At 34.4% G+C, this 63,993-nt stretch overlaps 4 protein-coding genes across 4 annotated transcripts; 2 read left to right on the top strand and 2 right to left on the bottom strand.

Annotated features, from left to right (window-relative positions):
• Positions 1-3,433: 3,433 nt before the first annotated feature.
• LOC108995426 (probable calcium-binding protein CML47) lies at positions 3,434-4,805 on the bottom strand. Its single transcript, XM_035687554.1, has one exon. The coding sequence runs from the start codon at positions 4,769-4,771 to the stop codon at positions 4,163-4,165; it is 609 nt and encodes a 202-aa protein (XP_035543447.1). The 5' UTR covers positions 4,772-4,805; the 3' UTR covers positions 3,434-4,162.
• Positions 4,806-11,051: 6,246 nt separating this feature from the next.
• LOC108995416 lies at positions 11,052-13,917 on the top strand. The gene is made up of 4 exons (XM_018970989.2): positions 11,052-11,538; positions 12,487-12,525; positions 13,429-13,513; positions 13,609-13,917. The coding sequence occupies exons 1-4, from the start codon at positions 11,131-11,133 to the stop codon at positions 13,689-13,691; spliced, it is 615 nt and encodes a 204-aa protein (XP_018826534.1). The 5' UTR covers positions 11,052-11,130; the 3' UTR covers positions 13,692-13,917.
• A 12,251-nt stretch (positions 13,918-26,168) lies between these two features.
• Positions 26,169-29,471, bottom strand: LOC109000197 (cyclic dof factor 3-like). The gene is made up of 2 exons (XM_035687553.1): positions 29,202-29,471; positions 26,169-27,870 (listed from the first exon to the last, which is right to left on the bottom strand). The coding sequence occupies exons 1-2, from the start codon at positions 29,460-29,462 to the stop codon at positions 26,599-26,601; spliced, it is 1,533 nt and encodes a 510-aa protein (XP_035543446.1). The 5' UTR covers positions 29,463-29,471; the 3' UTR covers positions 26,169-26,598.
• A 28,233-nt stretch (positions 29,472-57,704) lies between these two features.
• Positions 57,705-58,536, top strand: LOC108995444. Its single transcript, XM_018971021.2, has 3 exons — positions 57,705-57,823; positions 57,917-57,975; positions 58,087-58,536. Exons 1-3 carry the CDS (start codon positions 57,742-57,744, stop codon positions 58,225-58,227), a joined length of 282 nt encoding a protein of 93 aa, XP_018826566.1. The 5' UTR covers positions 57,705-57,741; the 3' UTR covers positions 58,228-58,536.
• The last annotated feature ends 5,457 nt before the right edge of the window (positions 58,537-63,993 follow it).

Below are 63,993 nucleotides of genomic sequence, written 5' to 3'. Positions count from 1 at the left end.
TCGAACCCTCTCTCCGATCTCTGTAATGCTGGATTTTTGCCCTACCCCGACAGAGTGTTTTTGGCTGACAAATAATATTGAATATGGGCGTTAGAAACAGAGTTTCTTTTCGTGTGGGGAAGATACACAGATGAATGTGCAAAGATCGAATCTTCAAGCCTGATAGAACCAATTCCAAAGCTAAAAATTTGTCTGGCGTGGAAAGAAGCCACTGTCTATCCCTCTTTCGATGAAAATTCTAAAAGCCAGATTTTTAATTGCATGAATAGTCTCTAAGAATCAATAAATCCAAAAAACCCAACTCGACAAAACCAAGCAATATCAACCAACCAGAATTCCTTCACTCCGAACACTCAAGTTATCGAAACACTGACTGGCTCAGAAAAAATCTGGTTCTCCAAGCAAAACCCGTTAGTATAAAATAAAAATCCCTGTTCACAAATGTTAAGGGGAAAAGGAGAAAAGGGATGCGAGAACTGGGAAAAACAAGTGAACATTAATGCCTGAGCTTAGTTGCGTGACCTGAGCAACGTAATTGTTTCGTTGTGGGTGAGCCTCTGGAGGAAGGAGATGGGAGAAAGTGGATAGTTAGTTCTTCAGCCGTGGAAGGGCAGGCAAGTCAGAAAGGAAGTATTTAAATGAGGGTGAAATAGACCTTTCATAAAAGTTTATGCGGAGGGTGTGCTTTATAACGGGGCTTGTAGAATTTTTGTTCTTTTATTTCTTTTGTTTTTAGCCTTCCCGAAAACCCATTTATTTACGATGTTTTCTCCAAGATGTCCTTTTAATTAGGCTGAGCTATGATTTCGACAGTAAGTTGAAATAAAAAATTAAAAGTTATGTAAATATTATTAAAATATTATTTTAAATTTTAAATTTTAAAAAAGTTAAATTATTTATTATATTTTGTATAAAAATTTAATAAAGTTGTAATAATGAGATGAGATGAATTGAGATCGTTTCTCAATCTAACGAGGTCTGAGTCTTGTTGAACTAGGCAAATAATATTCTATCATACTATAGTGGACCATCCTTAGGCCTATGGCTTGCACGTACACCTATAAATTCACATTTGTATCATGTAGATGAATTGTCATCTGATTAACTGTTATGAACTTATCTCACACTTGATCTTATAAAAAATTATATGTCTTAGATAACGTGAAATGCATAATACACATATAACTATAAGATGCAGAATGAAACATGATGAATGATGTGCTTGTAAATATTATGACATGCGTGGTACGTAAACACCGGCTTCCAAATAACTGGCTTCAATAATAATATATATAATTAGGTAATATATGTTAATCCTAATTTATGATCAAACTACTTATCTTGTAGTGTTATTTCTTAAAAATTTTGACACAAAATCGATCATGGTGTTGAACTGGGAGGTTTATGATTTTTTTCAAATAACGCGTAGAATAGAGAGATTTGGAAGATGATGACGACCAGTTTAAGTTAGACTCAATTAATACATATAGTAACACTAATTTGTTGAATACGCAGTCGTAATCATCTAAGAAAAGAGTTTGAATTAAAAAAAATATGATCTAGTAGTTCATTCAATGTTGGATTGGCAGTAACTGAGACTGCATATGGAACTTCAATCAGTAATGATTTTAAATTGAAATAAACTTCTAATGATCGATATTTAAATTATAAAATAAGTCTAACTCGTTCAATAAATAATAAATAGGATTTAACTTAATTATTAAGTCTAATTAAAATTTCTAATCAATCTCAATAATTTATCGCTCGTAAACTTATCAAATATGACCCATTAATTATAATTTAAGCTCAATATAAAATTTCAATATTTCGACCTTAAAGTTATTGGCCAAATCGTTACAATAATTTTCGATGTTGTTGAACATAAAATTAAAGAGAACTGAAATTGAATCGAAAGCTATGAGAGTTCTAACATTATTTTCGCCTTAAGAATTAGAGACTAGTGGTGTTTGTTGGTTCCTCTATGAATTGCTTCATTGGATACAGAATTCAGTATTTTCCACTTTTAAGTTATGAACCCAGAACTATCTATTTTTGTGGAACTATTGAACTGAAGACTGGCCTGAGTCTTGTGAAGAGTAATTGTGTAGAGACTTCCTCATATCAGTTGGAAAGCTATCTTTAGTAGATTAATGCTGCCCTTTTAGCAAATTTTCTATTGTTTTCTGTTGTTGTTCTCATGAGAGGGAAAATATGTCCCCATTTTTTGTGCATGAGATTTCCTGTTGAAGCCTGGTGGCTTTTCATATGAGAAATAAGAACAAGGTCATCCTGCCATTTAATAGTAGGGTGTTGTTTAATCGATACGATCAAGATTCTCGGTGTCGTTTGGATTTAAAGATGAATTGATATGAGTTGAGATGAGTTGTGAATAATAATGAGATGAATTGTAAATAATAGTGCGATTTGTGAGTTAAAGTTGCTGAATAGTAGTAAGATGAGTTTAGATGAGTTAAGATGGACTGTGAATACAAACGACAGATTGTCTGAATTTAAGGACCTTAAATAAGTAGGAGATAGAAACGTGAAATGAGTCCTACAATATTTGTTGAGTGGTTTGGATTCAAAGATGAGTTAAGATGGGTTGAGATGGTTTGTGAATAGTAAAATAAAAGTTAAATTATTTATTATATTTTGTGTAAAAATTTGAGAAAGTTGTTTTAGAATTTGAAAAAGTTAAATTGTTTATTATATTTTATGTGAAAATTTGAGAAAGTTGTAATTATGAGATGAAATGAATTGAAATAATTGAGATGGATTTTGAATTCAAACAATTAATATTATTTGAAAAATTCACATGGGCGGCAAGGAATGTTGTTGATCCCATTTCGTATGTTTACCACCCTTGCACCTAAAGTCCTCTAGTTCAGATAAGATCTTAAAGAGATTTGTTCTCTCACATTGCTATTTATTTCGATGAAAATGACATAGAGCACTAGTTTTTAGGTATTTGCCAAAGAGGTATCTTATTTGCAAGTCTGGTGTGTCAATACATCACTTGCTGTGAGACCTCTTTTAAATGGCTCGATTGGATAGTGAGATAAGATGAGATAGTTTTAGATGAGTTAAATAAAATATTATTAAAATATTATTTTTTAATATTATTATTATTTTGATATTTGAAAAAATTGAATTGTTTATTATATTTTATATAGAAATTTAAAAAAATTGTAATGATGAAATGATATGAGATGAGGTAAGATGATTTCTGTATCCAAACAAGCCATTAAAAAACAAAAAAAAAAAGAGTTATGACTCTAGTTATTAGTTATCCTCCACATCGCCAGTGTGCCTTGATGTGCTAAAATATAGAGTTTTTCAAATGGCAAGATGTTCCCATTTGAACCAAGCCCTGGAAAGTTGAAGGCAACGACATAAGAAGATAAGCAAGTGTAGGCAACATTTGGAAGATGTGTGCTGCAAATCTGGCATATTATTCAGACTTTAAATTGAGTAATCACAAACTTGTAGTAATGATACATAAATCTAAAGCTCTAAAAACTTGATTATTGAGAAGATACAGAAGATATACATACACTAAGAAACAGGTCTTGTTTTGAGAATGGTTTTCCTTTACTGACCTGCCAAAATAATTTTTCAAACTAAATTCTCAAACACAGATTTTATTCAAGATGTAGCAAATAGAGTGTGTGTGTGAGCTGTGAAGGGGAAACACCTCCTCTCTGCCGGCGGTGGGCTGTGAGATAGGGTAGATTGTGTCCAACCACTACATTGAATTTGAGCCCACCGCATGGAGGGAGAGATATTCGTCGAGGGGGTCCGCGGAGGTCTCTCCAAGGCCGCCGCATGTTGTGGTTGGAGATCCCTTCACCATTTGTTTTCACAAAAAACATTTCACAAACTCTGGAGGAAACATTGCACAAAAGACCCTTTTTTTTCCTCAAAACACTCCACTAAAAACATTTCACAAAACAGTTTTCAAAACATCCCCAAACTATGCAATACCCCAAAATGCCTTAAAAAAACCATTTTGAAAACACTCCTGTAAATGAAAACACTCCAAAGCACTCTCTCTCTCTCTTTTTTTTTTTTTTTTTTTGGTGTGTGCTTGCACTTACCAAAGGATGCATATGCAGGGTTCTACTGGCTCTTTTTTTTTTTTTGATTGGTGACTGCTTGGATGTCAGCAGAAGCTGTACTCCAGCAGCTTAACAAATTCATTGAAATCGATCCGTCCATCTGCATTTTCATCAAACACACTGATCATCCTTTGGCATTGATCTGCTTCCAAATGGTCCAAGATTCCCAGAGTGGAGAGGACTTTTTCCAACTCCCCTGCATCAATGAACCCATCATTGTTTTCATCGAACATATCAAAAGCTTCTTTCACTTCCTCTGGGCTTGGCTCCTCCTCAAACAGTGCTGCATAATTCTCATGATCCTCTACGTCACATGAGGTTCCCAGTTTCTCCATCATCATTTTCACTTCTCCAATGGACAATTTATTATCATCATCAACATTTTCCCAAGAAAATAGTTTTGGGGTCGATGATTCTGTACCATTTCCATTGCTGGAAAGTTTCTGAGTTGGAGCTTCTGCACATGTGGTTGTACATTCAACACAAACTTTCCATACACGATGAAGAAAGTATGTGAAGAATTGGATTACACCCAGAAACCTTGAGTAAAAGTCTTCAAATATTAGGATCCAATCCAGTAGTACTCTCCGACATAAAAGAATGGCAACAAGCGAAATGGGGCTGGCTGCTTTATCTTCCACAGTATTCCCCATTTAAGTGGACAAGCAAGTGCAGAAGGTGGCTTAAAATGAGGAACGCTATGCATACATATAAATATATAGAGGTTTCCAAGTCCTTTCGGAAAAGGTACGGAAACTTACTGCCTCGAGTTTCCACACTATGCCCTATGGTGTGGAAATTTAGCTGCTCTCGAGTTTTCTTTAATGTTTCTTATGGCGTCACGATTCATAAGTGCAGAAACTTCCAAGTAATTTGTTTTCCTGGAAAATAATGTTCAAATTCCAGGAAGACTTGGAAAGTCGTCGGCCGTTTCCGTGACGAAAGAAAACGTAAACTGTAGAGAAATTTCCGTGTGGAACCAAGCGTTTTGGTGTCGCATGCGTGTTTGCTGTACCTACCATTGACGTGACACATTTTGTGTAAGAACAATGCAGCGCAACCTCTTAATTTTCACGCACCACACTTTTTAAAATTTTAATTTTTTTTTGAATTTATTTTTTTTAAACTAATTCAATTCTTATATTTAATATTCATCTATTAAATTTTTTATAAAAAAAATAATAATAAAAATTAAAAAAAATGTAATGTGTGAAGATTGTATGAATAATAAGAGATTATGTAGATTTTTTCTTTGTGTAGGATGAAATAGTTCTTTCAAGATTTATAAAGATTCTCATTTTGCCTTTATCTCTGTATTTAAGATTCTCGTTATCAAAAAAAAAAAAACTCAAGTTCAATTGAAATTTTGAAAAATCAATCTCAAAACTGTCTCATTATCCAGGAAAAAAAAATATTTGAAGAATAGATTCAACAAATTGTTCTAATACCATAATATATCGTGGAAATCAATTTTGAATATTTTTTAGCTGACATCAATTTTCATAAAATAAAATTTGAACTTTACATCATCTTTAAGAGCATTCTCATTGGATTAGCTAAAAGCTAAATCCAATGAGAATTTAGCTATTAGGTAGATAAATTACTCACATTGAATTAGCTATATTCCAAATATTTAGAATATAGCTACAGTAATATCCAAACTAATTTCTAAATTTGGAACACACTATTCATTCATCAAATTCTTTTTATATTATTTCTTTCTCTTTCCTTTTAATATTAATTATTTCTCTCTCCATTTTAAATGACAATTGAAAAAATATAATTAGAATACAATTACAAATTAATATATAATATTATAAATAGTAAAATATGATAAAATAAAATAAATTCATAATTAAAAAAATTAAAAAATTAAAAAATTTTCAAAATTATTAATTACTCATTACTATATAATGAATAAATGGATAATTCAATTTGGAGATTTGATGTGAATAGTTAAAATTAAATTCATCTTATATTATTTTATTGTCATATAATGAAAAAATGGCTATTCCAATGTGGAGATTTATATAAATGGAATAGTTAAAAGTTAAATTCATCTTACATTCATCAAAAATGTACTTTAATTTAGCTATTCCAATGAGAGTGCTCTAATAGCTTTCTATTTGTAGACATTTTCAAACGCACTTTTAAATACTGTAGAAAAAACTTAGGTAGGTGCTATAAGTCACAACTATTCTCCTATTGAAAAAAGAAAAAATTTACACAACCTCCCATCTTTCACATACCACATATTTTTTAAATTTTATTATTTTTTTCTTTCATCAAATTTTTAATATATGAATAATGAATAGAAAAATAAAATTATTTTAAAAAGAATAAACTCAAAAACAATTTTAAAAAAATATTAAAAAATATAAAGATTTAAAAAAAAGGTGATGTGTGGAGGTTACCACTTTATTTGACTGCTCGGTTAAAAAAAATTTTATTTAATGATTAAAAAAGTAATTTTAAGTGTATTGATATATCTTTTTTTATTTTTTAAAAATATTAAAAAAATGTGAATAGAAAAATAAAAAATAAATGATTGTAAAACAACTAGCGGTCAAACCGAGCTGGCTACTCTGGGAGGCAAAGTAGCCCGACTAATTCTCGTATATTTACTTCACAAATATCACTCAAATATAAAATAATTTTTAATTTCAATTATTTAACTTTTTCATCTAATCATCCCTAATCATTACCACTTTACCAAACAAAACATAAAAAATAATATAACTTTTTCAAATTTTAAAATAAAAATAATATTCAAACAATTTTTTAATTTTATAATATTTTTATTCAATTTTTTTTTCCTCTTATTTTCAAAAATCTAATAAAATATCTTAACTTAAACTATTTCACTATTATTCATAGATATGCTGAGATATTCTAAGTATCCAAATATGGTCTAATGTTTTTGTGGAAACAAGAATTGCAGAACACATCTAATAAAATGTTTTTATGGCATGACTTGATTTAAAAAAGAAATTTTAAAATTTGAATCTTATAAATCAAATCTTACAATTTAAGTGATATAGATGGTGTGCTCTATACAATATGGATTGTATGATTTAATGTCAATTTGATAATAAAATAACTCTTATGGAAGGAAAAATCTATTTATCGTCATCTTTTCAATAGTCTTGGATATGACATTAAATGATAAATAATCTCTAATTATTTAATATCATATCATAAAATGATGTAAGAATAATGATAAAATGAATCATGAATAGTACTCCTTATGGAAATATTTTTGAAGTGTTGAACTGGTCTTTCTTTCTGACCAACATATCTTTCTCCGAAGCCGGAGGAAAGTGAAGGCCTTTTTTACAAACAAAAGAGGGACTGCAACTCAATTAAGCTGTAACAACATCCCTGGCTGCTTCTGCTGCCTTTGTCTTAATCAAATTGCTTGAGCTGTATCCAGAACGTCCATGTATGATGTAAACTTTACTCCTACGCCCATTCCCATGTTACATTTTCTGAACACATTAAAAAAACCAACATCTTGGCATATTCTAAAATATACTTGAAAAGTAGGGCTGAGTATTATTGAATGAGTCGGAGTTGGTATTCGAGAAATTTGACTTCGATTTCGACTTAATCGGAGTTCTCAGAGTTCAAATACAAACTACGACTTCGACTTTAACTTATCTAGAATCCGATCTGTCTCCGTTAAGACAAAATGGAGTCGGATTTGAAATTTTTTTAGCACGAAATTTTAGCCTACATTTTTAAACATATGCTAGGCTCCATATTTAGGCCATTTTTAAATAAGACTTTCTATATTAATAGATAGTTTTTGGGCTTTCAAGTTTCAATGTTATTAAAAATATTACCAAAAAAAAAAAAAGGTTTTAGATATGAAATAATAAAAAATATAACTAAAAATATTTCATATGGTAAGAAAATATGGAAAATTAAAAAAAAAAAAAACTAAAAGACTTAAATATACAAGAGATCCTGCAAGCTATTCTTAATATACTATCATTCAAATTAGAGTCTCGGACTCCCAAATCAACTGAAAAAACAAAAAGATTATTCAACCATCTAGCTAAAGCCCAAGCTAACTCCTAAGACCCCAAATTTAAACCCTAAATTTAATTTTTGTTTAAACCTTATTTTTTTTTATTTAAGATAACAGATTATTGTAGTTCTTTTAAATACTAAATTTAATTGTTAGTATTGAATCATCGATAATTAACAATTACTAATTTACTAGTTTTGAGTTATGTATAGTTTATAACAATTAACAATTGTTCTATATATACAACTACAGACCATCATTTTTCTAGTTACATACTACTGTATTAGAATCTAGATAATATATTGATAGTCTTACAATATATACATTACACATGATATATGATTCACTATTAACTAGTCAAGTTTCATCTACTCTATATATAATATGTATGATAGAGATACTATAATGTGTAGTGTATACATATAATTGATTATTAGTCTATTAATATTATTCTCTAATAATGATCACATACTAATATAGTATTAAATTTAATTACATAAGTTCTAGACTTTTATATGAATATATATGATCAATATATAAATAATATATATTTTTATAACCTATATTTACTAATATCAGAGTCGGAGTTGGAGGTCAAAATTGGAGTTAGAGTTGGAGTGGAGTCGATCAAACATTAAATCCGGCTCCTACTCTGACTCTAACTTTTATAAAAAAAAAAAAAAAAATCCAACTTTGATTCTGTTTTATCAGAACTCTGACTTTGATATGGGAATCAAATTTTCAAAATTTTGCAAAGTCCTACTGAAAAGTGAAAAAGATAGAAAAGTATTTAGTAAAACATTTGATAAAATGGGGTCGAGTAGCATGATCCTAAAAACAAAGATTGAATAATAAACAACTCAATTTTTTCCAATCTTAAAATAAAAATAATATTAAAAATATTTTAACAATATTATATTCATCTTTCAAATCTTGTATCATCTTATCTCAACTTAACTCAACTCAACTCACTATCCAAACCTCCTCTAATTTTTTTTTCTTGATTTGATCTATTTATTCATTCAAGATTTATTTTAATTGAATGAATATCCGGTTCACAATTGCAAAATGACTTCTATTTGCATCCTTATTCTTTTTAATTTTAAAAAATTAAAATTTTCAAAGAGCAAAATTAATTAAGTTGATTTGGCTATAGGATGAACTGTGTTGGGGATAATTACATTTTCAGGCTTATCCGATTCAAAATACGACCAGGTATTCTCATAAGAGAATATCTCGGGAGTGGTCTGGCTGCTCCCCTCATTAAACAAACCTCCAATATCCTTGCGGCACATAAGTTGTTTATTATGTTTATTCTATATTTGCATACACCTGATCAAAAACTCCATACACCCCTCTTGTGCCTCCCCCACTTCTTCGTTTTCCATGCCTCCCTCTCTTCATCCACTCCATCCCAACCCAAACGAAGATCTCGACCCCACACTCATCCCCGATGACACTTATCGCAAGAGATTTGTTCATTCCATGCAAAACCACCACATTATAAATTCAATAGCTATTCAAAACAACCACATTAACTATATTGAAATTTTAAATCAAATAATTTAATCGGCATGGTATGAGTTTTTGAAGAGAGCTTGCAAAATGCAACTAGTCATCCACGTTCTTTTGACTTCATACCAAATACTTATAACTAGACAACCAATCTTAAGAACTCGAAAGGTAAATCCCTAACTACCCATCGAAATATAAGGTCTTTACTCCCCATCAAACCTTTGGACTAGATGTTCACATTACAGTTTGGCAGGCCTGAACTTCCCCCTTAAGTTGACTTTTCATCATTGATCATACATACACAGGAACACATTAAGATTTGATGAACTCTAGTGAATAGAACAAAATAAATGAACTCTCAGCACTGAATGTACACCTTTCCCAGCAACCTTCAAATGCAACGAGAAAACAGAAGAGATGCCCGAAACAAAGGAAGCAATTGAAACTACAGCAGCTACAGAGGCAAAAAACGATGATGCATCAGAAGAAAAGAAAACAGGAGAGAAGGGAGGTGTTGAAGAAAAAGCCAATGTGTGATGGAAAAGGTCTTCTTGGCACGATAATAGGAGAAAAGTGACGATGCATTTGCCTCTTTATTTCCGAATTTCATCTTCTCATTGACATTTAATCAAACAGATATAGACTAATATATTAGAATGCCGATTGAGTATTAGGAATGGTGAAAATTACCTAAGCAACACCAAGGTCACATTTCTCGACCATGAAAAATCGTTAGTTGCCGACTGGGGTGGTGCGAAATCTGTGTAGCCGATGGTGGTGCGAAATACATGTGGGTGAGATAGTGTTCAATTCGTGTGAGTCAGGTGGTCTGAAAAATCAACCTAGACAATAGATGGTCGGCGTCGGACTGAGATGGTGGCGGTGGAACTGAGCTTGGTCTTGGGCGGTGGGCTTGGTAGAGGTGCAAAGAGACAGACTTTAAAGCTTGAAAACGAAGATGAAAAGAAGAGAGGTTAGAGAACAACGATTTCTGCCTCTTGCGTATGGTGATTCTGTGCGGTGAGGTTTAGCTAACTTAAGACTCGTTTGTTTTCACAACACCTCTCAGTTCATTTCATCTCATCTCATCCAATCATTACAATTTTATTAAATTTTTACAAAAATAAAATAAACAATTTAATTTTATCAAATCTTAAAATAAAAATAATATTAAAAAAATATATTCTAATAATATTTTATTTAACTTTTAATTTTAATCTCAACTAATCTCATATCATTTCATCTCTTTTATAAAATCAAATCAGACTATTCTGTATTTTCTTACGTGTCAATATCTGAATGGACGACTGCTCTTCGAACATTTTCCTTCATAAAAAAAAAAGAAAAAAAAAAATAATAATAATAATAGCCCCGCCGTCCCGCAGCGGCTTGGTTAATGGTTCCCGTAAAACGACACTCTTTCGTGAGAGAGACTCTGCGGCCTGTCTCATTTCTCAAGTGAAAATGAGGACAGCCAAAGAAGGTAAGAGAAGCCGGAACCGGAGTTCCCCATCGTCGCCCTTCAGGGACAGGACACCAACCACACTTTCCTCCCCTCGGCTCGATCCAATCTCAACGGGTTCTAGTCCAAATAAATCAATAATCACTCCTTCCACCTCTCTCCTAGACCGTGAACTCGTCACCGAAGACGCCACCACTCTGTTCGAAGACCTCCAAATCTCCCCGGAACCCAACCCTCGGAACTTCCCCTTTAGTGTGAAGCAGAAGTGCTGGGACAAGTCCGAGAAGGTTCGAGGCCGAGACCCGGATCGTTGGCGCCGAGACGCCATCGGCAACATCGTCTTTCGGAAGCTAGTGGGTTGCCCGGGATGTCTCTGTCATGATTATGACCACATTTTGCCTTACTCTAAGGTACACGAATTTCGAACTTCATAGTGGGTGTTTTTTATTTATTTATTTATCTATTTTGGTGCGCGGATGAAATTTTGTGAAGTGGGTTTCCTTTGGTTATGAAAACTGAGGGTCTGCTTAGGGTGCATTTGTTTATGATGTGTATTGTTCAATTGGTTTGTGTGTGAGATGTTTTTCCGTACTTTTTTTCCATGGGTTTCCTTCTTCTATCTTTTTCATTTTCCTTCCCTGGATTCGTTATCTGCTCCTCTAAAGGAATCTTGAATGGCCCTTCAAAGTTCAAGGATGAATTTTCCAACACCATAATTTTACATTGACATTTTTTAAGGGAAGTATTGTTCGAGGGCCTTGAAGGATGAAGTGCTGTAACTAAGCAGTTATTGAGTTCTTAAAGCTTTAGTAAAGTTTTTAGACTATAGTTCTTATAAAAAAAAGTGTTTAGACTATAGTTGATTTGCTGTTACGATTTCCATTTTTTTCTCCTTATTTATGGCTAAGATATATGCAAACTTATCAATTCTATATACTTGGTAGTTCATAAGTTTTAAGTTTAAATGATAGATCAGAAACAATGTAATTATTGACTATATTTTGTACTAGATTAGCGTGTTGGTTTTCATATATAGGTAATGCCTAGATGGATGTTCTCTCCTTTTCATCTACTTTTGAGATGGCAATTATGACCAAGAATTCAGCCATCAATTTGTAATCCTTGAGTGCAAGATATTCCTAGTTAGTATCAATGAAGTGAGAATTTTTGTTAAACGAGGTTTATCTCTGTCTACATTGTGTACCAAAAGTTGCTGTAAGTGTGAACCACATCTTTCTGTTCATGATTCCAGTTTTCAGTTTGTTCTATTTTGTTACTTGGGGTATTTAAAAGTGTTGTTTATCTCTGTTCTTTTTAACTGCTGCCTGATGTTTGGTTTGACTACTTTCAAATTCCAGGGAGGACAAAGCACACTTGAAAATTGTCAGGTTTTGCAGGTATATTGCCTGTCTCCTTTATTAAATTATCATTGTTGTGTACTTTTGCCTCAAATCCAGCAATTTTGGGCATATTGTTTACACATGTTGTGCAGCAGAATGTTACGGTGAAAGATTATTCAGGTACTTCATCAAACTGATGGAGCATGCTAGATACTATATGTGTTCATGTTTTACGAAGTTGGAGTTGAGTATACACATTTTTTTGCAAATCTAATTATTCAAGTTAACATTAAAAAAAATTAGTTAGAAGCCCAGAGTCAGCTTTTATGCAGAATACATAAACATCATAGGTCAAGCCTTACTTCAGCCATTGTACTGCTGAATTTGGTAAATTTCTGCTTATCATTGTTGCCATTTAGCCAAGTATTTTGTTAATGAGAAAAGAGAAATATTTTCCTTGAAACAGAAGGCAAAACAGGAGGAAAGTGGGGGGGTTTAAGTTTTTGACCTTTAAATTAGTTTTGAAGGTATATCTGGGGGAAAAAATTCTATTGAGTGTAGTTATAATATTTACCTGGGTGATTGAAGTTAAAAGGGCAGTTCTTTTAATGAAGAAGCTTAAAAAGGTTGAAAACACCAGTCTACTGACCAAAAAAATTAGGAAATCCACCATCTGACACAAGCTCTCTCTCTCTCTCTCTCTCTCTCTGTCTGTGGATCATTACTTTGTGATGGCTTGCTCTTTCAAATATACATTTTAAGGGAAAATACACTTTCCACCCACCCTTTAACTAATAGACTTTTTCCACTCTGATAGTTGTACCGTGAAAAGTGTATCTCTTTGATTTAGTTTTGTGCTGACATGCATATATGTTTATGATGCCACTTGCTAGCCCAAAGAATGGTTTCTTATTTGCTTTACTTACTCAAGTTAGCCAACGTTTATCTCTTAATTTGCAGGCAACTGTTAATCGATCAAAGGGAAATAGGACTGGGATGTCAAGAGCTGATCTCATTCAAAAAAGTTCTTATTGCCGAGTTTCAGGTACCCCTAAGCCCTGTAAAATCCACCGAAGTCCTCAAGGGATCTACGTGATTCACTAATTGAAAATCCTCAATGCGATATCAATTGAATTGCAGGTCGTGACATGGATCTTCTTGAACTTTCTGCCTATGGCAATGTCCGCCGCGGTCAAGACTCTGGGGGATGTAGAATTCAATAGAAATGCTAGCGTTTTTGTCAAGTTAATTCCTACATGGAGTAGGATATGAGTACGTGTGCTAACTATTAATTCACCTGGAGCTTTAAGCTCATGGCGCAAAAAAAAATTGATTTTGTTCGGTTAGGTGTCTTATATAAACGTACTCAAGCTACTCTAGTACACTGAACAGCATCCTTGTTCACACTAATATCCTGTATTTTGAGTGCTAGCTTTCAGTTCCGTGCCATTTGTCTCTGTACATCTCCATAGCAACACGACTTGTGCAAAACTCAGTCACATAGAACAAACCTCTCTACCAAGCTCCCTCTCATCGGAAAAGCAACACCTAGGCGGCATTACTCTCTCTCTCTCTCTCTCTCTCCCCCTAGTTTTTCTTCCTTTTTTTCTTGGAGGCTACCAAAATGCCACACATACCATACCATTAGACCTTAAAATCATCGCCCCTCCCTCTACTACGCTATCAACAGCCAAAAAACACTGGAATGTGGTCTTCGTCGCTGGTGCGGCACCCAAACTGTGTGATTTAAGGCCTATTTGGATTCAGAAAGTATTACAATTCATCATTATAATTTTTTTAAATTTAAAAAAAAAAAAATATTAAAAAAAAATATTTTAATAATATTTTATTTAATTTTCATCTTTTATTTAAAATTATTTCAATAGTTTTCTTTTGACCAAGTTTTTTGTACCAGGGTAGCCTCTGACTATTTTGCTGGCCATGTTATCTCTTCTCTTATTTTGAAGATAATTTTTTTTGGATTTTTCATTCTTTGCCAAACTTCATGCGCGTGTGGAACACACGCCTCTCCATCCAATAATAGGCAACTTGGCATAAATGAAACTTACAAGTCGTTATGCAAATAGATCTATTCCTAATGAAACTTGGCCTTTGGTTTCACCCTTATACTTCTAGGTGTTTGTTTGTTTTTTTTTTTTTCATTTTCCTCTGAACCAAACAATATTTCCAATTATTAGGGCAGGTTTGGGAGTAGGATGAGACACAAAATTTTTATCTTATCTCATCTCATCATTACACATTTTTCAAATCCCCATACAAAATATAATAAACAATTCAACTTTTTTAAATTCCAATTCAATTTTTTCAAATCCCAATACAATAATAATACTAAAATATAATATTTTAAACACTAAAACAAAACACAAAATTCTCATCTCACCTCCAAACCTGCCTTTAGTCTTTACTTAGTTTAAGATTGAACTGTTCGAAGAATACAAGTCTTGTAGACCGTGCTGCCTTGTTTGAATTCACAAACCATTTCAACTCATTTCATTTTCATCATACAACTTTTTATAAATTTCCATAAAATATAATAAACAATTTAACTTTTTCAAATCCCAAAACAATAATAATATTAAAAAATAATATTCTAAAAATATTTTATTCTACTATTCACAAACCATATCAACTCATCTCTAAATCCAAACGATTTATAAAAAAGTCTTTTAGATCCTCAGGTTGATATTGTTTCTTCTTCTCTAATCCCTTCATTTATCTATCTAAGATATGGCTACTGCCTTCGAGGTATTTTAACTCCTCGCTTATACTCTTATAATCATCTCTTTTAAAGTCAGAAAATCATTATCCCCCTCTCCCCCAAATTATCACCAACTTTTTGTAACTTTTTTATATTGATAAATATGATTTATATTGATCATAAGGATAGGCAAAAGCTTGGTACACGAGTCATATACGAGAGCAACATCTAGAAGTTGTGTTCTAATGATATAAGAAATTCATGAATGTTCATGTTATTAAAATCAATTACAATCGACCAATGAAATAAAGTATTAAAAAAGAAAGTTTTAACTTCAGTCATTGGCGCTCACAAGAGAAGTTTGATTTTCGAAACTTCTCTCATTCCTCTCCCTCCAAAGATATAACCATAAGTAGATTGAAACCATCTTCCAAATTGTGGCAATCTGAGAAGTGCCTTGGAGATCTCTCTAGGAAACTACTTCTTGGTATCACCCAAGCTACACCCACCCTAGCAAAAAAATTCAATCTACAAAATCTTGACAATCTCATAATGTATTAGTAGATGATCAATGGATTTCCCATTCTTTTTGCACAAACAACACAAATCCAAGACTATGATTCGACCTTTTTTTAGGTTGTTGATAGCGAGGATCTTCCCCAAGGAAGCTACCCATACAAGAAAGGTTGTCTTTAAGTGGGTTTTTGTCTCCCAAATAGTCTTCCACGAAAATAAATTTGTGGTTTGCATATAATGGATTGGTAGAAGGGCCGGAACGTGAACTTTCCTTTTGCTGGGGGTTGCCAAAAATGCTTGTCTTCACCTCCACCCCTCATAGGAACAAAGTAGACTAGATTATAAAATTCAGCGAGTACTTTGACTTCCCAATCTTGGAAAACTCTAAAAATTGTGACATTCCATTGGGAAGTACTACTAGATTGGTCTAGGAGGTTCGTAATCGAGGCTTCCTTGATTCTCGCTATACTATAGAAGTATGGATAAACTTCCTTGAGTGCACTTTCACCACACTATGTGTCATGCTAGAATTTGATTCGAGAATCGTCACTCGCCTCAAAACGACTATAACTGTAGAATTTAGACCATCATCTTTTGATGTGCTTCAAGAGCTCCACCCATATGGTCCACTCACCTCATTTGAGAACTAATTTATAATTACTTTACAATATTTTGAGTCTAAAACGGTTCTCCACAAGGCTCTTTATTCTGTAGGAAATCTCCAAAGTCATTTTCCCAACAAAACCTTATTAAAAAGTTGTAAGTTTCGATCACCCAGGCCTCCTTCTGAAATTGGGAAACAAACTGTGGCCCATTTTACTAGATGAAATTTGAACACATCATTCATCCCCCCATAGGAAATCCCATTGAAGTTTTTTCATACGGTAAGATACATTGGATGGAAGAGGAAATAATGAGAGGAAATATGTTGGTAAGTTGGAGAAGGTACTTTTAATACATGTGACTCTACCACATTTGGATAAGTACTTCCGCTTCCAACTAGCAAGTTTTTGTTTTATTTTTTTCTAGGGCATCTTCCCAAATAGATATCGATTTATATTGTGCACGCAATGGGAGGCCAATATATTTCATTGGTAGATTAGATATCTTACATCCCCTAATGAAAGCCATACTATCCACATTGTGAACTTACCCCATCGGAACTACGTATGATTTTCCTAAGTTCAGACATTTAGGCCAAAAATGACTTCAAAGCATAGAAGAAGAGCCATCAATGTACAAATATGTTCATGGCTGGCCTCACAAAATAAAAGGGAATCATCTTGGAATAAGAGATTAGATATATTAAAGCCAATATTAGCCTCTCCCATTGATAAACTGGATAGAAAACGACACTCCACAACACCTAAGATCATTTTGCTAAATACATACATTACGAAAACAATGGTAATGGAGATAGATGATTACTTTGTTTCAATTCCTGTAAGCTTTGAAGAAACCTCTTGGTGTGCGGTTAATCAAGATAGAAAAGTGTGCAGTAGAGATGCAATGTTTGATCCATGAGCACCATTCCACCCCAAAGCCGCATCTCTTGAACATATAGAGTAAGAAGCTCTAATTGACTCAATCATAGGCATTTTCCATATTTAGATTGAAAAGAAGCCCTGACTCTTCTGACTTGAGTTCACTATCCAAGCATTCATTGGAAATAAGTATCACATCAAGTATTTGCCTCCCCTTTACAAAGGTATTTTAGGGCTTTGATATTACTTCTCCACCACCATGCTTAACCTATTTGCCAATATTTTTGAGATGATATACGTCCCACTCACCAAACTAATGGGACGATAATATTTAGCCTCAACCACATCCGGTTCTTTTAGAATGAGAGTAGTGAAGGTTGCATTGAGACTTTTTTTTAACCTTCCATTTTCATGGAACTCTTGGAAAACCCTTATAATATCACCTTTGATCACTTCCCAACAAGTTTGAAAGAATGCCATAGTGAAGCCATCCAGACATCACCCAACAACCATGCTTTTTAACACTTTTTGGGCCCCATCTTCTCAAAAGGCCTTTCAAGCCATCATTCTTCTTCTGAAATGATAGTATCAAAAGTAAGTCCATCTAAACTCGGTCATAAAGAAAATTATTTTGAAAAAATTCTAATAGTAGTTGACAATGTGATTTATGGCCTCAGATTGGTTAGAGATAGTCACCCCATTTGCCAGTAACGTCTCTATGGCATTGTTCTTATTGTGCAAGTTAGCCACTGGATGAAAGAACTTGGTACATTAATCCCTACCTCCTTCAACCATAGGGCTCTTGACTTTTGCCTCCAATATATCTCTTTCAAGAGAGAAATCCTCTCAAGTTCTGTAGACACTTGAGTTTTATGAACCCTTTCCGTTTCTGTTAGATCCCTTTCCTCCACTATATTCTCAAATCTCTTAAGTCCCTCCAAGAGTGAGTTCTTCTAGCCTTCCACATTGCCAAACATATATTCATTCTAGCTCTTCAAGTCTTTATTCAATGCCTTCAATGCCAAGATAACTTAGATTTCTTTGGAATTTATAGGAAGCCCACCACAGTTTGACTTAGTCAATGAAGCCCTCTAATTTCAACCACTTGTGTTGGAGTTTAAAGTATCTTGGACCTTCGTGTATTCCTCCACTATCAAGAAGGATGAGAAATTGGTTTGAACATAGTCCGGGAAATTGCTTTTGAATAAGATTCGGATAATGTGTTTCATAAACAAAGGAGACCAAGAATCTAATGATCCTCGACCAAGAAGGATGTTCACAATTGCTCGACCAACTGAAGGAGCCACATGCAATAGGAGTATCTAATAGATCTTGATCCAAAATGGAGTTAGAAAAGTCTACTATTGCTAAATTGTAGTTGCAATCACCCAATTTTTCAATCAGGAAATGAGTGACATTGAAATCGCTACCAATACACTAAGGCATTTCCCAGATGCTACATAGCCCAACTAACTCATCCCATAATAGTCTTCTTGCTTGATCTACTTAAGGACCATAAACACCTGTGAAGGTCCAATGGAAACCATACTCATCATTCTTAAACAAGCAAGCCACTATAAAATCCCCCATGCCATCATCCACCTTTTCCACCACTCATTTGTCCCACATCACTAGAATGCCCTCTCGAGGCTCCATTGTAGGGTGTGCCAACCCGCTTGATTACATGCCCACAAACTCCTAATGATGCTTAAAGGGATAAATTCCAATTTCATTTCTTATAAACATACAATATCGCCTCGCCATTTGTGGAGTTGATTTTTTATTGTGAGGCACTTGTCCTTCTCATTTAGCTCCCTTACATTCCATGAAATGATTTTTGGTTTCATGATACAACCTCCATTGCTCTTCCTTTTGCTCTCCCATGGTTAGATCTCCTTTCTCTGGCCCCATTATTAACTGTCTAATTAAGTCGTTTTAACTCCATAGCTATTTTCTTAGCTGAGTTATGCTCACCGTTGGGGCTAGCATGTCTTTGTCTAGCCTCTACAACTGCAAATAAAGCAATAAATTGGTATTCTAAACTATTACATACAAGCCAAGCATAGTGTTGAATCTCCTTATCTTTGTGGAGGGCTCATTTCGAAGCCTGAGTATCATTCAAGTGTAAAGAGTTCAAAGGGGTAGGTGCCTCCCAGGTTTTTCTGGTGCCGCCCATGGGACTCGATTGAAGTAATAACAGACCATCTTCCTTCACCAATTCAGACGTTGATGTCTGCCAGTGCTCCCTCTCAACTCCATTAGAATCAAATAAAACCATTGTACCCATGGAAGTTTAAACCTCTACTGTGACCATTTTATAGTCCCCAACTTTGTTAGAAGCCTTACTAGAGCTCAAGCCCACTTCTAATGGAAGTTTCAACCCATTCTCGAGGAGTCACAAGTGAGTTCTCATCATCATTTGCCTCAATAGACAGGTACAACTTCCTTGTTTACCGTTGGCACGGTCGCCACCACAATGTCGGCCTGGATGTCATCCATCGAATTGCCTTCCACTCAACTCTTCTGTGTTGCCCTGTCCAACAGTTCATGTGCTCCGATAGTGATTTTGCGATTCTGGAAGAAGACTTGACTTTGAAGGAAGTTAATTGAGTATTTTTGATCAACTAAAGTTGGGTTACGGGTCCTAAAACTATATGGGTTGGCATCTTGTATTTTACGACCTATAAGAATCGAGGCCCACAACTCATTCTAACTCCCGATCACAACCCACAGTCTACCAACCTATGATGTTCAAATTCTAAGCCTAGTCACATATCCCAATTTAGCCTCTAAATCAAATTGTTGACCATCTCCCTCAACTCTAACGTCTCTTTTATAAGGCTATCTAAGGTCATCTGCTTTGCATTGTGGCCATTAAGTAAAGAACCCCCCCTCATTTGTTGCTTAAGTTTTGCAGGTTGGTGGTGTATCAGACCAGACCCTCGTGTCAACACATGTCTTTCAATTGTAACACCATGCTGTTTCGAAATGTCCAGATTGCCTTTTGAGCATTTAGACGACTACCCATCTCTTTTCATTCCATTGTCTGACTTGCAATGTACTCTTCTAGTGGTAGAACTAGCACATGGAATTAGGTTAGCCTATGCGTACGTCTTGACAAAGCTTTTGCCAAGTTTGTTTGCTTGATAGTTCTAGCCCCTTTTGATGTCTACTTCCTAGGTTTTCCCATGCTGTCATGTATGGAGCAATAAATTATCTAATACAAAATTATTGGTCGAATATTGAAGAGTATACATATTTAAACTAGTGTGCTGAGAATAAAATTTCTCTTTGAACTTTTATCTTGAATAATGAGTCTAACAATGTTTGGAAACACCTCTCAATAGTGAGAGGCATAATTGGTCAAAGTTGTTTTGTAACGCCCCAATGGAAGGCCCAAACCATATGGCCTATACTCCAAAAGGACTAGTCATTGATACAATTTGAGCCCCATTGTAACATTTCATTCCCAAGCAATGTGAGATCTCATTCACCACCTACCCATATCCTTATCATATGGGGTGTCACAATCTCCTCTCTTAAATTCTCAACGTCCTCGTTGGGCCTATCCGTTGTATGTGGCACGACTCAAGTCCCACATTTCTGGTTGAGATAGGTTCTGATACCATTTGTAACGCTTCAATGGAAGATCCAAACCATATGACATATACTCAAAAGGACTAGTCAATGATACAATTGGAGTCCCATTGGAACCTTATAAAGAGCAAGAATTTTTTTTTTTACCAAACAATGTGAGATCTCATTCACCACCTACTCTTATCCTTATCATATATGGTATCACAAGTTTGGCCTTAAAACCAATTTCAAATCACAACCTAATCCAATAGTAAAACGAAAAAAAGGCAAGTAGGGTGCATGGCGGGGAGTGGCAGAAGCCCTCGCACCACCTGTGTTGGAGGGGTGGGGTTCTTCCATCCCTCTACCCTTCTATCACTTATACTTCCATTTTCTGATTCTTTTAATTGTTATAAATAGATGTAGTGGAATGACATATAGCAAGATTTTATTGTGCATCTTCATGTTTTGGAGGCCATTGATTGCTTTAAGAAACCATTTATTAATAAAAAAACATGAATAATATTTTAAGAATAAAAAATGAAATCAGTCTCGAATCCCAATTAAACCAAAACCGCACAATGAAACCAAAATACAAAGTAGAAGATTTAGGTGTCGTTTTGATAATGAGTAGAGATGAAAATTGAATAAAATATTATTATAATATTTTTTTTAATATCATTATTATTTTGAGATTTAAAAAAATTGAATTGTTTATTATATTTTGTGTAAAAATTTAATAAAATAATAATAATTAAATTAGATGAGTTCAGATCACTCTTGTATCCAAACTAGGCCAGGTTTCCAAATAATTATAAGTAACAGTTTTGATAGGTTAGAGGTAATATTGCAAAAAGAATGATATATTAGAAGGCAAAATATAGTTTGTCTTCAGAGTTTTTAGACTCCATTATTGCGAGGGAAAGAGGAAAAATCAAAAACAAAATAGGAAAGGAAAGCTTGAAGCTGGGTTCTTCTCTATTTCTTACTTCTCTATTTCTATGGGAAAGTAGTAAAGCTTAATGTCTACATCTTCCTTTTTAAGATGCCTTTTATCTGGAAGTATATTTCTTTCTCTTCTTTCCTTTTGAGGCACTAAAATACATACCATTTTTATAAGGAAAATATTACTCTTCCTGCTGATTCTTCCTATTGAATCTTCTTGTCGGTGCTTTTTTATTTTTTATTTTTTTACTTAATGATTAAGTAAGTATTTTTTAATAATATTGTGATTTTTTTATTTTTTTTAAATATTTAAAAGTGTTAAAAAATACATGTTAAAAAAAAAAAAACAACTAGCGGGATCTCCCAGTAAGAGCTCCCAGCAGTGGGAGTAGCACCGCTCTTTTTATAATTCATAACTTTCATTTGAGATCTTTTCATATTTGCACAATTTTATCTGCAACACTATTATTAGACCATTGCATGGGAAATGTTTTTCAATCCTTTCAACAAAAACCACTTCTTTTTTTAAAAATCGGTTGGCTTTTAACTCAAATGGCCTATATCATATAAATATATATATATATATATATATAAAGTTGTTAAATTACTAATTATCGCAAAATTTAAATTAATAGAAAAATGACGAGCTTGATCATTTAAATTATAATTTTTTAACACTCTTCCTCAAGTGTACAATTGAAGAACATCATATGGATGTCGGCTCATTTATTAGGAAATAAATTTGAAATTTCAATTAAATAGTATAATAAGTAACCAATAGTACCAAAATCTTAAAACAATAGAAAATGGTGAATTTAAACATTTAAACTCCATTTTCATACAAAGATATTAGAAATGAAATGCCAAGTTTTCATTTGTTGATGGTTGAGATCAGTAGCTGACAATTAATGGAAACTACCTACAACATGAAACAACTTATTTTAGAAAACAATGTGCTCATAACCCACTATTTTCTGCCATTTTTTGTTCATGATCTGTCACAGCCTCGTTTGTTTTCATAGATAAAATGAGATGAGTTGAGATTAAAGTTAAAAGTTGAATAAAACATTGTTAGAATATATTTTTTTAATATTATTTTTATTTTGAAATTTGAAAAAGTTGAATTGTTTATTTTATTTTGTGTGGAAATTTGGAGAAATTGTAATGATTATCTTATGGACGTGTTTCACCGCCATTACCTCATGACCACATGCAGCCAAAGAGTAAGACAACTTGGGGGTTTGAGGGAACACCTCCGATGCCTAAGTTAGTGATTGAGAAGTAACTCTTTAATACCAAATAATCAGATGGATCTTACGTACTTGAGTTCTCCTCTTATATAGAGCTTTTGAACTGTTCTCATTCTTTGGGCAATAATAGTTATCCATTATTCAAATTAAAATCTGGATATGAAGGTTCTTCCCTTAGTAAATTCAAATGATAACCGTTCTTATCTTCTACTGCCGTTGGGTGGTTACCCAGTTGGTATTGGCAGTAGGTTGGGCCCTCTCGGTATTGATTGGGCTTTTTGGTAATGGGGCAAGCTTCAGGTTTTAAGCAAAGGCCCAAGCCCATGTGGGACTAACCAATTAGGAAAATAGACGAATTGAGATGAATTGAGATAAATTGTGAAAACAAACGAAGTTTGTCCGCAATTTGAAAAACATAAAAAGCACTAGGCCAAGGGATAAGTTATAGTGGGTGGTTGACTATGTGTACCAATGATTCAAGTTCCTTTTCTTAACAATGTCAAATTGATCAATAAGTGGCCATGCATATTAATTTCTTGCAACCGCACTTTACCCCAAATGATATTTAATTGATAATGGAGGTAATGGAAAACGAAGTCAAAAAACAAAGAAAAGGGAAAAAAAAAAAGAGAAGGCTGCCCAAGTTCATAAACCTTATCAACTCAAAAAGATAATGTCACATATTAATTTTAATATATGCACTAAGATTCTGGATTATAGTAAGAATTATTCAGGAAAGTGTCTTCAAATTTGGAGAGATCCCACTTGGTTAGAAATTAATGGTCGTATTTTAATATTTTACTTTAGCTCTAAGGCTTCTTCCAAACTGGTGCGGTTTGAAATGACATGCCGTTTTGGAACCAAATAGGAATAATAAGTCTTGTTTAAGTCCTCATGAATCTTGAGATCAATTCGGCTTCGTTTGGATGCTGAGATGATCTAAGTTGATCTAAGTTAATTTGTGAATAATAGTATTTTATGGATCCTATTAAGGGCTGCATCCTGCATGGATACATTTATCTCCCATGCTCTTAAGATTTCACTTTCATCAATTCCCTCATCCATTTGATAAACTAGATTACACATTTTACCTAAAGTAATAATAGATTCACTTTGCAAACTTTAATCAAATTTGACAGTTAAGATTATACCGTGTTGCCCTTTTTTTATGCAAATTTGAAAAGTATAGGTAGTTTAAGATGCAAAATGACAGAGTTGTGGGTGAAAAGTATAATTATAATTGTTAAGATGGACGAAAACCATTGTACCACTTGAAAATCGAATATCAACGAATGATGCATATTGTGATCTTTTATAGCGTAAGTTTGTAATGTGTTGAAAACTAGTAGTTTGAGTGATTGTGCGTATTTATTCATGTGAGTATCATATTTATTTATTTTTTTCAAAGTGATTGCGTGATGCTTGTATACTTACAACTGCAACTATCATTTCTCTTGTATAAAAGGTAAGAAGTTTGCTATACATCAACCATTATTTACTCTTACACCTCACACCTGACAGCTGCTTCTTTCTTTTTTCATAGGGTATAGGGTGTGGGGTAGTGCATAGTGGTTGATGGAAAGATTAATTCAAAAGGTAAATATCTATTGTCTTCTACAATTTTGGTTTTTTGTTGACTTTAGGGTGCATGGTGTACGACATTTAAGAAAGTTTAATTTTTTAAGTTGAACCAAGGGGATATTACATTGTAATCATAAAAATGAGGGAGAATGACATTGTTTACTTGTTGAAGTTTGAATATGAAAATTTCATTTCAACATTTACTTGTCGAAGAAGTCAAATTAATAGTGGTTGAGAAGAGAGACTGGGGATATTTTAGTTGAGAATAAGAGCAATTAGCATATGCATCCCAAAAGTGGTGCTGATTCTGCTGAACATTAAGCTTGTGATCGACTTTCTGTTCAAGTTGACATAATGAGGTTAGAAATCATTAAATTCATTCACGAGCACAGATTATTCAACCAAATGGCTAGAAATTGATGATGATAAATGCACACTTGAGTCTTGACTCGGTCCTTCACCAATACTTTATCTACCCCATAGAGTTGAATGTATGCATATGGATGAAAAGTGATGGAAGATTGCTTTCCCATGAAAAAGAAAAGAGCATAAAGAGAGGAAAGCAAAAGCAAGAGAGAATGCCAAAAGTATTTGTGGCATTATGTGCATTTGGGTCCCATAGCAGCTCATTTTATACATAAAATGTGGCCTGTATTCACTTGTTGCTGCAAAAATATCTGTTTTGTTTTTGTCCTTGCTTATTATTTAGGGACATACACCACTTTTTTTCTTATGTATCCACCAAGTGTTACAAAGACACTTGAATACATCTAGAGAGTAATCCAAATATCCATAAATGGTCGGTCTTGTCAATACATAAAAACCATTCCGCGTTTTTGTCATTACCAAAAGGAGCATATCTCTCTTGCCAACACCACCATCTGATCTTCCATTAATCTATTTGCTGCAGATATTACACCAGTTACTGTTTAGTCTTTGAGCCAAAGAGTCAAATATCTTCTCTGTTTCTCTTCCCTTGAACCAAATGGACATGATTTATAGTTTGCATGAGTATGCAATTATGTTGGCCCTTTTTTGTAGAGGGAACAACATTATAATAATTTCAGTGAGGAGAAAAAAACAGGGGAAGAAAGGAGAGCAAGGAAAATATGGAACTTTGTTCCTACATTCCACCTTTTCTGTGCTAATTGCTTCTACTCTTTGAGCTTTTTTTGAAAAAGATTGAAACTTTGGCCACTTTTCGAATTTGATTCAAGTTTATCCTCACAAGAAGGGCCTAAAAAGAATTCAATTTTGCTGTTTCTGTCACCATCCATACTTTAGCCCCACGAGGAACCCCAACCTATTGCTGTCTTCAATAGTGGCACAGCTGTAAGGAATAACTACCACTGTTTTGGTACCATCCAAGCATTTAGAATTGCATTTAGTCCTTTCAACTTCTGTTGTTAGTGATTGAATCTTGAATCCTAGTAGATTTACTTTTTCTTCTATCTCATCGACAGCAAATTCTCCTTTTTACAATCTAGTTACTCCTATAATACAAGAAGACCAATAACCTTTTATTTTCCTTTTCTTTTTGATTGAATTCCACAAATAGTCTTGGTGACAAAAACATTGATTATTGCACAAAGAAGCAGAGCAAATGTAATTTCAACCAAAAAATAAAAATAAAAAAGAGGGAAATGGAGTGAAGGGATCCATTTTCAGCATTATGAAAATTTGGAGTCCAGTACATCTGGGATTTTATAAATCTAAAGACCTTTCTCAAACTCTGTACTATTATCTCACATACATATAAATATGCACATGACCACTAACTCGGCAAACTAAATACATCATAGGACATCTGTTCATACCGTCACAAGAAAGCAAATTAGTTCCCAGTTCCACTGGAAGTTCTAGATTAATTGGCTACCATTGAGAGTAAACCCTCTCCAGTTCTTGGTCCCAAATTAGCTTGCCAATTGGTTACCAAGAGGCTGGCGAACCAAATTGACCTATGCTGGGTGACCGTTAGCACTTCAAACTCGGTCGAAACTGAGTTGAATCCAACATCATACTTTCAACCTAAATGACCATTATGTCATAAATTACCACTTCATGAGATCTCATGAAAGTTGAGGGATCTAGACAAGGCTGCGGGGTTTGCCCGCAACACTGGAGACAGTTCAGCTACGTGGTTCTTCTCATCACTCTTTGATTTAAAGGCCTTGAACATTCCTCCCCCAATGTTAGATTCATTCTTGATTCCAAGCGTTGCCCATATAGAACTCTTTGCAGCTTCACTTGGGTCATCAATCCTCAAAATTTTAGGAACCAAAACAGATCCGGTTTTCCGTTTTGATGGCTCTTTCTCTGAGTTGTCTGATTTAAGCATGTCACTATCTCTTGAGTGCTTCCCCAATGTCGGAGAATTTTGTCCAGAGCTTGGAGACTTCTGATTAGGAGAAGATTGTGGAGACAGCCAAGGGATGCCCCAAGTGCCAGGGACACCACAGTTCCAATAAGCTGCTGGATAGAATGGCATAGGAAATCCAGGAGGGCAGAGAGCTGGTGGGGGAACTGCAGAATTCCATGGATAAGGCCAAGGAACACCGGGGAGGCATGGAACTTGAGGAGGGAAACCATTAATGCTTTGCACAAATGGTTCTGAAGGGCGGTGTTTGCCTCCTTCCTCCATTGAATTTGAAACGGTAACAGAAGATCCGCTTGAGCAATCATCCCCATTTTCTCTACCTTTGCAAGGAACTGGAGTTCTTGATTCCTCAAGACTATGAAATCCATTCCGGGTACAGTCCATCACCTGCTTCTCCCCAAGATTCAAAACAGAAGCCATGGAGTCACAGATGGGTGCATCTAAGCCAAAGCTGAGGACTCTACCATTGCTTTTCAGCGTGGGGTAGTGATCTCCATTTGGAGCATCAATTCTAGCAGCTTGGAGAGCATCTGAGATGGTGATATGACGATAATGTGAGGCAGAGTTCTTGTTCTTGCGGCGTCCGGCTCCTACTGGCACATTCCTCATGGTACCACCAGCAGTCCAGTATCTTTGACATGCTTTGCAGAAATGCCGAGGCTGATTGACATTGTAATTATTATAGTAACAGAATTTTGTGTCCATGCTTTTGCAGCGAGGGCATGGGAGAATTTTATCTGGCTTCTTCAAGGTTTTCTCTTGAGAGTTGTTTGTATCACTCTGATCTTTCTCAGTCTTGGCAGGTTTTTCTATTGCATTTTCTTCCTCAATAGAGGGTGTTTTAGGATTCACACTAGCATCCAGCAATGTTTCTGAATTTATCTGATCTTCTGTGTTCAGCGCTGGATCATTGTCTTGTTTCATCATCTTAGTGTCTTTCGTTGATGGTGAATCCTGCAAATCAAACATAGATTTTCATTTAGTCGGTAACTAGTTACAAGTATTTGAAATAAGTACATCAATTCAGATGGGAGCCTACTCAGCATGGTTGCACCAACATCGAGGGCAAGCAACAAAGAAAAGTAAAAATAAACTTAGAAATACATAGTGATTGTCTGCAAAATCCAGATATTTGAAACCCGGTAGTTGTATATGCATATTTGTTTTGACAAAATCAAAGCCACATTAATACTACGCAATTTCATTGAGACTTCTGGAAATTTATAGAAGCCACATACCCTGTCCTGTAAAATCAAAGTACAGTAGGAAACTTCTAGATATAAATAGAGAAACGCCAATTTATATCAGTACAAGACAACTAGTAACTAGAGTTTTTCATTTTAAAAAAATATTAGAGAAAATCCAGTTCAGAAAAGCAAATTGAATTAGAAGAAAATTAAATTCAGAAACTCTACAGAAAACGCTTTAAATATTTCACACTCATTTTGTAGATTGTAAAATGCTTGGCAACAATAAAAGTTAAATTGTCATAAGCAAAGACCCTCTCTCTTAGGTTGTTTTGGAAAAAACAAAGGCCCTTGTCTCTGGAGTAGCTTGAATGGCTAATTGGTCAAAAGGAGGAGAGCTTTTAAAACACGAAATCGAAGCTGGAAGTAAAATAAAACCTTGAAACTTAAAATTATATAATTCTCAGAAGGGTTTGTCTAACACTATTTTTCGAAAAACTTGTTCAAATAATCCAGAAACTGGTTTAAAACTCATTGCTTAGAGGACCAATTAATCAACGAAATTTCTCAGCAGCATCAAGAGCAGGTAAAAAACGTTTTAGAGCAACTAAAACATAGTAAGAAATTTGTGGGTAGAAATTGTACTCCAATTGGTTGCATACGGATTGATAAGGAAATCAAAAGTTCAGAATCTTAAAAAAATATTAGCTTTTCAAAACGTAAAACTCAACGAAGCTCAAATGTGTAGAAACTTGGCTTTGCCAAGCCCTCAATTTTGAAAAACCAAAAGAGTGAAATATCAACACCAAAGTCTAAAACTAAATGAATACCCCAAAAAAGCACCAAAATTAGATAAAAATAAAAACGTTTTCTTCAGCGAGAAAGCAAAATTCAAAAAGGAAAACCCCAAAACCCCAACTAAAACCCAGGGCCACAAAAGGGGAAAAAAACCGCCGGAGCCACTTTACCATCCCCATTGAAGATGATAGTGAAACAAGTAAAACCGACCAACCAGCACTTTCAACGTCCGAACAAATGAGTTTCCCTAAAATTTTCTGATAAAGGAGACTAAAAACCTTATTTTCTCACTCTCTGTACCTTCTCTGAGTCTTCTTCTTCTTCTTCTTCTTCTCCTACTCCGCTACACCTTTCCTTCTCTCGAGCAGTCGCCGACATGTCTTCTCCAGCGAGGGCCGGAGTCTCGCCCTCAGAAGGCAAGGGAATTTTCTTGCCGAAGAGCGTGATGGCAGGGTCTTTATTTTCTTGCATTTTCTGGGGAAGCAAACAGGGGAGGTGGAAAGGAAAAAACGCGCGAGGTTTTTCTTCGGGTTTGGGAGGGTCTGATCTCTCAGTTGGCATTGGACGTAGTAGGAGTCGCAGTCTACGTTATTGATCCCGTTTAAACAAAGAGGTGGATGCCACGTCAGCACAAGAGTTTGATTCTCAGCCACAAGTTTTTGTGGCCTCCAGATTTTCTCTTCTTTCTTTCTCCAATTTTTGATTCTCAGTCTCACCCCATCGCACAGAGACTTTGGTGCAACCAAGTCAGTCGTGTCCATGAATCTCGGCCTCGTTTGAAATTTGGATTGTAGTGAGATGAATTAAATATTAAAATTTTAAATTATTAAATTTAAAACCAATTTATATATGAGATTTATAATTTTTTAATTCAATATATTTTTATATACAAAATTTATAATATTTTTTAATTTTTTATAAATATATTTAAATTTATTTTAATTTTAAATACATTTAAACTTATTTTAAATAGATTTTTATAAAACTCAATTTATTATCTTAATTTATTACTATTTATAAAGAATTCAATTCATCTCAATTCAACTTAACATTTAGACGGCCAGAAGAGTCTTTGGGGACAGTTCCTTGAGGTACATAAATTTGGATCACTATATACGTGGCAAGTTGGGAATGGTGGAAAGGTAGATAAAATTTCATTTATAAGAAATGTAAAGTCTGCAATAGAAATTGTCCACATGTTTAATGTAATAATTGTAAATTCATTAATATCATAACATCTCCTCCAAGCATTTATCTTCTTTTAATATGGTTCCCATCATACTCATATGTTTGGGATTTGGAAATAAAAATATTATTCATCCTCCTTTTTAAATATAATATTTTTTCATCATATAATATTAAATAATTAATTACTTAATATTACATAAATGAAAAATAAAGAAGGGAAAATATGATAAATAGTATTATCAGCCTAACCACTATCTCTATTACTATATATATATATATATATATATATATATTTTGCCCACACAGATATATATATATAGATATTATATCTATCTACTATCTCTATTACTATTATATAAGGGTCTATCTGCTTATGAATAGTAGACTTTAGGGGATCTCTACTTTTCGTTTGTCTTCAATGTTTCTTTTATGTACTTTTGTGCCCTTATTTGTTGTTTTGTCTTTCCGTTTCTGTACGGCTGTGTCTTGCCCTTTTTACGTTCCTGCCCTTATTTGATTTCCTGTGTACATTTTTTGCCCTTAATTGGTTTATTTTTGCTTTCCTTATTTGTTATTCTGTTTGCTGCTTTTGTACATTTTTTCCCCTATTCTATTTTTATTTTTTATGTTTTTGCTGTTGTTTGATTGCATTCGTACGTTTTTTTGTTATTTTTTAATTTTTATTTTGAATTTGCTTATTTTACGTTTCGCTTATTCTTGACAGAGTGTAGCTTCTGCTCTCGTTGTTGGGCTTTTATTTGTTATTTTATTGAGAATGAAATTGATTTATGTTGTATTTGGTTTTACACTTTTGGTTCTTGCACAGTGCTTTAGTGCGTTGGTGTGATGTGTTAAGGATGTGTCCCACCACCGATCATAATTATTAACCTGCAAATCGTTAAGTGGGTGGCACGGTGCGACTGTGACATTTTTTATGCTTAAGTCAACAATAAGTGAGAGATAATAATTTAAGAATGCTCAATCAAATCATTCGAAAGTTACCTATTGCCTTTATATATAGGCATGAAAAATATTAGATAAGTACTATAAACTAATTAACTTGCACAATGTTTAGCTATTAAAAGGCTTATTCCTGATGTATCGGAGTTGTCTAATCACCACGTCATCTATACCAAAAATGACAAAACGGCGTTATTTGGTCATATGTTATTAAGTTATTTTCTAAAAGCTTCTACGCATGAAACGACGTCGTTTTGTCATACTTGGAGCGAGGCTGGGCCCCCTCCATCCTCTGCCTCCATTGGAGGCCTTAGATATGGGCGGAGCCGCCCCCCTCATTTGAGGCACAGAGCCCCGCTGCCTACCCCCATTAGATATTTTTAATTTTGAATTATTTCAGGAATGATGTTAGACAAGATATGATACTTTTTATGAAGCCAAATGTAATGGTTACTAATTTTGGCATATTTTTTTGGACTTGTTAGAATGAATTATTTTCAGTGCATAGCATTCTAGGATTTCAAAAGATAGAATTTAGTTTTTGTTCTAGAAGATAAGATTATTATTCCCTCCTCTACGTTCCACAGGTAGACATAGTTAGTTTTTTGCATTTGGATGTCATATTTTCATTCTTTTGAATTAAAGACTTTGATCAAGAAAGAAAAAACATATTTTTGAATGCTACTCTTCACCCACCTTATTCATTAACCCATTGCTATATAATTGAACCAATTTTAGAGTTTTATACCAAGTGTTAATGTCGTATTTTGCACACCTTTGAGCTAGGTTCCAACAATTTAGGTTTTCAGGACTTGAGTTTGTGAAAATAGAGAAGAAGACAATTGGGAGAGGGCGACCTTGGGGCCAGAGAGTCTCTGATGCCAAAGTCAGTAAATTCTCTTGGAAGTTTGTAAATAAGTAAAAGAGTATAGGAATCAGAGAGTCTGGGGAACAGATCGTGTCTACCCCCATGGAGTCTGTGTCCTTTGTATAGTTTCTTTTGTCAGAGTCCTTTAATGTGACGTAGCTCTGCTACAATGTCATTAATGTGGCGTGTAGGTCAGATAGTGGTGCCATTAATGCGGCGTGGTTCCTCGATTTACCTCACCTCGCTGACGTCTTTGGTGGTCCGTTGATCTCCCCTATCAGAGGATCGAGGGTCCATCGTATTTTTTGCCCATTATGCTGACAAACACTCAAGAGCTGGACATTATTAAGAGGGTCTTCTAGTCGTGAACCTCATCCCCTGCAGCACGTTCCCTCATTCAAGTAGCGTCCAAAAGAGCCTACCCATAGGTCGAGTTGAAGATTCTACTTGTTCTGAGCTAGGCCTTTGGTTTGTTCCCTTTAGTTGCCCTTCTTAGGCCCACTTAGACAGAGGGGGAAAAATTCCCTTACACCAAGTTTTTATGCTACTCTATATTATCCTATTTTCTGTCACATTTTATTTTCTGTATATAAATGTTATTTCCAGGATTTTTTCACACATTTGAAAAAACGTGCCTTGCACATTGCAGTACCATCAACTAGTGTGTGTATATATATATATATATATATATTCCCCCTGGCCTCAACTATGGATAGATTTGCACTGATCTTTATTCGATCGAGTTCAAGTAGATTCTTCTATATTATTGTCTCAAGCATTAACGGTTCTACCAATCTCAACATGCTAGCAGCTTGCTGAGACGTACATCCTACAATAAGGCGAGGTATATATTCGTAATAAAAACATGAAGTATGGAGGTAAGAAAGACATGGCTACTGATCCCCATGCTCCAAGAGAGAATTAGGCCCCTAGGAAAAAACTACTAAGAAATATGGAAAGGAAAAGTCTCCGGTAGAGGTTTGGAGTGGCTATACGGTGTCTGTACGTATATTTATAATAGTGAATATAAAATAAATTCAAGAAAAATAAATAGAGAATAAAACACAGATTTTCGTGGTTAGATATTGAGCCTATGTCTATGGATTGTTTAGAGGGCAAATCCACTATAGTATGATTATTTTACAATCTCTCATAGTCTCTTATCTTTACTATATAATGAAAGTTGAAGATCTATTTTTTAGAAGAGACCTTTTCTTTGGAGCTCTCGTCGTGAAGTTGAAGAAGATAAAATATGACATTATTTGGAAATATGTTAAAATTTAAGAGGTAATGTTACGTATAAATACAATTTTACGTACAGTAATATTATATGTATTGAGTATTCACCTTATTTTATCAATTCTTTTAATTAAAATTTCAAAATATTTAACAATTCAATAGCTGATGTATCAATACGCGGTATGATCATGTGAATAAAATTATAAGTATAATAGCATTTTTTAAATTAAATTTTTAAATCAATGATAACATGATTACTTAATAGTTGATATATTTGAAAAGGAAAATGATTTATCTACAACACATTTTACAATACATTGTATAACAATGTGTTAAATGAGGGGCATTATTGTAAAATCATCTTATAAAAATAAGATGATTTTACAATAATACCCCTCATTTAACACATTATTGTACAATATGTTGTAAAATGTGTTGTAGGTGTATCACTACTCATTTGAAAAAAGTTTTTTGAATTCAAAAGAAGAAAGAAAACATACAAGACTGACAAGGTCCGATGCCTAGTCATCTGCAAACACGTGTCAAACGTGCAACACGTGTTAACCATCTACTATATTTAACAAAAGAATCAGCCTGGTCATGACACGTGTCCTATCCACTGAAACTTAGTTTATTGTTTGGAGAATTATAAAATTGGTAGACGTGGGGATGAAAAGTTCTCCGCATTATCTTTTGGGGTGTAAGAATTAAGAAAGGTCAATCATGAAGAGGCTTTGCTTTGTTTTTTTTAAGAATGTATGAGAGGTTACTTTTCCTAACTAAAGTTTAGTTTATTAATGTAGGACGGTGGCGTGGTCGGCTAGCCTTTTAAAACATGCTTAATTAATTTAGGCCTTGTTTGTTTTCCAAAAACATCTCATCTCATCTCACCTCATCATTACAACTTTTTCAAATCCCCACACAAAATAAAATAAACAATTCAATTTTTTCAAATCCCAAAACAACAATAATATTAAAAAATATATTTTAACAATATTTTATTCAATTTTTTAACTTTAATCTCAACTCATCTCATCTCATCTCTGAAAACAAACGGGCCTCTAGATCCAATCAAATACTGATTTCTACATTTTAATCTAATCGGTTTTGAGTTGATTAGGATCAAAATTAATCCTAATTTTTTTTAGGGTTTTTCTTTTTGTTTTGCATGTAGTTTTTTTTTTTTTTAAATGTTGTGGAAGGGATATATAGGGCCTTGGGACTTATTTTCAAAATTAATCATGCTGCATATGGTGTGGAAGGGATATTTATGGCCTTGAGGCAAATAAGCCCATGCGTTGAAAGGCCCAAGTTATGACTTTAGGAGTCGAATCAGTTTTGCAAGCTTAGAGATTGGATCTTTAATCATGTGATGAATAACATAAAAAATAGATAACATCTTAGATGGTTCAAGAAATCTATCTTACTGATTTATTCGAGAGTTATCCAAGATAAATTTTGGAATTAGTCGTTATTAATATCTTCATACTCCTATAAATAACACATGAATATAACACATTGAGATTCATTCATATATTATATATTGAGAACATTTCTCTCTAACTTAGGCATTGGAATACCTCTAGGCACCCAGTGCCACCATCTTATTTGTTGTAGGTTGTCCGTGTAGTTAGTAGTGTGAAACACGTTCTTAATGTACTACTTGGAAAATATAGAGTTTGTTAGATGGGGTGACAAATTATTTTCTTCGTTTTAAATTTTATTATCTATAATAATGCTATATTTGATATGTCATATTTTAAGCGATTGATTATTTAAACATGCATTTGATGATAAATTTATCTAAAATATGACTACGGTGCTGTTTAGATAGTAAATTGAGATGATATGAGTTGAGATGAAAGTTAAATAAAATATTGTTAAAATATTATTTTTTAATATTATTATTGTTTTGAGAATTGAAAAAAGTTGAATTGTTTATTATATTTTGTATGAAAATTTAGAAAAATTGTAATGATGAGATGAGATGAGATGAGATAAAATACTTTTACTATGCAAACGGGGGCCTAAGAATGATAAAATTAAGGAAAAAAGGAATAATATGCTTAAATGGAGCACGTATCTGTTAATATGATTCCCTTAATGGTTTTGTGATGTAAAGAAAAAGTTGGTACTAGGATTATCTTGAGTAGCTTGAAAGAAACGTATCTCTAATGAAAAGTTATGGTAAGAGCCAATAATACAATCGAATGAATTTGTTTATTAATACATCAAACACATTATATATTGATGTGAAAGCTTGCCACGTTATGTATGATTAAAAAAAAAAAATAGATGATTTGAGTTATTATTAAAAAAAAGTTATGTTAGATTATCAAACTACGTCAGTTTGTAATTTTATTTTTGATGGATCTCTTTGTTAAATAAAGATCAATAGTATTAAGGCTAAGGATGAATTGGGACTCCACTTCTCATGTTATGGATGGAGTCTATTGGATTCAATCAAAAAGATTAAGCAAGCATGCAACTTTACATGAGAACTAGCAGGCCGAGGTAACCCAAAACTAGAGAAGATGTTCAACTAAATGCCTGTACGGGTTCCAAAGCATCCAAAACTTTCTGTGTCAACAGCCTCCAAGTTCATAGAAATTTATGATATTTGAAGAAATTCAGCAACTTTCCTCAGTGGATGAATAGAAATCCGATACTAGAAATCATTGATTTCTTCCATCAAAAAAGCTGGAGAGTTTGCTTCTTCTCGTAGCTGAAACTGCACACACCTGACACCTGTACTAACACTTGTGGTGTAATAATACAGGTTTAGTCATCAATGCCTGTGCGGAGTCACTAGCTCTTTATCAAACTTCATATCTAGAAGCTCAAACTTCCGATATGTGGTGATTCCAACCATCTGTTCTCTTCATGACAAGTTCTTAATTCCTACATGCAATGCACGCTGCAAATATTTGAAAAATAAAAGGGCTAATCTGAAAGTAATATTAATATATTCTTATGTCAGATTTACTCCAAAGAATCAAACAAACAATAAAAACATTACAGATACAATACATGAAATCCAGTCAGTACTACCAATAAGTGCAGCCACAATGCATAATTGCAGTCAATAATACAATAGAAAAAGACTAGAGATTATGGTCTCTAGCTTGAGGGTGAACACTCTATGAAACAGGTCTGGACGCCAAAGATCACCACTTCGTTGGCTTTACTAGATTGAAAACCAGAAGCAAATACGTACACCTAAGAAGTTCAACAACACCATATCACTGTAGAACTTCTTTAATGCATGTTACCACCATTCAATAAATCATTAAGAGATCATAGCAGGTAACATAGTCAGACAAGGAAACTTTAATTAACTTGATTTTCCGTTCAGCAGCTCTGCATTGTTTCCAACTGCAACATCCTTGAGTGAACTGAAACTGGGGATATAAACAGCTACTTCGAATTTGATTCACCTTCTCGAATCTTAATATACTTGTGTTCTTTTCTTGATTAGTCATAATGCAACAGGCAGTTGCAAGCAGGATGGTACATCAGCATTGCTCCATTCTTAAAAGTTTTTACTGGTTGGTATAAGCCTTGAGACCAGCGTTGTCCAAGGTTCTTGGACACCATACTTCTTCAATGCCCACATGCTAATACGGCCAAAATCAATAGCATCGCATGCATGCATAGATAAACGTTTAATACGCCCATGCCGATTAAACTTTTCTTCTTTCATGCCCCAGATGTCACATATATGGATGGGAGCTGGAAATGAGCGGAATCGCTCACTATCAAAGTCAAGAGAAAAAAAAAAAAAAATCAAATCCTCATTCCCAAAATGACACGAAACCTGCAGAAAAACAGACTATGGAAAAATCAGAGAAAGTTAAAAGGAAACTTAGAAGAGAAATCTTTTCTTATTTGATCTTAATGTCATCTAACTGTATTTAAAGATATAAATAACTAATTGCTAACTTACTAACTGAAGTGTTGTTACAATGTAACTAAATGCCAACTGTACAATATACTTTTAGGTCACCTATACTTCTAACTCTCCCTCTCAAGATGGTGAGTGTATGTTATGCACCAATCTTGGAAAGAAGATAAGTGAACTGATCGACTCCAAGAGCTCTAGTTAGAATATCTACCACTTGATGTTTTGATGAAACTTGCAATGCACAAAGAATGCCTAGTTGTATTTTTTCTTGAGCCAAATAACAATCAAATTCTATATGTTTTGTCCTCTCCTGGAATATTGGATTAACTACTGCTGTATAATGCAACCTGGCTGTCACAAAATAACAAGGTTGGTTGCTTATGATCAACAACAAAATCCTTTAACAAAGATATCAACCAAACAATTTCACAACTTGTAGATGTAAGTGCTCTATACTTTGCCTCGGCTGATGACCTTGAACTGGTAGTTTGTTTATTTGATTTTCAAGAAATAAGAGAATCACCAAGAAACACATAATATCCAATAACAAAACGTCGTATATCAGGACAAGATGCCCAATCTGAATCACTATAAGTTTTTAAATGTAATGATGAAGAAGAAGGGAAAAAATCCCTTGTCCTAGTGTTCCTTTGATGTATTTCAGTACTTGGAAAGCTACATCCATATGACTCTGAATAGGCTTGTCCTTGAATTGGCTTAAAACCTAAATGGAGTAAGATAAATCTAGTGTGGTCATGATAAGATACAATAATCTGCCTATCAATATTTTATATATAGCTTGTAGAATCATCAAAAGATGTTGAATTTGATTGTGCGAGTTTCAAATTCGAGACCATTAGAAACTTGATTGGTTTTGCAGCAAGATAACTAATGTCATTCAAAATGTGTTTGACAAACATAAATCCCTTTGGTTGATCTAGCCACTTCAAGTCCAATGAAATATTTGAGTAAATCGAGGTTTTTAATCTTGAATCGAGTGTGCAACAAATATTTGATATCTATTACTTGTTTTGAGTTATTACTGGCCACTATAATATCATCAACATACACTAATAGTGCTAGAAAAATTATTGAAACTTTGTCTAACAAAGATGAGTAATCATTCTTGGATTGAATGAAATCAAGCTTGAGACAAAAACCAGATAATTTGTTAAACCATTGTCTTGAAGCTTACTTCAATCCATAAAGTAATTTTTGTAGCTTACAAGCACACGTCCCCCCCCTTGCTGCCATAATTAGGAGGCATGACCATATAAACTTATTAAAAAATATCACCATAGAAAAAGCATATTTACACCAAGTTGATGTAAATGCCAATGATTAATGAAAGCAAGAGCAAGAAGGCAGCGAATAGTAGTAAGCTTAGCCACAGGAGAAAAGGTATCCAAATAGTCCAAGACCTCATTTTGAGTGTACCCTTTGGCGACAAGTCTCACTTTGTACCTTTCAATCATGGCATCTGCCTTATATTTAATTTTAAATACCTATTTGCATTCAATGAGATGTTTATCAGGACGTAAATCAATGAGAACCCAAGTCTTATTTGCTTCAAGAGCAAACAATTCAGTAGACATGGCTTCCCTGCAATAAGGATCTTTGATAGCTTGATGCTAAAACTTAGGGTCAAATGAGGAAAAGACAACAATGATAACTGCACAATGAGACAAAAAAAGGTTATCATTAAAAAGAACATCTGAAAGGGAAAAATAAACTTGACTTTGTAGAGGCTATAGGCAAAGAAAAGACTGAACAATATTGAGAATTAATAGGTAAGTCACAGTGATATTTCTAAAGATTAGTTGGAAAATGCCTAATTCTAGTGGAACGACGAAGGGAAGAAACAAGTGGAGGAATAGAAGGAACAGATGGAGGAATAGGTGGAGCTGAAACATAGGGAGAAATAGCAGGAGTTGTACTATGAGAAGGAAATGAAGTTGAAATAGATTCAGAAAAAGGAAGAGGAATAACAAAAGGATGAGAAGGAAGGTTAGAAGCATATTTGAAAAGAAAAATGACTTCATAAAAGATGACATCACGAGAAATGAAACTTATATGAGTTCGAAGATCAAAAAGCTTATAGCCATTGACCCCATATGGATATCCAATAAAGATAAATTGATGAGCTCTAGAATCAAATTTATGTTTGTGAGGAGAAGTAGAGATTGTATAGCAAAAACAACGAAAAACATGCAAATGATTATAAGATGATATAGTGGAAAATAACACCTGATATGGACTTTTGTTGGAAAGAAAATGAGTTGGAGTCCTATTGATCAAATAGGCTGCTGTGAAAACACAATCACCCTAAAAGGTTAAAGGTAAATTTACCAAGAAACAAAGGGCTCTAGCAACTTGCAGCAAAATTTGTGTTTGTCCTCAACTATGCCATTTTGTTGTGGTGTATAAACCCAACTACGTTGATGAACAACACCATGAGAACTATAGAAATCAAGTATGTTGAAATCAACACCATTATCATGTCTCAAAATTTTGATTTGAGTATGAAACTGAGTATGATTAAGAGCAAAGAAATTCTTGAGAAAGTTGTGTGTCAGCTTTGTTTCTCATGAGATAAATTCATGTACAACAGTTGAAGTCATTTACAATAGTAAGAAAGAACCTAAAACCTTCCATAGTGGCAGTGGGAAAAGCAGCCCAAATGTCACAATAAAGTATTTCAAAGATGGAAGAGTTGATAGACTCACTCAATAAAAAAGGTAGACGCTACCGGGCTTGAACAAAGTAATATTTAGGAAAGAAATAAACACAACAATTAAGTGAAGCAGATAATTTAATAATCGCAATTAGATTGAAGGTAAATGATGAAACACAATGAGCATTAGTGAGAATAAGAGAATCAGTTAAGGCAATATTTTCAATATGAGTAACACTAACTTTGAAACCATTAGGAAGATTAACATATGTGAGAAAAACTAAAGTGAAAGAAGTAAAATGTGAAGTGGAACTGACCAAATGATTAGTTGCTCTAGCATCTAAAATCCAAGGTACAAATTTAGAAGTAGAGGTAGAGGTACTTGTGCGAGACAAAAACTGATGTAAATGAAAAGGTGAGAAAATTGAATGACAAAAATCATCTGTCATGTTGGCAGCGGAATGAGAAGTGCTACCTTTGATTTTTTCTTTAGAATTGTGAGAATTAAGCAGGCAAATCAGGTGTTGATATTGCTCTTGTGTGATTGGAATCTTTGGAGTTTCACTAATCATTTCTTGTGATGAAATAACAGATGCTTGATTGGCAGACGCAAATTCTGACTTTAGCTTTGTAAACTTAAAACCCAGTGGAAATCCATAAAGGCAATAACATCTTTCTTTGGTATGACCAATCTTTTTATAGTAACTAGAAACTAATTTTTCTCTTGTAAAATTACCACTAGATTTCGCAAATGGTTTGATAGAACTCAAGTGATTGACTAAAGCAGAAATACCAGGAACCAAAACAGAAGCTGTAATTCCTCTTTGGTGTTCCTCTTGAAGAATTAAAGAGAAAACCTAGTTAATAGGTGGTAGGAGTCCATTAACAAGATTTTTCATCGAACGTGTGAATATGATTCATTTAAACACATCTTAAACTTCATCACATACTCTTGCTGCTGGTAGAGGTTTGTAATTAGTCAGTTCATTCCATAAACCTTTGAGATGAGTGAAGTAATTGCTTATCGACATTTATCTTGATCGAACGAAGAGATAGCCTTTTGCAACTAAAACATTTGGGGCCCATTTCCTTGAGAGAATTGTTCATTGAGATCATTCAAACTTCGTGTGCAGTATCAAACAAAATTATACTTGTAACAATCACTTTGGACACTGAATTGTGTAACCAAGAGAGAACTAGGTTATTGCATCGAACCCAGGAGGAATACATTGGATCTGACGGAGTGTAGGTATCACAAGACTTCCATCTACAAATCCAGTTTTATTTTTCGTGTTGAGTGCCATCAACATGGATTTGCTCCAGGTGTTATAATTTCCTCAAGAAAAAACTTGAGAAACCAAGATTGTACTGGGATTATCTCCATGATGTAAAAAATAGGGGCTTGTAGGATCCTCTAAAGGATTGAGCATAGATGAATATGTTGAAAACACCATGAGCTAATGAAGAAGGAAATGATTGGGAGGAAAAAAAAAACACTAAGTTGATACAATGCAAAAGAAATATAGTACAGGAAAATGAGATAAAGTTAAAAGGAAACTAAGAGAAAATGAGAAATATTTTCTTATTCGATCTCAATGTCATCCAACTATATTTATACAAAATATAAATAACTAGTTGCTAACTGACTAACTAAAGTATTGTTATAATGTAACTAAATGGCAGTTGTACAATGTACTTCTTTGTCACCTATACTTGGCCGCTAATGGAATCACAAATCCATTGAAAAAATCTTCTTATCACTTGATATCGATTAATATTGAAACTAAAGCCCAGCCTGGAATCAAACCTCTCTATCAAATTCTCAGCGTTTCTTACTTTTGGAAGTTCTACAAATCCTCCAATAATTGGATTGCATACAAAAACAAGGTTATTTTGTTTCAATTTAGACAAACAAAACAACTTGTGCACAAACTCACAATGTCAAACTTGTAGTTTTTGGAGCTCGTCACAATTTAACTCTTCTTTCTTGCCACACCTTTAGTAGTAAGCTTCACACTTGTATCTTTTTTCTTATGTCGATACCATTTTGGCATCACATAATAAAAGCGTAAGTTTTATATCAAGTTTCATGTTCAAACGAAGGTCACAATCATGCTTACCGGTCTCACAAATTGAACATCCCAAATTAAAAGTAGGGTTTTTAAGCTCAACAAGGTGGATGTAACTTCTTATAGCAAATACGTAGCCCGTAAAGTCTCTCTCTCATTCCTTCTCCTTCCCATCTCATTTTCTATTTTATTTTTAAATTTCTAAATTTTATTAGAGCCCTTGACTAACGCTATGTGGCCTATTTCTTTTAAAGTTGTTCTTCTCATTTTACATTTTACAAAATTTTCTCAGTTACATTCATTTTTCAATATGTTTTTTCTTATATTAGAACACCAATAAATTGTACGAGATGTTTTTAGCATTTTGACATAAGAATCACCGACTTCCTAATGTCTCTGGCAGCATTTATTCGTTCGTGATAAATATCATACTCAACATGCTATTTGATGTTCTTCAGAGGTTTCTTCATACTTATCGGATCGTCGTTCATGATAAGTCTCATATTCAACGTGTTATTTAGTTTTTTCTTTCATTCATTGTACGCCCTTCAGAGGCTTCCTATGCCCTTAACAGATCTTTGCTCTCATTTTCATGATTAATCTTGTAAATTGGTTTATTTTTATCCTCCGTCCACTTGCGCCAGGCCCCACAGAGACACATTTTGTCGGGTCATCCGTTAGATCTCCAAAACTCATCCATTTGGCCAATAATGCATTCTTATTTACAAACTCAGGATGACGTTTTCATCATCATTCTGAGTTTGAAGGGGGATGTTAGAATATTATCAAATTTTATATAGAATATAGTTATAATATTCTAGTATATATGGTAATATGATATATTCTCTACAATATTTAGTTTATTGTGTAAATAAATCAGTATCAAGTATTATTATTATTATTATTATTATTGATTTGTTGTTTTTTTTTTTCTCTAGCTTCATTCATCTATAAATAGGAACATTTATTATGTATTCACGAATAATTGACAATAGCAAAGATGAAGCCATCAAAGTCTTTCTCCTGTTTCTTCTCCTTCTTCATCTATTTTTCTATTTTATTTTTTATTTTCTACAAAACACATTTAGGTTCATTCGCTTGAAACATGAGACAAGCATATGCTTTTCTCGACTTAGCAAACTCGGGACTGTGGATCATAAGATTGCGACAAGGTTTGCATATGCCCTTGCAAATAAGATTTGCTTTCTAGGGAAGTCTGAAGTAGAATTTTGAAAATGATGAATCCTAGATGATCTATTATGCATCATGCTGGTCTTCGAATTCCTTTTTTGGCATCTTTTTTTGCCCCCTTCATTACCATAGTGCTCATCAAAAGTTGTTGAAGGTGTTTTCCATTTCATGGTTGTTAGATAAGAACAAGGATTGGATGCTAAGTAGAGTTAGAACATATAACATGACAATACTTTTTTTTTCTTTTTTCCATTTTTTTAACAAATGCAAGAATCACTACAGAAATCAACATAATCTTAAAATCAACAAAATAAATTGGGTTAACCCCAAAATTAAGCTCAAACTCATCTAAAATAATCTAACTCAAATCATTAAGAAATTAGCTCAACGATTCAAACTGCATGAGTACTTGAACTTTGCATGCATTTCATTTTGTTAGTTGTAAAAGAAACTAAAACTTCATACCACCAAATCAAAGGAAAATGGTCTCGAAACAATTCAAAAAAATGGCAAAAAAATCTTAATTTTTATGAGAAATGATTTGTACAATCTTAGAATGTTTAAACTCTACACACTCTTTTGAAAGAAGTAGGCAAATATGTGACATATATGAAAAATCTACTTTTAATGGTGGGCCCTACTTTTTCTCGAAGAGAATTCATGAAATTGGTACACTCTAAAACTGTATCTATTATTACTCAATTTTTATTCTTTTGATTGTTGAGAAAAGATTTAGGAGATATAATAAAAAATGGAAAGAAAAGAGAAACATTAGATCACACTGTCTGATTGATATACGCGACTTTACATGAAGGATAAGCTATGATTATATTGTATTCTCTACCTCTTTCAATAATCTTGCCAACTAAATAGTGTATGATAGAGATCTCGTATGTGTCCTTGATTAATAATGGTAATTAATAATGCTTCAGTTTTAATCAGAAATGACATAACTGGTAATTAAGATTGTTGATTAGACTAGAGGTGGTAACATGTGACATGACCTAATTAATATGTATCAAATCTTGCCAACTTAATTAATAATGCTTCAGTTTTAATCAGAAATGACATAACTGGTAATTAAGATTGTTGATTAGACTAGAGGTGGTAATATGTGACATGACCTGTGAATCTAAAATGAACACAATACGAAATTAGCGAGTTTGAGATTTGATATAAATGAGTTCTGGTCAAAATGAGTTAACCTATTAAAATACGATTGAAAGATGGCTCAATAACGGTTCAACCCTCTTAACCCAAAATTAAACCGCAACAACTAATTTAAATTTTATTTCAAAATTAAAATTTTATTTTTCTTGAGTTGTAATATTGATATTTCTCAATATGCTTATGTTTTATTGTTGGGATTGTAATTCTGGACCTATGTTCATGTTTGTTATTATAGAGTTTGTAATATTGGTTTTAATATATATTAAAATTTGGAAAATATTGATATTTGTTGTTAGTAGGCAGTCTTATTATTATTTTTTAAAAAGTGATGCTATATGTACTTACAATTTTACTTACAAGACTCATTTTGTTAGTTTTCTTTTAAAATTCAAATTTTGAAGTTCAAATTTTATGATTTTTAGAATATCAGTAACTGACATGTGGAGAAATAAATTTTTGGTAAGTCTTTCTTAAGTGTATTTAGCATTTTTCTTTTTTAAATATTGAGGTTACTTATAAATATAGATTTTAACTTATATGTGAAATTATGTTAATCAAGTTAAATGAGTTATGCATGTTAGTTCAACCCATTTACATGAAACAGACAAAAATTAATTGTGTCGTATTGACTTATTTCTAATTAATTATTAAATGGGTCAAACTGGGTAACATGACATAATAACTCGTTATTTAAATAGATTGTGTTAGGATTTGAAAGTTTGACACATTTAGCCTAACAGTTTGAGTTTCAGTTGACCCATATAATCGAATATCCATAATTTGACACTATACGGACACGACCGAAAAACACGAATTGCTATTCTAGATTAGACTAGCATAATAAAAATAATGATGCATCATGGGATTGTTTGGACTTGGATTGATGTTTGGCATATATTAGATTTAAAGAAATTTTTATTTCTTTGAGTACTTTGGAGGCCCTAATTGTCTATCACTATTTTGGTCATGCAAATAGACTAATTAATTAAAATCTACAAAAGCACTTTGGTTGTGATGAAAGATAAAAAGGTTGATGGCCTTTTTTTTATACATTCCATTGTCAGATGACGACATTATATGTAGTTACGTCATTACGAGCAATTAAATAGGATTTTCTTTGAGTTTGAAGAACAATAAACTGGACTTTTGTAAGCATTTCATTTACAGGAATTTAGCAACGTATGGTTAAGTTTGGAGCAACTATCTACAAAATTAAAGATACAATGGACTATATTTTTCATGCTCTAGTGGGGGTATTTAATGTTTTTTTTATATTTATTGATGAATATCATTTGAGGAAAAAAGGTGTAAAAGAGTACTGATTTTTGTTACCTTCAAACCATACAAGACTAATTAGCAGTAGCTAGCCGTGCGAAACATGCAATTCAAAACATACAACTATATAAAATTTTGTAGGCAAATTTGATGAATTCTGCATGAATGAAGCTAATCACTACAAATATATGATCTTTTGCTACTGATTCTTTTTCAGCTACGTTATTATTGATCTCAAAAGGCCAATAATTTGCATTTCTGTTGTCCTATTTCTAGTGACTAATAAATTATTTTTAAAAAATTACCTTTTGTGGTGACATGTAGTTGACACAAAAAAATTGGACGATAAAGATTTTTTCTGTCACTTATTGAGTTTTTTATTGTGAGCTTAAGTTGTCGCTAAATGTAATACTTCATACTTCTCCTCCAAATGCAAGGACCATAAATAGCCTTGAAAGGTCACGATATAAACTTGTGCTACCTTCCCCTCTAAGGTGCGGTTTAGACAATGAAATGATAAGAGATGGTTTTAGATGAAAGTTGAATAAAATATTATTAGAATATTATTTTTTAATATTATTATTGTTTTGAGATTTGAAAATTTTAAACTGTTTGTTATATTTTATGTGAAAATTTTAAAAATTTGTAATGATGAGATGAGATGAAATGAAACACATTCACTATTGAAACGGGCCTAAATATTTCCCTCCGTACCAAGGGCGATTGCTTTGTTCTCTTTTCCACGTGATTGTTTTGTTGCCCCTCCTCAAACTAACTAGATACTGTCGCGCCGTCATAATTGTGAGTCTCTCTCTCCTCCGTCTCTGTCTTTCTCTTTGTCTCTCTCATTTATCCGATCGGCTTGCAATCTCCTCCCCCTAGGGGTGATACCCGCCCCCTACGGGGCGGGGCCACCCCTCCCCCGCCACCCGCCCCCGCATATGCGGGGGGGGATTTTTTTTCCCCGGACCCCGCCCCCGCATGGGCGGGGGTGGGGTCCCCCGTCCGCTGCCCGGGGTGCGGGGGTGGACCCCCACCCGTCCGCACCCCGCACATGGTATTGTGCCTCCGGCCCAATACTTTTTTCTGGGTCCTAAATGGCCCAGAATCAGTTTTTGGACCCCTTTGGGCCCAGAATTCGTTTTGGGCCACTTTGGGCCCATTATTTATATTAAAAAAAATATAAATTTAAAAACAGAAAAGAAATATTTTTTTTTTGATACTTAGATATTAAGTATTTTACAATAAATACTTAAATAGTTTACAATTATACAAATTAAGAGAACTAATAAACTATTACACTATTACAAACTCTTCTAAAAAAAATAAATATTACAAATTGTATAATTAACTATTGTAGCAACATTACAATAATTGTAAATTAAGAAAATTAAATTTGGGGGTGGAGCCGTAGTTGTGAGTTCACTGAGTTGTGTCGAATGTCGATTGCTGTGAGACTGAAAATCAATAAGTTAAAAATAAAAGTTAATAAGTCAAAAAACCTGAAATATTAATAAGTTAAAAAATAAAACAAATTAGAATTAAAAAGTTATAAAAATGAAACAAAGTTTTAAATGCAAAAAACAATTAGGGAAGAAATTATGCAAACCATGGCAATGGTGAGTCCAATACAAAAGTCATACTGCATCGGAGGTAGCCGTAGACGCCGTCTCATGTATCACTATAAGTATTAAATTTGAAATGAAATTAATGAATACCAATTAAATGAAAATAAATAAATGAAAATAAGAAATTAGAATAAATACCAGATCCAGACTGATCATCACCCTCCTCCTCGACGTCGGCCTCCTCATACTCAAGAACATCCGGAACATGAATTGGAGTTCCCTTGATCCAATTCTGCGTGCAAATCAAAGCCTCCACAGTGGCAGGAGCTAATGAACTCCGAAATGAATCTAATACACGTCCTCCGGTGCTAAAGGCCGACTCTGAGGCTACTGTGCTAACAGGGATGGCCAAAAGTGTGCGGGCTATCTCTCCAAGGATGGGATACTTCACAGCATTCACCTTCCACCAACTTAATATATCGAAATCTCGTGAAAATGGTAGCATCTCTGCTGCTAAGTATCTGTCTATCTCTGACTGAGCCTCTACAGAAGTCCGGAGGAAGGGGGCCTGCTCATACCTCTCACCCCACTCCAATCTACGCCTTTTCTCACTCTCGACTTCAGGAAACTGTGAGCCTGAGGCTGAGGGGGTAGATGTAGGTGCCGCAATATTACCATCCCGCAGGGTTGAAAACTCATCAAATAATCTAGTAAGGGTTTCCCGAACCCTTGCTGCAATAAGCTCCGCCCATACTTGCCCGTACGCAAGGCCCAATCCAAATATCATGATCCAACTTATACCTCGGGTCAAAGACGACAGCTACATATAACAAAATATTAGCCCTAGTTAAATCTCCCCAATACTTGTCGTACTTTGACCTCATAATCAATGCCATCTCCCGCAGCCTAATGTGACCACCCGCGACCATGTTATCTAATTCTTCTTTTACCCTACATATTTGCTGGCATACAACATTGGATGTAGGGTACAAAGTTCCAGATAGCCTCGTGGTGATATCGTAAAAAAGCCTCAAAAAGTCTACAAAAATAGTTACAACTTCCCAATCATCAGCTACGGGTTTCCCCAATCCCCAGTGATCATCCAAATATTTTACATATTGGATGTCTTCATCACCCAATAATGCAAATGCCAGCCTATATTCTTGGGCCGCCTCTAACATCAGAAATGTTGAGTTCCATCGTGTAGGCATATCAGTACAAAGACCCTTCTTAGATGTTAGACCCGCAGATCTCGCAGCAACCTTGAATTTCTCCAACCTTGAAGGAGAAGATCTCACCCATCTCACAGCAGTCCTAACTCGAGCAATCGAGTCATGAAGATCTCTCAAACCATCACTGACAATCAAATTCAGAATATGTGCTGCACATCTCACATGCAGACACTCACCACCCATAAGTGTCTTATTTGCCTCTCTAAGATAAGTTCTCAAATGTCCTAATGCAACATCGTTAGACGAGGCATTATCGACTGTGACTGTAACAACTCGACTCAAACCCCACTCTTTTATTGAAGCCTCCAAGGCCTTCCCAACTGTCTCACCCTTATGATCGGTGATTTTACAAAATTTTATAATTTTCTTGTGTAATGTCCAATGGCAATCAATAAAATGCACAGTCAAAGATAAATAATTAAAATTTTGGATCGATGTCCAAGTGTCAGTGGTGAGACAAACAAATTGATCCGTCAATTGACCCCTCAACTTCTCATTTTCAATGTAAAAATGTTTTTTTACATCCTTTGCCACCGTGTGGCGAGAGGGAATATTAAACCTTGGTTCCAAGTAGTGAGAATACGCCTGGAACCCTTTCCCGTCTACAATTTGAAAAGGTAGCTCGTCCATTATGACCATAAGAGCTAGATGTCTTCTACACTCATCGGGATCATACTTAGTATACTCCCTCAAACTTGCACCCCCACTAGTCCCATCCGCCATTTTTTGAAGTCCCACTTCTAGCCTAGATTGGCTTTTATCTTGTAATGATCTTAATATTGGACTTTTTTTGCATTGCTCTTCTAAGTGCACCTTTAATTGAGAGGTGCCATGTTTCCTATAGTGGCATCCATAAATTTTGCCACAATGGTTACACTTGGCTTGGGGGTTACTTGAGTCACCACCCTCTAATTTGGTGAAATGAGTCCAAACTATTGAAGCAGGTTTCTTGCTGGGCTTGAGGGCGGGGCAAGGTACCGTAGGGCTAGGTGTAGGGGCATGAGTAGGAGGGGTAGGTGTAGGTGTATGTGTAGGGGTAGGGGTGCCCTCGGCCTGAAAAGGAGAGCTCGCACTCGAATCCGCTGGAATATCCATGAACTAAAGCAAACAAGAAATCTGAAATAATAGAAAACATAACAACTATATAATGAACATAAAAGAAAAGTAGAATAACAAAAAGTATCACACTATCACTTTACATTCATATATATATATATATGTGTACTTTGGTTATAAAATGTAATAAAATATATTAACAACAAATACACTATATGTTGTTAATAAAGTATATTAACAAATACACTATATGAGGCAAGAAAATATGGATGTTTCCTTTATTTAAGTAAGGTGGAAAAGTCCACATCCAACAAATTAAAAAATATTAACAAAGAAATGAGAAATAAAAAAATAATATTGAATTTTTGGACTCTTATCTTCTTCTTTTTTTCTTTTTCTTTTTATAAACATATCTTTTGGGATATTGAGATGTATGCTTAATTATATATAGGCAATATCTATATGTATGCTTTTTATAAACATATCTTTTGAAACAAGCTAGAAAGTCCCCAATATTCTTTATCCGACCTAAAGTATAAATTAGTTAAATCATGTACAGCAAAAATAAGCTTTTTAATTTCCTTGTTCAGAAACTTTCATAAAATAACATCTAAAATCAAATATTACCTTTATTTTTAATATTTTATTTTTATGCATCATATATGGGTAGGGAATAAATAAAGAAAGATATATAGGAATCATCTCACATAATTCAATATCTAAAACACTTGTCCTAAAGAGTCTTGCTAGTTATCAAATCTGTCCAAATCCTAAGCTTTTTTTCTGAAGCATATATGATGTATATATCAAAATGAATGAAAAAAATAAAAATAAAGAAAAAAAAGGGTAATGTTACTCGTTATCAGTGATCACATGGTCACACCAATTGATATCACACGTTTTTACTTTTTAGTAGTTTCATAATTCAATAATTTAAATATATCAATACAACTGTATTATTGAGAATCATTAAAATTAAAGATGAAGAATAGTATATTTTAATAATCCTAATATATATAATATATTAGTTAATTAGTTAATTATTAGTCATATTAATAATCCTAGTATATATAATATATTAATATTATTTTAGAGACAGACTGTAAAATAAAATGATTTCTCATTCTGTAATTTAGGGTTTTCGAAACCCTAAATTAATTTAGGGGTTCCAATCCAAATTAATTACACAATTAATTTCAATCCAAACCGAAATAATTACAGAAATGAGAAAACAAACACAATTCACATACATTTCACGGACTCATTCAAATTTCAAACCAAAACACATGCACAATCTAAGCTCCACAGCACACAATTCACAAAAATCCCATCCTCCATCTCCGATAAACCACATCCTTCCTCCAATCTCCATTAAAAATATAAATCACAACAAAATAAAATAGGATAGGGTTTGAGTTTCTTACTTTCGAGTTCGGGATTCGGATCTTCGGTGAGATGCAGAGAAAGGGACCGGATGGCGGATGCGCACGGCGACGTTGAAGCCACCGCTGGTAGCTGGGTGCGGCGCCGGAAACTCAGACTCAGAGAGAGGGAGGGTTGAGCGGAGAGACAGAGATGAGAGAAGTGAGGGTCTGAGAGAGGCCGAGGCAACATGATGAGCGTCGTTTCATGGTAGTTTTTTTTTATATATATATATATATATAAACACCACATGCGGGGCGGGGTATATGCGGGGCGGGTGTGACCCCCATCCCGCACCCGCCCCCGGATAGAGCCCCAGATGCGGGGCGGGTGACCCCGCCCCCGCATCTGGCGGACGGGGTAGTCCGCCCCACCGCACGGGTGCGGGGCGGAAACGGGCTGGGCAACGGGGGCGGGGCCCCGCTGCCCACCCCTACCTCCCCCAATCACTAACCTCATGTTAGCTATTGACCAGTCTCTCTTTCTTAACCTTCTCCCTTCTCTTTCATTCTATTGGTCTTCTCTCTCTCTCTCCTCCCGCCAACGTCGATCACCCTTTTTATGCCCACACACACCCACAATATCAGCTGTTGGTTCGTTGGACACTTTATTGTTATTAGATTTGATATTTAGGATTTTATGATATAACAACGTTTTGTTGAATTATATACATTTTTTTTTTCGATTGGTATGTAGAGGTTATGTTTTCTGGATGGTTTCCATTAATTTCAATTTAGGCTCCATTCAGTTGATTGCATTATAATTTTTATGTATGATCTTATTGGCCATACAACTTTGTAGAAGCATTTTGATAACAGATTTTACAGTTTTGTTTCTGTAGTTAGTTGTAAGTCAATCATGTACTTGTCCATAGAGTAGATAAAGTGAGTTGGCCGTTGTGAACAAGGGTGAATGAGTGATTTCCTACTTGGTAGAATTATATTGGAAAAGTTTTGGAAAGTTGTATATGAACTTGTTAGCTCATTGGTTGAGACTATAAAAGGTTGTTTGGTTTGGACTTGTCATTTTAAGGCCAAACACCAACGTATAAGAGCACCAGTTATGGGCTCAACAAAGCTAAATTATAGCCAAAGAATAGCTAAAGTGCAAGATAATGTGCTACAATTGGCTCAACAAATCAACAGTAATTTTAACTTCAAGTTAAATCACTAGCCAAATTTATTGAGCCAAAGGAGCTAGCCAAATAATTTTTTTAGAATAAAATATTCACTTGAGTTGAAGTGAATAATATTATTGAGGAAATGTTATGTTTTATAGTGGAATAATATAACCGTTAAAGAAATATAACCGTTGGAGAAATATATCCGTTGGAGAAATATAAGTTAAAAAAATATATCCGTTGAAGAAATATAACCATTGAAATAATATAAACGTTAGAAAATTAATTAGTAGTTTTTTAATAACGAATAAATATTTAAATTACAATTATAACTAAAATAAATGAAAAGTTCAAAATCAATATTTTATTAGAACAGTGAAAGATTTGTTGAGCCTGTTATTTGATGATGATGAAAAGTGACTAGCTAAATTTGTAAAAGTGAATTTCTTAGTCAAATTCTGGCTAAAGTTTGTTGAGGCCATAACTAATGCTCTAAATGGCACAATATCAACAAAGATTGGTGACCTTTTTTAAAGGAGGATTGTTGGTCACATCATTTTGTTATATTCAATTTGGGCTTCAAAGGTGACCTTATACATGTATAAAGAACAAAGTCATTACTACAAAATGTTCTGCAGTTTCCATATATTGGAGAAAGTATTTTTTATTTATTTTTGGATGCAGTTTAAGAACTGTTTGGCATCCTCCTTTATCATTTATTTGATTCTTGTTTTCATGCATTATTTCATCATATGCATGCATGTGACAATTTTTTTATTGAATTTAATTATGGACTTTCACAACTCATAAAGGAGGCTAACACAACCATTTTCTTTTATTGGATTACATTACTTTGCTTTTGGTAGATGCCGTTAGTATATTTGTTATTGTTTATCTTAATGGAAATGTTTCTTTGCTTTATATTTTTGCCTTTACTTAGCTGTTTGTTAAAAATTTACTGGACTATGTTGATGTATGCCTTGCATGTGTTTCTCATATAGAGATCATATTGCATAATCAGTAAATGTTGAGTTTGGTTTCTACTATGATTCTGGTTTATTGCTGGACTTCCTTTCTTAAATTTCTTCAAGTGACAACCTATATTTTATTGGATAAGTTGGAAAAATATTGGTATAACCCTTATGCAAGGTACTGGAGGTGCTGTCTTTTCTTTCGATCTTTTCTTATTTTCATTGGAAAAATAAACGGTATTACCATTTTGATTGGGAATATTATGTGTTAAACTTTTTAATGTTAGCTTATTTCAATTTTATTTAATTATCCGATATATGAACAAAGTTTATGAAATACCATTAATTATTCGGGATAACTTCATGGGTTCGGTTTTTGTTTCTAGTATTGGTAGGTTGCCGTCCAGCATGTACCGCTGGGTATTCCACCTAGTATATTTGAATTATTTTGTTATTTTTTTAAAATATTTTTTTTACATCTTTAACTATTAAGAAAAAAAATACACAAACTCACTAATACTTATTTTCTTAATCATTAAGTAAAAAAAATGGTCAACCCCAAAGGTAAAGCTGGGGCAGCACACTAGTTTTATTATTTTGTTTTTCCTTTTTCGTGTAGGAAATATTACTGGGATGTCAGAACCCATGTGATGTTCACCTTATACACAACAGTGAAATTATGTGAAATAATGAGATGGTTTTGTTTTGACCGTTTGGATATGCAAGACTCTTTCCATGCATACAATGTGAAATCAAGTGAGATGGTTTCAATCCCCTCTGAAGCCAAATGAGGTCTAAATGAATTGTTGTGTACTAATCTTAAATCACCAGAGAAAGAGGAAGGTTTATAATTCAGAAAAATGAAAAAATCTAAGGAATTGGGAAATCTAATTAAGGCATTGGGGATGTTAAGTACAAAGCATGTTTGGTTGAAAAGGTTTACTATCAAACAGACAATACCTACCTTAAGTGTTCTCAAAAGTTGTGAAGCATAACAATATTGGTGTATTACTTGTTATGGTTTCTTTATTTGAGTAATCTAAAATTAAATAGGCTACCTATATGCATCAACTTGAAGGACCCAATGTTAAAAGGAAATAATATTTTGTTTGTAGGTGAAATCAATCATTAAAGTTTTTGAAACAATCTCCAAGAGAGTGGTTGATGCAATTGTCAATGTATGCTTAGTCAATCTAGATATGTAGGTGAAATCAACCTAGATATGACACATTTTTTTTTAATTTTTTATAAAATAGAACCTTTATTAAAAAAATCCTCACTGAGGCGGAGAAATAACCTTATACAAGCAAGCAAGACACTAAGACTTATCTACGTAAATAAGGTAATTCCAAAAAATCGGTCCTCAAAAGACCCCGCAACCTTCCAATACCAATGTCATTTCCTGCAAACTCCATTTATGAAAGTTTATGCTTAGTCAAGATTGTTTCAAAAGTAATTATATATGATAGTTTTTGTCACATGTTCCTTATTTTTGTATAGTTGGGAACAACTATACAAAAATAGTGTTCCCAACTATACAAAAATAGTAGATGCTTATATACTTGAGAGGCTTATGCTTATTTTTGTATAGCATGCATCAACATGCATGTTATGGTTTGGCTTGACATATAAAGTAGGATGTTTATATACTCGAGAGTCTCTGCAAATGTTGATTTGGTACGAAATGAAAGAAGTGGCTGGGGTTCTAGTGTCATTGGTTATATGTATTTAGATTATGAGGTGATATGGATAATGAAATATTTTTGATAGAGTCATAGGTACTTTCAATCTCTTTGTTTGGAAAACAATATTGAAGTCAGCAATTGCTTTGTCTACCACAAAGACAAAAGAGTATTTATGACAAGTTATTAACAACAAAACAGACTATTTGCAACGAGAATATACTTTTTTTGATAGGAAATAGTCATTTTGACAGAAAATAATTAGTAGCAAATAAACAGTTTTCTTGTAATGACAATGAATGACAACAATTGAGATGAAAGAGGAAATATATATGATCAAGTGGTGTGCTAAACCGCTTGATATTTTAATTAGAGCAATAATGTTGTGCGATATCCAAAGTGAAATATATTTGACTAAACATAAAATGCCTCGAACACATTGACATCAAATAAGATTTTATTTGAAAGATTACGACGTAAGGTGAATCGTTGTATGGAGAAAAATTGCAATAGTAAAAAGTGTAACAAATATATATGTTGATTCAACTCTCGAATTCAATTGAAGGAGATGTGTTGGAAAGATTCGCATTTTTAGTTTTAATAGAATTTAAGTAATTAAGGTAGATCAGATTAATTGTTAATTAGGGATGCATGTGAGTTCATGAATTTTGATACAGTACCACACCACCCTCTAGTTTATCTCTCAACAAGAAAGAATTGCCTTTATTTCCATGCCATTCATGTGCACCAATTCAATTTCATTTATTTACAATTTAATGTTTTAGCCGTAATTGGTGTTCTCTTCTTTAGCCCACAATACATATTGTAGACATGAAGAGCCCTTAATTGAAGGCATGCGCAAGATTGAGGAAAGATCATACACTATGGAGAGAGACTTGAATGGCAACACCATATCAAATAAGTGATTTTTCTTTTTTTCGTTTGTCATCACATGGCAACAGAAGAATAAGACTTATGATTTTCTCTGTTCTTAATAATTCACTCTTGAAAGTGTGAGATTTTGAACGGATAGAGATTTACGCCCCGTTTGAATTTTCTAAATAGGACTTTGATTTTCTCTGTTATTAATTACTGCCAGTTAATTATTATAATTTTCATAAACTTACAAATAAAACACAAAAAATAATTGAACTTTTTCAAATTTAAAAATAAAAATAATATTTTTATAATATTTTAATTTTATAATATTTTTATTTAATTTTTTATCTCTCATTTTTCAAAATCTAAAAAAGCATGTTAGATTTCATGTGCTCGCATAACTTACGCAGGATTTCCATGGGTTGACTAAAATTTCTTCAAAGCTACACTGATGATGGAGGGAAAGTAGCACAAAGTAATGGAGTGTGTATATATATAATATATATATATATATATATATATATATATATATTAAAAAATGAGTGCAGTAGGACCTTTCCTTTTCTCCTGTGCTTCAACTTTTATTTACTTTCTCAGCCATTGGACATTCAAGCCTCTGGAAATATTTTCTAAGTCAGAGCTAGAGTCACACTATTAACCTAATAGATCTGTCCATTTCTTGGAATGGGACAGATTAAAAGCAAGCACTAAAAAAAAAAAAAGCAAATGATCAGAAGTTTCATAAACAGGTTAACATTATTATGGTCAGCTGTACTTTTGGATTGATTGGCATGCACGAAAATCTGATCTTTTCGGTTCGAAAATCAATTCTATACCTTCAAAACTTGACTAAAGAAAAGGAATGAAAATTTCTTTGTCGGGTAGTTCTGCATTCATGCCACACTATATTCCAAGCATTCTTTGTTTTAACTGATCATGAGGCCCGTGATAAGAGAGTGCTAGCTAGACCCATTTTATCTTGGGTTGTGATCAAGTGAGAACTAAGTTCGGAAAAGAAAATATCTCCTCAAAATGGAGGGCTTCCGGTGGGAAAGAGAGACTCGTGAATTAGGTTCTACAACAGTTATTGCTGCTCGAGTAGGACCTACTTCATATGTGTCTTTCTCTTTCTCATTTGAAGCACTCAAATAAATTCGAATAAGAATTTAGAAACTTGACTACTCGTTTGTGATATGGAAGCATTGAAAACCTCAAAATAGATGTCGTCTCAGTTGTTTGGACTATCTGGGTTTTTAGAGGTGCATACAATATCCTACATCAGTACTGAAAGATAAATCAGCACTATGATAGTGGAGAAAGGTCTTGTTGCACTATCATATGCTGATATTGATATATATTGAGATGATCCTAATTTTTAAAATTAAACAAAGATGCAGAAAACTGATTTTTATTTTGTCATCCTTAATATGCATCTATATATGATTGATCCCCTCCCATTTTTAAACTGCAACTTAAGTTGAATATTAACACACAGTGAGTAGATTAGCTGCAAATGGGTTTGTTCTTCTTCCACAGTTTCTAGTTTTAATCTCATTACTGGTGCATGGTAAGTAATATCATTGCATCATCAACCGAGTATATATATTCTTTTCAGATATATATATGCTTTCCTGGAAGTATGAGTACTGCCACGATGCTAATTCCTACCCTTTTCTTTCTCTCCTTGGAAAGAAAAGCGGTAAAAAATTCAAGATAAAATATACTATACACCCAAAAACCATTCATCGTACGGCCTCATACTTGCATGGCTGAACTAATATATACCACATTCGATCGGTGGCCATAATTTGTTTAACATTTAAGTCAAAAAAATGTGTCATCGCTTAACTTTTAGTGTGTTTCTTGGATTTGAGATTTTCAACTGTATCAATTCATTGAATATCTATGAGTTTAATGATAATTCTTTCCACTAGACGCTGACTTAAAATTATGCAGGAGCTCAGCGTTTGCCACACCACCCACAGCATCATGTTTTGTCAGCCTCCACTAGCATGCATAGTGTGTTCCATCTTCTCTCTCTCAATCTTGCAAAAAAAACTATAAATTTCATAAAAATACCCCACTAATTGATAATCCCGTGTCTACAGTGAATTTGGTTTCAACATCTATGGTTCATATTGTGAGAGAGAAAGAATCCAAGAAAAAGAGGCCTGCAAAGGTTGGTAGCGCGTTAAGCTCCCCAATGTTGTGTTCCTATCACCTTTTTGACTTTAGAAAAATAAGGATATTTTGCATCCCCCAACAACACAAACGTCCAGAGAAATCTATAAGTAAATGTATAAATATAGGCTACTAGCTTTATGAGAAATAACATTGGGTTAAGTCACTTGTAAGACTGTTTTGTTATAGGAATGGCAAGCACTCTCACTCCTCTACTTGTACTCTTGTTGGTATTCTCCTCCCATGTCTGCTTGAATGCTGTCCCAGTCACAAGTAAATCTTCAACAACTTCCTGCCTGCTCTTGATCTTCATCTTTTTCATCTTTCTTTTTCAACTTCTAATGAAATAGTTTGTTGTATTTGTAGGAATTGGAAGCCTATTGCATGGACCTCAAGTTCCTCAAGTTTCAGAGAATACCCTCATGGTAGTAACCAAGTTTATAACCCCAAAACTAGTCCAAAATTTACTCAAGATTTTCTGATATCTATATAGGGGTTATATTCCAATATGCTAATATCCCTTTTTATTGCATCAGTTAGCTACCGAGGAAAATTTGGAGGAACCAAACATTGCAGGAAGAATGGATCTTGAACTACATGATTACCCGGGATCAGGAGCCAATAATCGCCACACTCCAAGGCCACCACAATTTGGGAAAGTCTGTGTTGATTGTTAGTCGCTCTAGGTAGTAGGTGGGTTACTTATACTATATGTTTTCTGGGATGGTTAGTAGAGAATCTGTTTCCTAATCACTCATTTAGGTAGCCAATATCATTATTTACTTTGTTTTTGTATGGAGTGGCGGGTACAAATGAAGTTTAGTTTGGATAGCAAATATGTATGATGAGAGAAAGAGAGGAAAAACTGGAGTATAATTCATTTATGTGAGGCAGAGAGCCTTTAAGCAAGAAGATCTGCTTAGCTATCTGTAAGAACTTGGATTTTAAAGTATTTTTACCAACAAGTTTGATATATTGCATAGTAATTCTTATGTTGTGGACAGTTTTATGGAGGAGCTGAAATCCAATTGCATTTGTTTGTGTTAAAACTTGCTGATTCAACCCATTAAATAGAATGTGGATAAGTAACCAGGAACAAGCAGTTCGGTGTATAATTTTTGTCAAGAGGAAAAAATTTCTTTTCTTTTGGTTTTTTCTTATTAACTTCTTGGTATGATTGGAATTTGTAAGAAATGAGAAGTTTGTTTATCATTTTATAGTGACTTGAAGATGAGTAGATAAAATACAGAACAAAATAAAAGCAGTAAAAAGCAACTATAAACCAAATCAAGAAAACCTTAAAATAAGTTAATGAGAATCAGGACAGAAATCATTTCTTTATTTTTTTTGAGATTCGGGATACCTACTCAAGCAAAAACCTTGGTTGCAGCAGCTTTAGCAGGTCCTTGAATCAAACTGAACTTGAAACTTGCAAATCTGCTTGGCATCAGTCTGCACGATGGCAGTCCTCAACTACATGCTGTCTGCCATTTAGGCACCCTTCAAAGCTGTACCTTCAGCTGCTTATCACATTGAATTTGAATATACAAAGCTTATTCCATCTATAACTTCATCCCAGGCATTCATATACTCCTCTTTCAAGAAAATGTATCTTCATCACAATTAGATAGATAATCTGGTAGTAAATTTGGGGAGAAGTTTTCCTCTAAAAGTTTAGGAAAGAAACATCAGATGAATCCAGGTTACTAATATAAGGTTGTGGTTCTACAGCAGTTACAGATGGAAAGATGTTCAAAAGAAAATCTTGAAGACCTGTAAGTGTTTGCCTTCAGAACGTCCTGGTAGTTATTGCTTGAAGTAAGCAAAGAAACATCACACTACCCTTGCTATCTCACACTGAAATTTGGTGTAGTGCTATACCTATTAGTGTTGGTCCTATCGAAAAGAAGAATGAATTTTCTCTCTGAGCACACTCTGCAGAAGATACAGAGAAGGTGACTTCTCCAACATAAATTTTCTGTGCTGAGAGTTGGTGCCTGTCCTTGGAAAAATGTAAATGATTTTATAAAGCTAATCTAGTTGGAGCCAGAAGAGCAAACTTCTTAGAGCTTTAGAACTGTTAATGCCAAAAATTGCACAACACACCGGAAGGGAGAAAAGAGTCATCATCGACCCACGAGATGATTCGGACGTCGATATAGTGCTTTTCGCGTTCATCCATGAAATAAATAATAAATAAGCAAATAAAAAATAAATAAAAGGAAGACACAGAGATTTACGTGGTTTGATATAAAAACCTACGTCCATAAATTGTTTGGGGGCAAAATCCACTATAACAGGTGATGATTTTACAATGTCTCATGGCCTCACATGTTGCTCAATACAATGGGAGAATTTAGTCTTAGGAGAGTCCCTCTAGAGAATTGGTGGAGTGTGCTTGGATAGAGCCTGTCAGATTTGGGGAGTTGTTCCTTGTATAGAGGTTATTTCCTTGGAGTGATAGAGTTCAACTTGACTTGTGATACCTTTCTCTTTTAGAAGTCTGAGCCACTTTCCTACCTTCTCTCTTTCTAGCCTTATCTCTTGGCTTTATCTCTTCCTTTAGCGATAAATTTCTAAAGGGTTTAACCCAGTCAATTTAGTCCCTAACAGGCTTACTTTATAAACTATGTTTGAGCCTGCAGGTCTCGTTTTGTTAGCAATTTCTCATACTATTCACTTTCCATGTCTCTCAATGCATGTATGTTTTGTTATGAGAAATTGTGTTAATTTCTCTTTTTGTGTTTTCATTCCTCAAAGATTCATTTTCTCTCATTTTTTGACAGCAACCGATATCATCTATTATTTATGATATAGTCTGCACTAAAAAACTATATGAGATGGATATGTATGTTCATTCAACTGGCGCTGCTGAAGATTATTGCTTCCATCTGCAACTTTTCAGCAGAATCCCCAGATAATTAAAAAAAAAAAAAAAAAACATTATAAAAAGAGTGAATGGAATAAAATACTGCTTGGGCGACACAACTCCAATTTGGCACGAAACTGCTTGCCTTTCTAACCCTTCTTTGGCATAAAAACAATGAATGGAATAAAATACTGAAACTGCTTTACAAATGGGTTGGTGTTTGTTTGACAACCAAGTCCTTAGAATGTCAATTTTAATACATATATTCTTTACAGAAGCAAGTTAGGTACACCACCTATAAAAGCCCTTGAATATTATAAATATCTCCAAGCATTTTGTATATATATTTGCATTATGTTAAGTGGAGAAAGTGGAGGAGGATTGCAGGGGTGGTAGACATCCACTAATAACTATATCTTACCACTTCCTGATTTACCGGGCATTCTCTGAACTCTCCACCTGAGAATGGACAATAACATAGTGGTCATTATGGATTCTGATGGTGCAAATGTACCATTAGAATATGGACCACAGAGGTAAGTCTTGAAAGATGGAATCTCATTAAATTAAAAGTACTATATATAATAGATTCAACAAACCAAGTAATCTGTAGCATGGTGTACAGATAAAGCAATTAAGAGTAGGAAGTGAGAAGGAAGTTCATGCACATCAAGACAGATGGAGATCAAAGGGGTAGCAGATTACTATATGGCAAGAAATCTTCTGAGAAAATTATGGTGATTCGGACACCCTTTTTGGTGCTTAAACCATTTTGTTGGCTTAAAATATACTTAGGTTTTTTTGGAGATAATGTTTGAAATGGTCTTGGTTCTAACTTAGACAATTTTTTTTTTCTTAGATAGAGGGGTTGAGGTATGGGGATTCAATCCTTCATGAGAGACAGGACAAACGTCACTAGGCTGTAATGAAATTGGTCAAGTAACCTAATTCTCAACCCCTTGGTTTATTCTTCCATTCAACTATAAATGCTAGACAGCATCATATCTGAAAAAGGGGATTTTGTACTCAACCAGGCTGAGTTCAAGCCTCCCACGCCAAAGCCGTGGATCCATAGGAGGGCAGACTAGGAAATGGTTGAGAGGGAGGCCTAGATGAGCCCAAGAAAGGGAAAAACAGATGATGGTCTCCCCATTCACAATGCATTAATGAAGGCAGACAAGCCATGATCATGTCCCCTACAAGATCGGCCACACTAAATGCAGCTTAGAGTGACCAACCCGAGGTCAGGCCTCTATAGCTGACAGGAGCAGCCACATTAAATGCGAAGCCATGCCACCCTGGACAAATGTGATCATTACAGAAACAAAATGATCATTTGAGGAATCTGATACAAATAGGAAAAGGTTAACGACAAGAAGGGGTTACACATTCGATCACTCTCTCTAGCTTTCCATAACTTCTTGCTTCCTTTGCACCCCTTGAGAAATTCTATCTTTAGCATCGGAGGTGACACGAACACCACCCCGCCACCCTTTCTTCCACTCTCACAAGTATAGGAGCACCCCTACAGTCGATGCTCTGAAATCAATCGCCACCTAGCACGGTCAATTTCAAGAAGGACCACCATCCGCGGAGCCAACTGATAAGGAAGTGTCGTCGAAATCAGAGGCTGATGAAGAATCTTGATTGACCAACGGATTGGTTGAGAATGAAAAAGTTGAGGATCTATCTTCACTCAACAACACTGGATTTTAATGAGAAAGGCCCTTGGGAGCGGAAGGCTTGAGAGGTGTCCCGCCAATAGAAGCAGTGTCTGAGCTACAACTAGTAGGACGCGGGCCATCATCACCATCATTTTGGGCAGTCCCCACCTGTCGACAAGAAGCATCCATAGGAGCCGGCACGACCTCCTCGTCACCAGATCCCGAAGTGGCGCCAGTACGCCAAGCACTCGCCCAGACACCTCCGGGCACTCGGCAACGACAATCGCCTTGGGGCTGCCCAAACCTAATTGGCACAGGGCCTTAAGGAACATAGCCTCCAACTCTTCGCCATTCTAATCGTGGTTGGTCACCCCGATTGCCTAGCAGGGTGGCGAGAAGACCTTGGAAGAATGATGGGGTAGGTGTTACTTTCAGAAAAGAAGATACAGACCTCCCCAAGCCGCCAACAGTCCCTTCCAACTCAAAGAGACCTTCTCATCCTCCGAACAGAATCGCTTCACCCCTCGTGGCACCGGGAGCTCCCCTAGGAAGTCACAACCAACCACGTGAGACTGGTCGAACGCGACAAGAAATCGGTTGATGTTCTCCTATGTCAAGAGGACGTTGGTCTCAACCTCCTCGTGCTCCTGGACCCAAGAGTATAGCAACTGAATGCTAGCTCGCTCATGCTCGAACAAGACAAACCTGATCTTTTTGTTTTTAGGAACGACCCCCCAGTTGGACCGGATGGGGAGCTCTTGGGTGACGGCTTCCTCGGGTGGGCACAGCCATCCTTCGCTCGACACGAAAAAGAACTTATATTCAAACCGCTTGGCATTATAATGGGGGGCCTCAAGACGAGCGAGTCAGAATTTTGGGCAGCAACGGAAGCTGCAGATGTTCCCCTCTAATCTACAGATGTTCCCATCTCGGCATATTCCAGGACCATGTGCCACACCACGCAAGATGATGTCAGGATTCTCCAAGCATTGGGGTGTACCTGAGTTAGGGTCATGCCCAAAATGTCTAGGAAATTGTGCAACGGGTGGTAAAAAGGGAGCCTCACGCCTTGCGAGAACATGCCGAAGTACAAAGGGATATGTAGCAAAGCAGACCAGGAAATGGCGGATAGGGAGGCCCAAATGGGCCCAAGAAAGGGGAAAACAACCGACAATCTCCCTAGTTAAACACATTAATGAGGGACAGATAGGCTGAGATCTTGTACCCTTAAAGATTGGTTGCATTGAATGCAGCTCCGAGTCGCCAACCCCAAGGTCGGGCCCCTATAGCTGATAGGAGCAACCACATTAAATGCAACGCCTAAGGAAAGGCTAACGACAAGAAGGGGGTTACACACATTCAATCACTCACTCTCTAGCTCTCTATAACTTTTTGCTTCCTTTGCTCCTCCAGAGAAATTTTGATTTTGGCATCGGAGGTGACACGAGCACCACCCTGTTGCCCTTTCTTCCACCCTTGTAAGTACATGAGCACCATCCTAGTGGACGACTACAAAACATGCTTAAACAATATCACTTGTTAATTTGTTTCAAGTTAAGAGTGTGTAATGTGGTAGAATGTATGTATATATATAATTTTGCTTAGAAAGGTGTAAATATAGGTTCTGTGGATGCTCAACTGCTTTCCAAAGTTATTGATGATTCCATGAATAAACTGGGCAATCCACTACTGATCCAATGGTCCAAAGTACCAGACCATCATCCTCAAGATAACAAAATTTTATAGGAATTGAATGGCCTAAACATAAAATAAAAATGGTAACAAAGTTTCATGAATAATAGCTATGGGAGGGTAGTATTTATGAGAAATACTTAATCTATAAAAAGATTAATCTTACATAACTAAACTCGCAAACTGACGTGATATGTTATAATATGTCATATATACTT

This window comes from Juglans regia, chromosome 2, assembly GCF_001411555.2.
Source record: "Juglans regia cultivar Chandler chromosome 2, Walnut 2.0, whole genome shotgun sequence".
NCBI lineage: Eukaryota > Viridiplantae > Streptophyta > Magnoliopsida > Fagales > Juglandaceae > Juglans > Juglans regia.
This window is presented reverse-complemented; position numbering and strand designations above follow the sequence as displayed.

What these genes read in the sequence shown, in the direction of transcription:
- LOC108995444 (XM_018971021.2), top strand. Translation starts at nt 57,742, where the DNA reads ATGGCAAGCACTCTCACTCCTCTACTTGTACTCTTGTTGGTATTCTCC. An exon ending in GAATGCTGTCCCAGTCACAA is followed by an intron (nt 57,824 to 57,916) that starts GTAAATCTTCAA and finishes TTGTATTTGTAG; the next exon opens with GAATTGGAAGCCTATTGCAT. An exon ending in TTTCAGAGAATACCCTCATG is followed by an intron (nt 57,976 to 58,086) that starts GTAGTAACCAAG and finishes TTATTGCATCAG; the next exon opens with TTAGCTACCGAGGAAAATTT.
- LOC108995426 (XM_035687554.1), bottom strand. Translation starts at nt 4,771, where the DNA reads ATGGGGAATACTGTGGAAGATAAAGCAGCCAGCCCCATTTCGCTTGTT.
- LOC109000197 (XM_035687553.1), bottom strand. Translation starts at nt 29,462, where the DNA reads ATGCCAACTGAGAGATCAGACCCTCCCAAACCCGAAGAAAAACCTCGC. An exon ending in AAGAAGAAGACTCAGAGAAG is followed by an intron (nt 27,871 to 29,201) that starts GTACAGAGAGTG and finishes TTTGATTTGCAG; the next exon opens with GATTCACCATCAACGAAAGA.
- LOC108995416 (XM_018970989.2), top strand. Translation starts at nt 11,131, where the DNA reads ATGAGGACAGCCAAAGAAGGTAAGAGAAGCCGGAACCGGAGTTCCCCA. An exon ending in ACATTTTGCCTTACTCTAAG is followed by an intron (nt 11,539 to 12,486) that starts GTACACGAATTT and finishes TTCAAATTCCAG; the next exon opens with GGAGGACAAAGCACACTTGA. An exon ending in AAAATTGTCAGGTTTTGCAG is followed by an intron (nt 12,526 to 13,428) that starts GTATATTGCCTG and finishes CTTAATTTGCAG; the next exon opens with GCAACTGTTAATCGATCAAA.